Source organism: Grus americana, chromosome 1 (genome assembly GCF_028858705.1).
Source record: "Grus americana isolate bGruAme1 chromosome 1, bGruAme1.mat, whole genome shotgun sequence".
In the NCBI taxonomy this organism is placed as follows: Eukaryota; Metazoa; Chordata; class Aves; order Gruiformes; family Gruidae; genus Grus; species Grus americana.
Genome location: NC_072852.1, coordinates 219,762,055 through 219,833,601, shown reverse-complemented (window position 1 = coordinate 219,833,601; position 71,547 = coordinate 219,762,055). Strand labels below are relative to the sequence as shown.

General features: G+C 45.7%; 1 protein-coding gene and 2 long non-coding RNA genes across 4 annotated transcripts; 2 read left to right on the top strand and 1 right to left on the bottom strand.

The window, feature by feature from the left end:
* Positions 1-25,897: 25,897 nt before the first annotated feature.
* LCMT2 (leucine carboxyl methyltransferase 2) lies at positions 25,898-52,666 on the bottom strand. 2 transcript variants are annotated; one of them, XM_054813884.1, is made up of 14 exons: positions 52,525-52,666; positions 52,074-52,201; positions 51,077-51,158; positions 50,562-50,742; positions 47,441-47,597; positions 43,968-44,157; positions 43,452-43,559; positions 41,377-41,467; positions 39,350-39,607; positions 38,216-38,446; positions 36,873-36,970; positions 29,638-29,825; positions 29,413-29,548; positions 25,898-26,267 (listed from the first exon to the last, which is right to left on the bottom strand). In XM_054813884.1, the coding sequence occupies exons 1-14, from the start codon at positions 52,561-52,563 to the stop codon at positions 26,100-26,102; spliced, it is 2,055 nt and encodes a 684-aa protein (XP_054669859.1). In that variant the 5' UTR covers positions 52,564-52,666; the 3' UTR covers positions 25,898-26,099. The 2 variants fall into 2 exon arrangements, with proteins under 2 accessions (XP_054669859.1, XP_054669860.1); XM_054813885.1 differs by having other exon boundaries at positions 26,130-26,746.
* Positions 52,667-52,775: 109 nt separating this feature from the next.
* Positions 52,776-57,150, top strand: LOC129201951 (uncharacterized). The gene is made up of 3 exons (XR_008575539.1): positions 52,776-52,914; positions 54,964-55,184; positions 56,420-57,150. It is a non-coding gene; the product is annotated as an uncharacterized LOC129201951 (long non-coding RNA).
* Positions 57,151-57,213: 63 nt separating this feature from the next.
* LOC129201952 (uncharacterized) lies at positions 57,214-67,248 on the top strand. Its single transcript, XR_008575540.1, has 3 exons — positions 57,214-57,245; positions 61,025-61,090; positions 66,556-67,248. It is a non-coding gene; the product is annotated as an uncharacterized LOC129201952 (long non-coding RNA).
* Positions 67,249-71,547: the final 4,299 nt, after the last annotated feature.

Here is a 71,547-nt window from a genome sequence, read left to right as displayed (position 1 = left end):
ACAGATTTGTTAAATCTACCAGAGGTGAGTTACCCTAGGTTTGCTTTATTGCAGCGCTGGATGCACGGGGGAAACAGCTCCGCCAAATGTGTGTCCGGGTGGTTACCGACACACAGGTTATATAGAATCAAAATATTCATATTCATTATTTTCCAAGAAAAGGCAGTCCTATGATAATCATTTCTTGGAATTCATGTCCATATTCTCCTCCCCGTCATGCACGCTCAGTGATTTGAGTCAGTGGTCCTCAGGGGTCTCTGGTGGTCGCCAGTGGTTGCGCACCCATGTCCGCTGGATGACCCTCTTCTTGCAGGTGTGTGCAGTATCCTTGCTGTGGATGCACCTGTCTGTAACAACTTCATAAGATTAATGTTCCCGGGCCTATTGTCCGGTTGGGTAGGGGCTGTACAAGAAATGTAGCAGCATTGTACATTGCCATGGTCAGTTAGCTTCATTACCTATTACCCTGATTAGAAACCCCTTTCCCACGATTATAGGCTTTAAAACAGTTCTAGGCCTTAAGCAGCTTTCTAGTTAACATAAGTTTTCTTATAACTAAGCTTCTATATTTTTTACAGATTAATAGGTGAAGTAGTACAGGACAGAGTTGGCAGAAGACAAACAAGTTTGGGGGAGTCGGATGGGTAGGTGGGCCCGCGGAGATCTGGTGCAGGGTGGCAGAGACGGACCGGGTCACACGAGAGAAAGATAACGGGTGACTCGCTAGGGCTCCTGGCACCGGCAGGAGACCTTTGCTGCCCCGATGCTTCTCTCTCTGCCTCTGCCCTTTCCTCCTCCACAGCACCGCCTGCCTGCCCTTCACCAGCTCAGCAGCGCGCAGCGGATGCCTAGACGGTGTTATAGTTGAAATTGAGACAAATAGAGTCCAAAGTAAATTCAATCTGTATTTATTAAGGTAGGAAAGCAAAAGCAGCGCTGGGCGGCCGGAGAGTCGCAGCTCCACCAAAGGCTCGCCAGGCAGAAAAGCAAAAGCAGCGCTGGGCGGCCGGGGAGCCGCGGCTCCGCCAAGGGCTCGCAAATTCAAACAAGCTAAGCAGCCCCCTTTATAGGTTGATTTTCGCGCCTTTCTGCTTCTTCGGTTATGGTGGCTCCTCCAAGTCTGGGTAGTTTGTTACAGAGATACAAGTTGTCATAGTAACATAGCACTGCAATTTGCAACATTTTGGTTAAGCCTTGCCAAACAGGATGTTCTCTGCTGCAGCATGGTGCAGAAAGATTGCTTTTTCTCATCTAACCCATTTTGATCACCAAATTACCTCCAATTACTTATTACAATCCCCCCTTTTTCTATTTATAAGTAATTTGTTGATCAAACCTAGACAACACTTCACAAACCGCGTCCAATTCAGGATCCTTGCTTGGTATAATTTTCATCTCCAATTCTGACTATCAATAGGATAACAACTTTCATTGTCCCCACAGTTCGGTACCTCTCTGCCTTCCTCGTCTACTCTTTAGCAGAGAGCAACGGGATATTAATATCTTCTCGGCAGCAGCAGGTAGTCTTCAGGGGAATTTAGTTGTTATCCTGTTAATAATTTAGAGTGAGTTATCTCTCAAACATATTTCCACCTGTTTGGTTGTTGGGCCCGTTTCCAGGCGAATCTTATAGCACACTGTACAATAAGGTTGTCTCTTAAATGAAACACAGGACCATTTACAATTTAAACATTGGCAAACAACCCAACATAAATACCCGGGTTTCAAGCAGGGTATTCCCCGGAGATCTATTTTCACAACAAAAGGGAAAAACCTGAGGGGTTCCTATTAGTTTGTATAGTCCACCCCCCCCCGTTTGGTCAGGTATTCTTTCTTCACTTCAAGGTGACCTCTCGTAGTGTATTTGGAACCACTGATCTGGAGTGGTTCATTTACCGGTAGGTCTCCTGGTTCTGACGTTACAGTCCACCTTTCTGGGAAGATAGGTCCCTTAATTCTGCTGGCATGAGTCCACCCTTTTTCCGCTGTCCGTACAGCTGTATCTGTGGTAAGTAGAACAACAAAGGGTCCTTCCCAACGAGGCGTCAGGGAGGCTTCTTTCCGAGTTTTGATTAGTACCTGGTCTCCAGGCTGGATTCGGTGTATGGAAATGTCCAAGGGAGGTCTTTGTACTACCAAACCTTTCTTTCTTAGTTCTTGTCTCCTTTTTGTCAGTTCTAAAATATATTCTGTTAAAATTTTATCCTCGACCTTCGGGTGCTCTACTAATAATCCAAAGTCATAAGGCATCCCATACAACATTTCAAAGGGGGATATACCAGTATCTGTCCTTGGTTGAGTTCTAATGTAAAGCAAGGTCAGCGATAGACATTTAACCCAATTCAATTTTGTTTCCACCATAAGTTTGGTTAGGTGTTTATTTCCCCATTCATTCTTTCTACTTTCCCGGAACTCTGCGGGTGCCAGGGAGTATGGTATTCCCATTTTGTACCAAACAATTCAGTTGTCTCTTTAATTATTTTGGACGTAAAATGTGGGCCTCGGTCTGAGTCAATTACCGCAATAGTTCCATTCCTTGGAATAATTTCTTCCAAGACAATTTTAATAACTGTCTTTGCAGTAGTCCTTACCACTGGAAAGGCTTCTACAAAGTACGTAATAAATACTGATATCTCCCAACCTTCGGCAATTCAGTAAAATCCACCTGTATTTTCTCAAAGGGTCTTTTAGCCAGTTCACAACCCCCTTGAACCTTTTCCGTAAGCTGTCGTTTATTCACTTTGTGACAGGTTAAACATCCCTCTAAAATCCTTTTAGCTAGACCGTATATTCCAACACAGGCATAGTTTGTTTCGAACTGATCTACTAAAGCCTGAATTCCCCAATGGGTTTTATGGTGTAATTTATTCAGTATTCCCCTAGAAGAATTTCTCTGCCATCTGGTAGCAGCCATTTATCACCATCTTTTTGCTCCAATTTGTTTTAGTTTATCCAGTTCCTGGAGAGTGAAAGCCTTATCTATTTTTCCTCTTACTGTGTGGGTTAGTCCCTTCTGATGTCCCTTTACATGGACTATAGCTATCTTCAGTGGACCCCTTAAAGCCTTTAATACCTCTTGGATTAGTTTTTCATAGACTAATCTCTTTCCCTGGGTGTTAATTAAGCCTCTCTCCTCCCAAATTTTTCCAAAAGTATGTACCACCCCAAAGGCATATTTTGAATCGGTATAAATGGTTCCAATTTTATTCTCCAAAAGTTTTAATGCTCTCAGTATGGCGTATAACTCACACACTTGTGCGGACCAAGCTTTACTTAATGGTCCTGATCCTTTTATCTGAAAGGTGCACCCATCCACAATAGCATATCCCAATTTCCGTTGTCCTTCAACCACTCGTGAGGAGCCATCCACAAATAATTTCTCTCCGTATCGGACTCCTCAAATGTTATGGGGGGTGTATACCTTACTACCAGTTAAGGCAGTTCCTGGTAACAGCACTTCTGCTGGAACTCCCGCCACTCTCCTGAACAATCCCTAATCCACTTCAGTCAAAATCAACCACCTTAATGTAGCTAAAGCAGGCTGATTTCGAAGCAGGCTGGGACACAGGAGGGTTAAGAGACATCCAGCCACACACAGAGCTCCTGCAAAACCAGCGCAAGACTGCAGGAGACCAGTGTGCTCAGCCATGGCAGCAAGGATGTGTCTCTCTCCCTGACCTATCATGGGAGAGCAGGAGCTAGGAGGGACACACACCTTCTCCTTTATCTCAGGGAGCTGATAAAGCAGTTAGGGAAACAACCTCGCAAAAGCAAAGAACAGCATACACATGAGCAAACTTGCTTTAGTTCACCTCCCAAGGTGACCTTTCCAACCTCTTCTACCAATAACGCAGTGGCTACTATTGCTTGTAAGCAAGTGGGCCACCTGCGGCTTACAGGATCCAGTATTTTAATATCCTACAGGCTTTCTCTGTCCTGCCCACCCTTGGGTCAGGACCCCATAGGCTGTCATGTTTTCCACATTGATAAAAAGTTGAAAGGGTTTACAGATATCGGGTAAACTGAGGACAGTTGCTTTTACCAGGTCTCTTTTCATGTTTTCCCAACGCTCATCTTCAAGGGTCCATTTTACTAACCTGTTCTTAGTTATTTTTTCATACAAAAATTTTATCTTACTGCTGTAATTTTCTATCCACTGTCGCCCAATACCCTAATAATCCCAATAACTGTCTTATCTGTCTTTTATTAGTGGGCGCTGTTATGAGACAAAATTCCTTTCACTCTTTCAGGATCTAATTTTTTTTGTGTCACTTCGTGAGCCAATGCCCCAAATATTTTTACCTCTTCTTCAGTAAACTGCAATTTGGACTTAGAGACCTTCAATCCCTTCAGGCCTAAAAGCAAAATAGTCTCTACATTCTTTTTCTAAGGGACAGGCCCGAAAAGCATCCTTTAAATCTATAACACTATACCATTTATAGTCTGGACTTAACCGATTAAGTATAGTGTGCGGGTTAGCTACCACAGGAAACCGGGTAATGGTACATTTGTTTATAGCTCTCAGATCTTGTACTAAGCAATAGGACCCATCCGGCTTCTTTATGGGCAATATGGGCTAAAAGCCCTTGGGCCAAAAGCCTCTCAATTATTGGCTGTAACCCTTCTCTCCCTTCTCTGGACATGGGATACTGTTTTATCCTAATTGGCTGGTCTGGGTCTTTTATAGAGATCGTGATCGGTTCGATATTTAATTTTCCCACCAATCCTGGGCTATAGCAAGTTTCTGGATTAATCTTGGCTTTATCTTCCACAGTTAATAAGCATAATCTTACTTTTAATTTCTCCTGATCTACTTCCAAATTGATTCCTAATCCCACCATCAGATCTCATCCCAAAAGATTATACTCAGCTTCTGGGACCAGTAAAAATGTTCCCATTCCATATTTATTGGGGGCTTCTATTGCTACATTTCTTATCAGGGGCACCTTGAAAGGTTCCCCCTTTGCACCAATTCAATTTTATCAAGGGGTCGGTAACCTTAGGGGTTCCCAGCAAATAGAGCCCCTGACCCCCCTAATCTTCCTTAAAAATCTCCTCATCCTGCATTCTTTTCCGACAATTCCTCTGCAGATGTCCCTTTTTGTGACAATAAACCTGCCAATCTTCTATTTTCTCTAACTTTTTCCATATATCCATCCAAGATTTAGCTACAAATCGAGTTTTCAGCAGGGCTTGACCCACTTGGCTATTGGGGTCCAACCCAGAATATAGCTGCAAACTCTTTCTCAATCTCTCCAGCCATTCAGTGGGGGTTTCATATTTCTTCTGTTGTTCATTAAAGGCCTTATTAATATTTTGCCCTCTGGGTACAGAATCTCTAATCAGGGGATTAGATGAATTATATTCCGGATTATCATAGAATTATATTCCGGAGATCAACCATGTTATTTCTATGTGCAGGGTCTTGATTGTCCCAATTGGGCCGCTGTAGGGGCCATTTTACATCTCCGGTGGGACCATGCTGATGCCTCTGATCCCAATGTCTCATGCCCTCACTCTTCATTTGTGAACAAGATCTTCAAAATAGACTCCATCTCGTCCCAAGTGTAAATGTTGGGTCCGAGGAATTGATCAAAACGTTCTGCTACGCCTAATGGGTCCTCTAACAAGTGTCCCATTTCTTTTTTAAATTCCCTCACATCCCCGGAGCTGAGAGGTACAAATCCAACTCCAGGTTGCGCCCCCCCCATAGCGGTTTCCCTTAACGGATACAATAAATTTTCCTCTCTTCTTTCTCTAGTTTGACTTCTAGTTATTATTCGATTAGAAGGAGGAGCATCTTCCCCAGGATCTGGGGGTGCTGTTGGAGGGAGATCCGCCTCAAGTTCTTGTGGTAGCAGAGGAGGGGGAACATAGGGTGGGGGAGACGCTGGAGGTTCGTCTATATCCCACCTTTTCTTAAACAAATTAGCAGTCTGAGCCATGCCCAGAATCCATAAAAAGGCATATTCATTCTCCTCCTTATTAAATGTTCGTTTGTTGTTAACATATATATTTAATTGTCGACATATCCAATCCTCCAAAGATCCATAAATTGGCCAATATAAATCTTTTCTTATCTGTTTTACTTCACATACTTTCACACAATAATGGACCATTTTCTTCCTAGGCTTCCCTTCTCGAGAAGGGGTATCATCCCAATATTATCTTCCTAGACTTCCCTTTTCGAGAAGGGGGACCATCCCAATATCAAATCATTGGGCCTAACGGGCTATCTTGGGGTATGTCAGGGAGCCCACCCCCACCCCGTATCTCCTGCATGGAAACAGAAGCCTTACTTTCCTCCTGTCCCATCTTCCGAAAGTGCCTTCTCTCACTCAAAATTCACTCGCTTCCCTCCGTTCGTGGCCCATGCCCTCGCGGACAATGGGAACCGCACTATTAGGAGGTCCACACTCGCTTCGCCCGGTGGACTACTAAGCCCAGTGGACGTCTCAGTCACTCGCACTCCAGGTACCCAAACCCCGACCGAACGGAACCGCAATATACTTACTCATTCCCGAGTCTTCATCCGGCTCTTCGTGCACAAAAATTACGGGGAAATGCAGGATCTCTTTTCTCTTTTTTTTTTTTTTTTTTGCTTTCCTATCTCAGTTCGGAAAATCCAGGTGAGCTAAGTCGGAATCTCCTCCAGGACCATCCGAGGATGGGGCGCCTTCCCAGAGTTGAAGTCCGAGTCGGCTGTCTGGATCCGAGTCACGGCACCAAATTTGTTATAGTTGAAATTGAGACAAATAGAGTCCAAAGTAAATTCAATCTGTATTTATTAAGGTAGGAAAGCAAAAGCAGCGCTGGGCGGCCGGAGAGTCGCAGCTCCACCAAAGGCTCGCCAGGTAGAAAAGCAAAAGCAGCGCTGGGCAGCCGGGGAGCCGCGGCTCCGCCAAGGGCTCGCAAATTCAAACAAGCTAAGCAGCCCCCTTTATAGGTTGATTTTCGCGCCTTTCTGCTTCTTCGGTTATGGTGGCTCCTCCAAGTCTGGGTAGTTTGTTACAGAGATACAAGTTGTCATAGTAACATAGCACTGCAATTTGCAACATTTTGGTTAAGCCTTGCCAAACAGGATGTTCTCTGCTGCAGCATGGTGCAGAAAGATTGCTTTTTCTCATCTAACCCATTTTGACCACCAAATTACCTCCAATTACTTATTACAACGGTGCTCCTCCACAAGGCTTCCTCCATACGTGGCGGCTTAGCGCGTAGCCGATGGAGGTACCGAGCTCCCGGTGCTGTGTGCTGGTGGTCTGCTCTGTTGGGAACAGCTCAGAGGGATCCCTCCTTGGCGGAGCCAATGCTCGACTAGTTCCTGAGCCGCCCACCCGACCCACCGATTATATCCGGAGCGTGACATCATATGGTATGGAATATCCCTTTGGCCAGTTTGGGTGAGCTGTATTGGCCGTGTCCTCTCCCAGCTTCTCAGGTGCTCCCCCGCTGCCTTATTGGCAGGCCTGTATGAGAAGCTGAAAAGTCCTTGACTGCTTGGCAACAACTAAAATACTAGCGCGTTATCAACGTTATGCTCATGTTAAATACAAAACGTAGCGCTATACCAGCTGCTAGGAAGAAAATTAACTCTATACCAGCTGAAACCAGGATAGACAAGGAGCCAGAAGACAGGACGGTGCGAATGAGAGAAGGAAGGGGAGTGGGACAAGGGTGTAGAAAGAAGAGAGACTGAGCAAAAACCAGGCACATAGAAATGAAGGAATAAATAAGAGAGACCGGATGCAGGAGAAAGAGGCGGAAGGGCTAAAGGGCAGATGGAGAAGAATTAAAAAAAATTGAGTGTTGTGCTTTAGCTCCAGCTGGCAGCTAGGCACCACGCAGCCACTTGCCCACTGTCCCCCCGGCGGGACAGGGGAGAGAAGTGGAAGAGTGAAAGTGAGAGAACTCGTGGGTTGAGATAAAAACAGTTCAATACAACAAACATGAGAAGGAAAATAATAATAATATATATGCAACGAGTGATGAACAGCACGATTTCTTATTGCCTGAAGTCGATGCTATGCATGACCCCCAGCTGCCCAGCCTCCCGGCCCACACGCGTGAGCAAAACGAGACAAGGAATTCATTCACCGCTTCCCATCAGCTTGCGGGTATTCAGCCATCTCCAAGAAAAGAGGGCTCCGTCACACGTAATGGTGACTTGGGAAGATAAATGCCGTGGCTCCAAAGTCAATGCCGCACGAGACCCCCGGTTAGAAATGGGACGTGACATTGTATGGTATGGAATATCTCTTTGGTTAGTTTGGGTCAGCTGTCCTGGCTGCGCCACCTTGCAGCTTCTTGGGTGCCCCCCGCCTTCTCATTAGCAGGGCAGTATGAGAAGCTGAAAAGTCCTTGACTGCTTGGCAACAACTAAAAATATCAATGTGTTATCAACATTATTCTCATCCTAAATCCAAAACGCAGGGCTACGCCAGCTGCCAGAAAATTAACTCTATCCCTGCCAAAACCAGGACAGTATCCACCCCTTATTCTATACCGGCCGTGTCATGTCCAGGTCCCACATTTTCCAAGACATTGCGATTAATTGCTGCCGTTTTTTCCTGTCTTGTGATATAATCAGTGGACCACCGCTGTAAAATGTCTGTAAGACGTTCATAAATGTCCATTAAGTTCATTTAGTCCGTGACTTTGGGCTCTATCTGTCATAACGGTCTTTCAGGGCAGGAGAGATGGTGTGTGATGGTGGATTGGTGCGTGCCGCATCTGAAACTTGTAGCTGACGCGTCTGGTGCGGTCTGTGCTCACGTTCTGTGGGTTGAGATGTCGATCTCAAGGAAGTTGCTGGGCGCTCATCGCTGAAGCCCGTTCTGGTTTCATCACCTCTGCTCTTTGTTCAGTTTTGCCAGAGTTCGTTGTTCATTAAACTGGATAATTCTTACTGTAATACTATTACTATAGCATATAGCGATCATAATAACAATGACACGCATTATCATATAGCAGTTAACATTGTACGAGTAAAATCATTGGCTATTCTCACCTGAAATCGAATTCCCTTGAAGTATGGATGGGACTGTCCCGTCTTTCTGCGTTACCCACCAAGCGCACCCGGGTCCTTGAGCAAAAGCAACCCTGTGAATCGGTTTGCCTGAAGCAGGAGTAACCCAAGGGGCCTTCCCCAACGTATTCTTCGTACACGCTACAGGGACTTTAGCTCTTTCCATGGTACGTAAAAGGTTAGATTGGGCAGGGCCAGCTCAATAGGTAGATTCCCCTAGCATTAACCAACTGGGTGGCCTTTGCTAAACGTGTATCCCGATGGTTGAAGGTTCCACCATGCATTGCTCTCTGTGTAGTCTTTAGCGGTCCATTGTATCGTTTGATTTTCCCAGAGGCTCATGCACAAAGAGGAACATGATACACCCGCTCAATGCCGTGGTCTTTGGCCCAAGTGTCTAAGAGGCTCTCTCGTAAATGAGTCCCATTGTCTGACTCGATTCTTTCTGGGATGCCATGTCACCGTGGAACTCGCTTTTCAAGGCCCAGGATAGCATTCCAGGTGGTGGTGCCGAGCACGGGATATGTTTCTGGCCATCCGGTGGTTGCTTCCGCCATTGTAGGCACGTAGCGCTTGCTTTGGCGGGTTTGTGGGAGAGTGACGTGATCGATCTGCCAGGCCTCCCCATATATATATTTCAATCATGGTCCTCCGTACCGCAGAGGCATTAACCGCTTGGCTTGTTCATTCACAGCGCATGTTTCACATTCGTGGATGACCTGTGCAATAGCATCCATGGTTAAGTCCACCCCTCGATCGCGAGCCCATCTATATGTTGCATCTCTTCCTTGACGTGCTAAGAGCCCGCCGAGCTATAAATAATTCACCTTTATGTTGCCAGTCCAGATCTGAGCCGCTTCAATCTTAGCAGCCTGATCTGCCTGCCGGTTGTTGTAATGGTCTTCAGCAGCCCGACTCTTGGGTACACGGGCACCTACGTGATGTACTTTCACAACTAGCTTCTCTAGCCAGGCAGCGATGCCTCGCCGCAATGGGGCAGCCCGGATGGGTTTGTCGCTGCACTGCCGGTTGCTCTGCTTCCATTGCTGTAACCACCCCTACAGGGCATTTGCGACCATCAATGAATCAGTATAGAGGTAGAGCGTAGGCAGCTTTTCTCATTCGGCGACATCTAAAGCCAGCCAGCTGGCTTTTGCCTCTGCAAACAGGCTCGATTCACCTCATCCTTCAGTAGCTTCTGCAACTCATTGTGTAGAACTCCGTACAGCGGCCTTCTGCCTCCGATGCTTTCCCGCAATGCGACAGGACCCATCAGCAAAGAGGGCGTATTGCTTCTGATTTTCTGGCAGTTTATTATATGGTGGGGCCCCTTTGGCACGTGCCACCTCCTCCTCTGGTGATACTCCAAAATCTTTGCCTTCTGGCTGGTCTGCGATTGCTTCTAAGATTCCTGGGCGATTGGGAGTTCCTATTTGAGCCCGCTGCGTCATTGGTGCGACCCGCTTACTCCCTGTAGCATCAGTCGCATGATGTGTAGAGGGGACCCTCCCTTTGAACATCCAGCCCAGTGCTGGCAGTTGAGGTGCCAGGAGGAGCTGTGCTTTGGTACCAGTTGCTTCCAAAGCAGCTTGAACCCCTTCGCACGCTGCCGCTATCTCTTTTTCAGTTGGAGCGTAGCAGGCCTCGGATCCTCCGTATCCCTGACTCCAAAACCCCAGGGGTCGACCTCGACTCTCCCCTGGTGCTTTCTGCCAAAGACTCCAGGTAAAGCCATTTTCAACATTATTCTCACCCTAAATCCAAAACACAGCGCTACACCATCTGCCAGAAAGAAGATTAACTCTATCCCTACCTCTTTCTATGGAGAAAGACAAAAATAGTGATGGGCTGCAGGACAGAGAATGAAAAAAAGAGGGACGGGGAACAGCATAGAAGCACAGAGAGAAGAAGAAAAAGGAGAGGTAGAATGACAAAGAGGGAGAGCTGGACGAGGAGAGAATGATGCAGGGAAACAAAAAAATGACAGGGATGAGAAAAAGGAGCGTGGGGTGGAGCAGAAATATCACCAAATAGGGTATAATAAACCCTCCAATACTCCATTTTAGTATTGGAAAGCAGGCGTTGCTTTGTTCGGCGCCAGATGCGCAGGGGACAATTCCCCCTATCGTGCACACCCTAAACCAAAAGTTGATCCTTTATATACCTTAAGACATGAATATTCATACATTTTCCGAGAAATCTCCGCCATATTCACATAATGCTAGCATTGCAAAACTACGGTATGCAGGGGTCTTGGGTGGTCGTCAGTGGTCATTTGGGGAGTTAGCCCCCCCCCCACTCCTTTTTCCATTTTATGGTCACAAGTCTTGAGGAGGGTTTCTTCTGCTTGGATGTTTCCCAGCTCTGTTGTCCAGCCAAGCTGTTCTTCCTTATCAACCCTGTTTGGGCAATCCTGCCGGGATGTTTCTGTTCTCAAGGTTAGGATATCTTCTCCGTACACATTAATTGCTCATAGGCCTTGTTAAATTCAAAGCTAATTGGTGTTTGGTAAAAGAATTTCTCAATGTTTCCCCCCTTTGAGACTTCCAAAGTAAGATCTCTTTGGGAGTCTCACCTGGATTGCATAATTTTGACAACATTTTTGACTCTACAACACGATATACGTACAACAACTATAGCTATGATTACTACAAATAATTCCTTCAGCCAGGTTAGGTTCAGTAGCCGTGAGGTTAACCAATTCCACCACGAGTGGGAAAACTTTTGTTTTTCCTGCTCTTCCACTGCCCTCTCGATTGAATTGATTCCCTTCTGTTGGGTCTCAAATCCATCGTTATTTCCACACAGTATTCATTATGGCATTTTTCACACAACTAAGCATTATGCAAAATGCACCACGTTACGCGATCGCTACCGCTATTATGACAGCAAGGCTTTGAACCAAACTGGCCAACCGTCCCGTCAAAAACCATCCACCTGTCCCCTGTAGAATTTTATTCACCCCAGTGTCTTCGGACGCCTCCCTTAACTCTCGGCTGCTCTTGGCTACCGCCCTAATTCAATCTAGTTGTTTACTGAGGTCCTGCATCACGTTGGGTGTGTGGAGGCAACAATGTTCTTCCTTTAGCTTTAAGTATCCGCACATGCCTCTTTAGCCAAAAGCAAATCTAATGCTAATCTGTTTTGTAGTAACGTTTGACTGCTGGCTTGAATCTGTTCATTTACTTCTGAAACCCCTGTACCGGTGGAATTAGCTATGCTTGCCGTTTGCCAAGTTAAATTCGTCAACAACTCTCTCTTTTCGAAAGCTGTAATTCCTGGAGCAAAGAATGCCTGGAATCCCCACCCTGCTGGAAGGCAGCTGCCATTCGCCTGCTTCCCTCTTTGTCTTTCCCTAAAAGCTTGGGGGTAGGGGATTTTTTTCCTCCGCAAAGGACGTAACGTGAGGGCCCCTAGGGTAATTTCATGATTAGGAAGATCTATGGGCAATCTATTGGTCCGGGTTCCATCACTTAAAACCCGTACCGTATATCCTGGTGACGGGATAGCAAACTGCCGATGGTCAGTCCTTCCCATCAATATTCCTATTCCAAACAAGGTGAGGTTTCTGCACGCACACCTGACGGACGACGCCTCCTGTGCCCCGGAAATGTTTTGGATTATTCGTGGGGATACTTAAAATAAGCCCCTCCGTTCGACCAGGAGCAATTCATGGAGCGGTCCCCGGTTTCTTCAAAGTTCACAAATAATCTTTGGTTAACCTGAGTCGCAATGGATTCTCAGTGGTCTCACCAGTCCATGGTAGATCAGGAGGAGCAGAGGCTGGCTCCGCTCGAGTGTAGTGAATCCAAGACTCCTTCCCTGCAACCTTAACAGCAGTAAAAGTCATTAATATCACTTGATAAGGTCCTTTCCATCTTTGCTGAAGGGGCTCCTCATTCCGGACCTTGATATAGACCCAATCTCCAGGCTGGTGAGGATGAACCTGTGTATCCAAGTCCGGAGGTGAAGAAAGAACCACGTGTCTATGGAACGAGGAAAGGATCTTTCCCATTCTCATTACATATTCTTTTAAATCTTGATTTCCTTTGACCTGCAAAGCTCCGGGACAGTTTACCACTTGATAAGATTTTTCCGTACAGTATCTCGTATGGACCAAGTTGCTCTTTAGAAGAGGGTCTAATTCTAATTTTCAGCAAAGCTAGTGGAAGGGCCTGGGGCCATTTGAGGTTAGTTTCTTGACAGATCTTGCTTATCTGTCTCTTCAAACTCCGATTCGTTCTTTCTACCTTTCTGCTAGATTGTGGCCTCCACAGAGTGTGCAGGTCCCGCTGTATTCCCAATATACGAGCCAAATTTTGAAGGATTTCAGCCACAAAGAGGGGACCCCTATCAGAGGGCATTCCTATTGGTACTCCAAATCTGGGAATTATTTCTTTCATTAATACCGTTACCACTTCTTTAGCCTCGTTGATGCAACAGGGAAAAGCCTCCAGCCATCCAGAAAAGGTGTCCGCTAGCACTGATAAATATCGGTAACCGTTTTGATGGGACAATTCAGAAAAATCTATTTGCCAGTAATCTCCTGTACTATTCCCTTTTCTAACGACTCCCGTAGGTAGCCGTCTAAAATTCTGAGGATTGTTCTTTAGACAAACTTCACATTTCTCTACTATACTTTTTATAATTCTGGTCATTCTTACACTCAAAATCTGTCCCTTCGAATCATTTATCATGGCCTCAATTCCCCAGTGCGTAGACTGATGTTTCTCCTTTGCAATTTCCCTCATTATAGGTTGGGTTACTATAAGTTGGTTTTGGGGCATAATCCACCGTCCTTCTGGATTTTGACTAGCATTTAGAGCTTTAGCCAATTGGTTGTCTTGTTCCTGATATTGTGGCCTATGCTTGGGAAGGTTACTGTGTTTATTAGGGACAATCAAAAAGATGCCCTTCTTTGCTGCCTGATCCGCCAACCTGTTTCCCACATTGAGGGCTGGAGCACCTTTCCTATGAGGACAGGCTGAGAGAGCTGGGATTGTTCAGCCTGGAGAAAAGAAGGCTCCGGGGAGATCTAGTTGTGGCTTACCAGTTTCTGAAGGGGGCCTACAGGAAAGATGGTCAGGGACTGTTTATCAGGGAGTGTAGTGACAGGACAAGGGGTAGTGGGTTTAAACTGAAGGAGGGTCGATTTAGATTAGATGTTAGAAAGAAATTCTTTACTATTAGAGTGGTGAGTCACTGGAACAGGTTGCCCAGAGAGCTTGTGGATGCCCCATCCCTGGAAGTGTTTAAGACCAGGTTGGATGGGGCTTTGGGCAACGTGGTCTAGTGGAGGGTGTCCCTGCCCGCAGCAGGGGGGTTGGAACTAGATGATCTTTAAGGTCCCTTCCAACCCAAACCATTCTATGATTCTATGATTTTAGTATTTTCAAGTTGATGAGCCTTAAGGTGCATCGCTGCGACCTCTGCCGGTAATTGGACACTCTCTGAGAGCTTTACGATAGTTTCTCCATGTTTAATGGGGGACCCTTGAGCTGACAATAGACCTCTCTCTTTCCAGATAGGTCCGTGAGTGTGCGCCACTCCGAAGGCGTACTTGGAGTCTGTCCGAATATTTACTCACTTTCCTTGAGAGAGCATTAATGCCCTTTCAAGTGCCACTAATTCCGCCTTCCGTGCTGAGGTGTTAGGTGGAAGAGCCTTTGCTTCAATCACCTTTTCCTGTAAAACCACCACATAACCTGCTGACCGTCTTCCTTTTTCCATGTAACTGCTTCCATTTGTATATAATTCCCAATTGGGGTGTTTGAGTGGCGTATCCTTCAGGTCCTCTCGGCTAGCATAGACCCATTCGATTGTTTGCAAACGGCTGCGTTCTATTTCCCCGCTATCTTCCAAAGAGGTGGATAGAAATAATGCAGGATTAATCATAGATGTTACCTTTAAGTTCACATCATCCATCTCCAATAAGATGGCTTGATATTTCATCATTCTGCTTGGCAATAACCGGTGATTTCCTTTTTGCTCCAGTACTGCTGTCACCGCGTGGGGCATGTATATGGTCATCCGTTGTCCCATAGCGAGCTTCCAGGCCTCTCGAATCAGCGATACCGTCTCTGCTACAGCCCAGAGGCGGGACGGCCAGCCTTTACTCACATTGTCTAGCTGTTTGGAAAAGTATCCCACCGGTCTCTTCCAGGATTCCAAACGTTGGGCGAGGACTCCCAGAGCCAGGTGAAACCTTTTGTGAACGAACAATTCAGAAGGTTTAGTCAGATTTGGTAATCCTAGAGGTGGGGCCAACTTTAAGGTTCTTTTAGGCAACTCAAAGGCTTGACGACACTGCGGGGTCCAGACCAAAATGTCTCCTGATTCTTTCAATGCCTCGTAAAGAGGTTGTACTATTAATCCATAGTCCGTTATCCATAACATGCACCACCCCACCATTCCCAAAAAAGCCTGCAGTTCCCTTTTTGAAGTCGGTTCTGGTATTTCACATGTAGCTTCTTTCCTCTCTGTCCCCGGGCTCCACAATCCTTGGGAAATAGTGAACCCTAAATTAATACTTGTTGGTTTACTAGTTGAGCCTTCCTTTTAGACACTTGATACCCTGCTCGTCCCAAGAAATTTAAAAGGCTTGCAGTGATTCCCATATGCTTATCAGGTGACTTGGCCACAATTAACACATCATCCACGTATTGCAATAGACTCCTCATTATGTTGCTTCCATTCTTCTAACTCTTTGGCTAATTGATTCCCAGACAGAGTGGGGCTATTTTTAAACCCCTGGGGAAGAACTGTTGTGGTGGGTTGACCCAGGCTGGAGGCCAGGTGCCCACCAGAGCCGCTCTCTCACTCCCCTCATTCAATAAACAGGGGAGAAAAGGCATAAGGAAATGCTTGTAGGTCGAGATAAGGACAGGGAGAGATCACTCACTAATTATCGTCACAAGCAAAACAGACCGAACTTAGAGAGGGAATTCATCTAATTTATTACCAGGCAAAACAGAGTAGAGGAATGAGAAATGAAATCAAATCTTAAAACACCTCCCCCCACCCCTCCCATCTTCCTGGGCTCAACTTCACTCCCGGCTTCAACCTTCCCTCCCTCAGTGGCACAGGGGGACGGGGAATGGGGGTTACGGTCAGTTCGTCTCACGGTGTTTCTGCCACTTCTTCATCCTCAGGGGGAGGACTCCTCTCATCGTTCCCCTGCTCCAGCATGGAGTCCCTCTCACGGGGTGCAGACCTTCAGGAGCAAACTGCTCCAGCGTAGGGTCCCCCACGGGGTCACAAGTCCTGCCAGCAAACCTGCCCTGGCGTGGGCTCCCCTCTTCACGGGTCCACCGGTCCTGCCAGGAGCTTGCTCCAGCATGGGCTTCCCACGGGCCACAGCCTCCTTCAGGTGCCTCCACCTGCTCTGGCGTGGGGTCCTCCACGGGCTGCAGGAGGAATCTCTACACCCCCTCATCCTTCCTCCGTGGGCTGCAGGGGGACAGCCTGCTTCACCATGGTCTTCACCACGGGCTGCAGGGGGATCTCTGCTCCGGCGCCTGGAGCACCTCCTGCCCCTCCATCTGCACTGACCTTGGTGTCTGCAGAGTTTCTTACATCTTCTCACTCCTCTCTCCAGCTGCAAAAGCTCTCTCTCTCTAAGTGTTTTTCTTCTTCTTAACTATGTTATCACAGAGGCGCTGATTGGCTTGGCCTTGGCCAGCAGCGGGCCCGTCTTAGAGCCGGCTGGCATTGGCTCTGTCAGACACAGGGGAAGCTTCTAGCAGCTTCTCACAGAAGTCACCCCTGTAGCCCCCCCCGCTACCAAAACCTTGCCACACAAACCCAACACAACTGTCCAAGCCAATTGAATGTTTCACCCTGTTGCGGGGTTTTCCATTCGAGGACAAACAGTTCCTGAATCCTTTTGTCCAAGGATACGCAAAAGAAAGCATCCTTTAAGTCCAGAATCGTAAACCATGTGTCCGTTTCTTTCATTGTTGTAAGTAGTGTATATGGGTTAGCCACCACTGGGTGGATATCTTCTACAATTTGATTGACAGGTCTCGGGTCTCATACCAAACGGTACTCATTTGAATGAGGTTTCTTTACCAGCACAATGGGAGTGTTAGACGCTGACTGGCGTTCAACCTATAGCCCAAATGTTTTAAAATTATTTATTAACATCTCTAGTCCTACTCTAGCCTCTAACCACAAAGGGTGTTGTTTCTGCCTTACCAGTTTAGCTCCCGGCTTTAACCGAATCTTTACTGGTTCCATGGCTTGTGACCTTCCCGGAGTTCTGCTGGTCCATACCAATGGGATTACTGCATTCTCTGTTTCCTGCAGGATTTCTGGTTCCATTTGAACTGGGTCCTGTAACATATAAACTTGAGTATCTAAAGGTTTAGATGCAGGTTTTTTTGTTTTGGGTTTTGTTTTTTTTTTTTTTTTACACATATCCTTCCTCTTTTGAAAGTTATTTGTGCTCTGACTTTGGTGAGGAGGTCTCTTCCCAGCAAGGGAACAGGGCACTCGCTCTGGCATATATAAAAATTGATGAGTTACTCGCTGTTTCCCAATATTAAAATCTAGTGGTTGAAAGAATGGTCTCCTTTCCTTTTTCCCTGTAGCACTACCACCGACCACATTCTCTTGACTTAGTTTCCCTTTACCAGTATTAATTATTGAGTAGGCTGCTCTACCAGAAAATCTACTTCCTCATTCCCCAACGTTATTGTGACCTGGGGTTCTGTTGGGGCTTCTTTCGAGACTTCCCCCAGTCCCCATCATTGATCAGTATCTCTGTCTAGGATAAGAAGCCTGGTGGCTATTTGAGCCTGTTCTGGCCTTAGTCTGGACTCTCCACCTCTCCCCTTGGGGCCATTCTCTTTTCCAGTGTCTGTCCTGTCTGCAAATTGCACACTGATTTGGACCCAACTGAGCAGATACTCCTCTTCCCATTCCCTCTCTACCTCTTCCCCTTTCTCCTTTTCCTCTAGGAGCTCCTCTCCCAGGATTCATCAATGCAGCAACTATTTTCCTTTCCCAATTCTCTTTAAGCACTTCTCAGTTATTATACACTTTCCTGGCCCTTTCTAACAACTTGCTCAAATTCCTTGAATCCTCTCCCTCTAGCTTTTGTAACTTTCTTTGAATATCCAGAGATGCCTGTTCCACAAAAGATAAATGCTAACTGCAAGGCATCTCCCTCCTTTTCAGGATCTTCCCTATACATACCTGCCAACTTTTTCCACAAGCATAAATCAGTCACTGAGGTACTTTAACAGCCACTGGTCCCTCTGCCCCTACTGCCTGTCGCAGGGGAGCTTCGCAACTCGACCTCCCAATCCTCCCTTCATTCTCTTTGCAATAGCACTGAAGATTCCCCTTCATCAGAAACATCCTCTCCCCCCGCCTCCCCCACCTTGGATTCCTTCTATCCTTTCCCTGGGACGCAACCAATATTTCCACCTCCTCGTCTGGTCCTCCGTATTTGACGCACCATTTACTGATACTACATGCCAAACAGCAATGCTTAGAGAATTTCTGATTATCTTTTTCCAAGGCCAGAACCAAAGGATCTCTTAGTATTAATTTACCCTGCTCCATTCAGGATGATCTTGTAAAGCAAAGAATAAATCAACATAGGGAACTTCATCCCATTTCCTCTCCCTTCTGCAAAATAACATTAATTGAAGCATAGTATTATACATTAGACTGCCATCTCTAGGTCATTTTTCTCCACTTTCTAATTTATACATTGACCACCAGTGTTGACAGTATTTGACGAGCTGCCGCTGAGTGAGAGGATCTCCCCCCACCTTTCTCCAGTGTTTCAATATACATGTTAGAGGAGATTTTTTTCAGAATCCTCCCTTCTGCCAAGGGTTTATTACCTGTTATAAAATAGTATGAAAAGCAACACAAAAACAATTACTTAACACAAAATAACAAGACAAAAACACAAAAGCAACGACTTAACACAAAATAACAAGATGTTGGGTACTCGAACCCCTCATACCAGTGGGACTCTAATCCACCTCTTCCAAACCCGGATGTCCTACAGACTTTCGTCTGATAGGATCAAATCCTTCCTTTAGGTACCTTTATAACCACGTTAGTATAATTCACCTCTGGGAGAATATGTGCAATGTATACCCCGACCAATTTTCCCTTTAACCACGTTAGTGTACTCCGAGCATCCCCGTATTAGCGTATACTAAACCCTTTACTGGAATTCCGTAACTTAATCCTGCAAGGATTTTTCCACCTTTAAATATAAAGAAAAGCAATTACGGTCACAGGCAAAACAGACTCAACTTGGGGAAACTAATTTATTGACAATCAAAATCTGTGTGGGATAATGAGAAATAAGAACAAATCTGAAAAAAACCTTTCCCCTGCCTCTCCCTTTTTTCCTGGATTCATCTTCACTCTCGACTTCTCCACCTCCTCCCCTGGAGCAATGCAAGGGGACAGGGAGTGGGGGTTGCGGTCAGTTCATCACATGTTGTCTCTGCTGCTCCTTCCCCCTCATGCTCTTCTTCTGTTGTAGTGTGGGGTCCCTCCCACAGGGCTACAGGTCCAGCCAGAAAACCTGCTACAGCATGGGCTCCTCTCCGCAGGGCCGCAGGTGCTGACAGGAGTCTGCTCCAGCACGGGCTCTCCACGGGGTCACAGCTTCCTTCAGGCACATCCACCTGCTCTGGTGTGGTGTCCTCCATGGGCTGCAGGTGAATATCTGCTCCACCATCAACCTCCTTGGGCTGCAGGGGGACAACCTGCATCACTATGATCTTCAGCACAGGCTGCAGGGGAATCTCTGCTCCAGTGCCTGGAGCACCTCCTCCCCCTCCTTCTGCACTGACCTTGGTGTCTGCAGGGCTGTTTCACACTTACATTCTCTCTATCACAGCTTCTGCACAGCATTTTTTAGCCCTTCTTAAATATGTTATCACAGAGGTGCTACCAGCGTTTCTGTTGGGCTCAGCTTTGACCAGCAGCAGATCCATCTTGGAGTTGAAACTGGCTGTGCCCAACATGGGGGGCAACTCATGGTGTCTTCTCATAGAACCTGCTCCTTCAGCCCCTTCCTGCCCCCCCCCCAACAAAACCTTGCCACATCAACCTAATACAACAGCAGCCATCGGGGGCGGGGGGGGGGATTGCAAAATAGGGAGAGAGAGGCAGAGGGGGAAAAAACAATAGCAATAGGCTACAAGTCAGAGAGGAGGAAGGGACAGGGAATCAGACTGAGAGAGATGGAGAAAAACAAAGAACAGATGGGCAGAGAGGGAAGAATTAAAAAAGGAGACAGTGAGGTGGACAGAGAGAGACTGAGAAATACCAGAAAAACCTCAATGAGCTAAAGGGGAGAGAAAGAGGAATTACGGGACAGGGAGACAGACAGAGAGAGAACAGTAAAGAGAAAAAATGTGCTATGGGACAGAGAGGGAAGAAATGAAAATGTAGCGACAGGGACCTCGAACAAGAGACTGTAAGGAAAAGTGTATCTAGAATATGGGGCAGAGAGAGATGAATTAAAAAATAGGGACATGGAGCCAGACAGAGAGAGAGGTGAGGGAGTGGAATTGTGAAGGGATACAGGGCAGATGGGGAAGAATTTAAAAAAAAATGGGATAGGAAGACAGACAAATGGATGGAGAAAGACAAAAACAGGAATGGACTGCAGGATTAGAAAAAAGGCCATGGAGCAGGACAGAGGTGAATAATGAGACAGTGAGCTAGGCAGGGGGATATAGCAAGAAATGATGGGACAGACAGTGGAATGGAGATATACAGACAAAAAGTTAGGGGGAGGATAGAGGACAGAGAGAATAAGAGAAAAGGAACATGAAGTACAGCAGAGATGGAGAAAGGAACATTAGAGACAGAGCGAGGAGGAGAGCGACAGGACCAAGGCAGAGAGATGGAGGGAGGGAGGGAGGGAGGGAGGGAGGGAGGGAGGAAGGAAGGAAGGAAGGAAGGAAGGAAGGAAGGAAGGAAGGAAGGAAGGAAGAAAAGAAAGAGATGGGCCAGAGGGACAAGGAGAGACAGGAGGAAGGACAGAGGGATATAGAAAACAGGTGAGGGACAGGGAGCCAGAAAGTGGGATATTGCAAAAGAGAGGGACAGGGAACAGGATGCTGGGACAGAGAGCAAATGAGAGCAACAGAGAGAATGACAGAGAGGTGGAGCATGAGAAAAACAGGGTCAGAGAGTGGGACAGAGAGGTGAAGCAATCAATAATAGGGACAGGGAGCAGCACCAAGTGTGAGAAAGAGTAAGTGATGAACAGGAGGGAGGACAGGGACAGTGATACAGAATGAAAAAAACCCCAGCAACAGTGAGCAAAACAAAGGGATAGAGCGAGAAAGAGAAGGAAGTAGATAGATAGGAAGGCAGGGACACTGAGTGGCACATACAGGCTCAGAGAGGAAAAGAACACCAGGAAACAGGCCAAAGAAATTGTTGGGGAAAATGAGACAGATGCAGATCAGAACAAAGTGATGGAAAAGGGAAAAAACAGCAGTGGGCTGCAGGACAGAGTCAGAGGATGAAGAAAAGGAGAGAGAGGGAGCAGAACAAAAGTGCAGAGAGAAAAGGGAATGGTAGAACAAGAGAGAGAAAGTGAGAGAGGAAGAGGGAGCAGGACAGAAGAATAGAGAGGAGAGGTACAGGGAAGCAAAAAACCCCAAAACCAAAGAAAAACACAGCAGTGTGGGCCAGAGGAGGGGCAGGTAGTGACCGGGATGTACAAGATGGGTGACAGGGCCCCAGGGGCCTAGGACTCACTGCCGCTCTCACTCTTGGTGCTGCCAGGAGAATTTAACAATTCAGACGCTTCTTTCTCCTTCTCTCCTCCCTTCCTCTCATGTAACTCAGGTTGCTTGCCTGTCCTCCACACAGAGAATACATGGTGTCTTACAGCTCTTACAAGACAAGGCTTCCTAGATAATGTGGCCTTGCTTGCTCATGCACTATGCAGCTGTGCTGTGCTTTTGGTAAAGCATACAGACTCTGTGGTACATGTTGGTGGTCTGGCCTGCTGCGGACTATGAAGAGGGATCCTTTGGGCTTTTGCCAGGACCCACTGGTCAATAGCAGAACTCTGCAATCAGACCCAGAGCCCCCCAACTCAGTGCTCCCCACCCTATAGTGAGACCCCAGTGCCCACCCCCACATTGCGGAGAAATTCTTTTACCAAACAATGATTAGCTTTGAACTTAACAAGGCCTATAAGTAATTAATGTGTACAGAGAAGATATCCTAACCTTGAGAATAGAAACATCCTGGCAGGATTGCCCAAACAGGGTTGATAAGGAAGAACAGCTTGGCCGGACAACAGAGTTGGGAAACATCCAAGGAGAAGAAATTGTCCTCAAGACTCGTGACCATAAAATGGAAAAAGGAGTGGGGGGGGCTAACTCCCCAAACGACCACCAACGACCATCTGAGACCCCTGCGCATGCATAGTGTAGTTTTGCAATGCCAGCATTATGTAAATGTAGTAGATAGGCAGAGAGGTGGAGACTCCTTGGAAAAGGTATGAATATTCATGTCTTAAGGTATATAAAGGATGAACTTTTGTTTTAGGGTATGCACGACAGGCGGCACTATCCCTCATGCATCTGGCGCTGTAATAAAGAATGCCTGCTCTTTAATACTACATTAGTGTTTAGGAGTTCTTTTCCGGTTTTTTGGTAACACAAGCACTTCATGTTCCTGTCAAAACCCATCTTCCAGAACCACCCACATAGGCCTCAGACACACTGGGGACATCTTTGTTGCAGGCAAACTGAGGACCTCACACAGCTCTGGAAGGTGATGGGAAAGGCCATCAACAGCCCTGAATGATCATGGCAACACAGAGGAAATCCCACACAAGCACATGAACAGCACAGGGATTCTTCAAGAATCCCCATGGATCCCAAAAGGGTCCAAGAGATCTTGGGGCCAGCCTCTGCCGCTTCAGACCCAATGGATAACCCTTCTTCACCTGGCCACTGGCTTCTGGCACTTTCTATCAAGACTAAAGTGATGGCAGGAGCAACTGACAAGTACAAAGAATGAAGCAATTGTTTATTAAGGCACATAAACAACATCTGGCAGTAAGCCTGCCATGGGGCTCAATGCCAATGCACCGCCCCTTCTCTTGCAACACCTCAAGTCATTAATGGACCAGCATTCATGTCTGGTGAGGAAGGGCTGACTCCTGCTGCTGCCTGTGGTGCAGCAAGTCACTAAGTACTTGTCAGCCACCCCCCCACGCCCTCCAAACACTTTTCCCTTTGGGGATAGGATTCAGATCTTATGTTTGAGAGCAAAATCCTGCTCTCACCCGTCTGCATTTCTCCCCTACCCCTAAGACTAGAGCCCTGCAAGAAAATTTCACATCTCGTCATTTACCACCTCAGCAGTGTGACAGAGTCGTACCAGCACTCTGTCGAACCAGACCTAAGAGCTGAACACATAGCCAAATGCTGGCTGTCAAAGGGGGAGGTTACCGTAGTGATCCTAACCAGAAGAATATTCTACAGGAGTTAGTGATCCGTTTAACACTTAACCCGAGAAGGCGCAGGCCCGATACTGTGCTACGTGGCAAATAAACCTTGGCCTTTAAGCCTGTGTTGTGCTCACAGGATAATGTTAGCCACCTAATAATGGTAACAAAGGAACCTGTTCACAGCTCCCACTTGGGACTGGCAATTAAATCACCTGCATGTCCTTCTCTTCATTGTAAAGAAATAGGTTCTTGAGTGAACATCCTTTTGTTTGACAGTAGAAATGATGAATGGTATTACTTTGTTCTAAGAAATTAAGAGCTCGAGAGACCAAGTTGTTGGCGGAACCTCTCCATAGGCAGGATCCTGATTGGACGTCCCTCTAACTTCACAAAACTCCATGTTCCGAGCATTTGAAGGGACATAAGATTACTTACATTATTCTCTTTTTCCTTCTGGTCTTAGCTTCTTTTTCACATAGTCTGAGTGCTTTTCTTACTGGAGACACAAAGAAAACTAGTTCCAGTGCACTATTACTGTGAACCCATTCTGCATCTTTTCTTACTTTTGCATCCTGTCCTGACACAAAGCAGCATAAGAAAAAGGCAAAACAGAATATAGGTGATCCAGTTTATAATCTGAGTTAATTCCATAGCCTGCTGGGATGTGTGCTGGTTGTGGTTGGGGTAGTTAATTTTCATCAGTGTAGCTAGGATGGGGGTATGTTTTGGATTTGTGCTAAAAACAGTGTTGATAATATAGAGATGTTTTCATTATTGTAGAGCAGTGCTTACACTGAGTCAAGGCCTTTTCTGCTTCTCGCCCCACCAGCGAGGAGGCTGGGGGTGCACAAGAAGTTGGGAGGGGACACAGCTGGGATAGCTGACCGCAGCTGACCAAAGGAATATCCCATACCATATGACATCATGCTCAGCATATAAAGCTGGGAGAAGAAGAAGGAAGTGGGGGGAGGGGCACATTTGGAGTGCTGGTGTTTGTCTTCCCAAGTCACCGTTATGTGTGATGGAGCCCTGCTTTCCTGAAGATGGCTGTACACCTGCCTGCTGATGGGAAGTGGTGAATGAATTCCTTGGTTTGCTTTGCTTGCATGAACAGCTTTTGCTTTACTTATTAAACTGTCTTTATCTCAACCCGTAAGTTTTCTCACTTTTCCAATTCTCTCCCCCATCCCACCGTGGGGGAGTAAGCAAGCAGCTGTGTGGTGCTTAGTTGCCAGCTGGGACTAAACCACAACAGGATGTAAACTGGAAAGTCCTTCATGGATTCATAATGCAGTTCCTAGCATCACCTGATTCATGTGCCTTCATTCCTCTTCTGGCTCCTCCTGAATGCCTTGGTGAATTGCACTTCTATTTTTTATTTACATGCTCCCCCACCTGAGGCCCTGCTGAGTCACAAGACCTCCCCAATCTCCTCCAGATCCTGGACATTGGCCATTCACAACTGCAGGAGGAGGGAGCTTGATGGGAAACAGACCCAAGTGACTGCAGGGCCTACTCCTGCTCCAGTGTCTGCCAGCTCCTTGGATACACTCCAGGCCCAGCAGGTGCTCTCAAAGGCACTTTGCTTTGCGTATCCCTTTCCTTATCGCAGCCAATAGAAGCCATGAAGAGCCACTGAGGTTATTCCACCTTCTCCTTAATTTCACAGGTTTACAGACACCTCTTCTCATTAAAGAATTCAGAATACAATCTGATTTTTGGATGCCTAGAGACGTGATCCCACTCAGCAGCCTCAACCAATTTTCGTACTGCAATAGCTTTAGAGATCTCCCTTTCTCATTTTCCAGTTTATACTCCAAGGAGTCTCTAGTAGTTTTCCATGAGGCTTTCCCCAAAACAAAAAAACCTCCCTGAACTAATTTGATCATCCTGTGTAAAATACATATAGACAGAAGTGTATGTCTGTTCTCAAGAACATCATCCTTGTTTGAACATTGTGCTCAAACACTGTGTTCCAAGCACAGTCTCCTAACCATGACACCTTCCCAGGCATAGAAAGAGAGTTCAAATGCTAGCAATGAGGCTGAGTCATGATTTCACGTGGCATCCTCCCCATCCCTCTGTTATTGGTCTATCATTACCCTCCCAGGAAACAAACAAGGCCTACAGCTAGCAGGGTCTGAGCTACTGGCAACAAGAATCAGAGAAGCCTTAGTTTGTCATATCTAGATTAGACATAACCTTTTGAAACATTCAAGTATGAGCTATGATACACTTCCTTTCACTTATTTAATTATGCTTGACTGAACATTTCCAATGGCTTTTTGACACAGTCACTTCACTGTACCTCCAAGTCAGCACTGTGCAAAGTCATGTCCCTTTTGAAGACAGCACTGTTTCTCATTTCACCTCGAAGGACTACTGCTATCACCACAGAGCTACTTTTGAGATACTTTATTTACAGCAACACAAAGAGCAGTACCAAAAAAAAAAAGATGTCTTAACTGTCCCTCCTAATCCCACCTTTACAAATGCTTTCTGGATACAAAATCTTTATGGAAACATTTTGCTGCTCTTGGACCTACAAGTGAATAGATGTCTCACCACAGCAGACCAGCATGGTTCAGTCCTGTTTGGTCCCAGTCAGTTACTGGTCAGGATGTTGCTGAGGCTCAATGAGACAGGCTCTGGGTTCAGGTGTGTCCCAAAGGAGAAGCAGTTACCACCACCACCAATAAGCAACAACTCCTTCTCATTTGGCAGAAGGACACTACTATGATTATGTAGCATTAATGGCCACTCCAGATGCTCCTGAAAAAGGAAAGGAGATTGTGAACATACAGGACTCCAACACACATGTACCTCATACACTCCTGTAGAGATACTTCATATGGAACCTTCATTAGAACGTTAAGAACAGCTACACTGGGTTCCATCTAGAATGTGGGCAAAAATAGATAGCTAGAGAACAGAGGAACAAGGAAACCATGATATACTCTTCTAGTATACTCCACCTACCCAACAACTTGCAGTTCAGTGATTTTAAATGAGAGAGAATGTCTTCGTACTCCCTGAACCTTAATTTTTTTCCTTCTAAGAACATAGCCAGTCACTTTTTGAATCCATGTAAACCTTTGGCATTCATGTACTGTGGCAAGGAGTTCCAGAGCTTACCTATGTTTCATATGAAGCACTCTTTTGAAGCCTGCCAGCTTCTTTTTATGTCTGCTAGTTCTTGTATCAGAAGTAGTAATGACCAGTCATGCCCTCTTCACCACAAAGGAGACAGCCTAAAGTACACAGTTATACACCTGAGGTCCAAGAAACATCTGATTTATAATCTATATATCTGAAGAGAAGCTCTTTCATGATGACCTCCAATATTCAAAAGGTCAGGAAAGTGAACCTTGGAGACACACTTGTTGCAGATAACAGACTGTAGCAGTAACAAAACTGCTGTGTAGCAATTCAGTTATTGTTGGGGCCACTGGAATCTGAAGAGGACAGATTGTAGAGGCTTCCCTGTAAAATGCTCAAGACAGAAGGAAACTTTTATGAGGGTGCCCTCATCCATATTCTTGGAGAAAGGTTAAGGGGTAGTGATGAAGAGAGATCTATCTGTCCATGGTAACTGTTCCATGGCTTTTTCAAGCACAGAGAAAGCTGCCAGCCGATGGTTTTGGTGCTATCACCTTCTAACACATGTATCAAAGCAGTAATACTAATAGTATTCAGTACTGCACAGAAAATCACTAACAATTCCAGTCTTTCAAAACTTGGGACCAATCCACATACAATGTATAGTACTACTTTAGCACAATACTGGCAGGTTCAAAAGCCTACAGTTTTGCCTAAGTCAAAGCAAACAGCCTCATAAGCAAAGGCAGCTACCAATCCATCTGCACCCACTTATTCAATGTAAATTAAAAAATTTTATTATTTTAGATACAACTTTATTATCACTGTACCCATCCTCACCACTATCCAACAAGAGTAGCCTATTTTATCTAAAGGATACTAGGCCACTTGTAACTCCTGCTACAGAGAGTAAGAAACAACTAAACTACATTTAAGCATGCTTTATGCCCTCAGGAAAATGCTGCAAGGTCAGCCAAATGCACACATACTGCCTATTATAAAAAACAGACTAGTCACACATTCCAAGTGACAGGATCCATATACATATCTAAAGAAATCTGTTTCTTTCTGTAAAAGATAAATAAAACTTGTCAAGCAACAGAAGCTTTCTCATAGAATCATGGAATGGTTTGGGTTGGAAGGGACCTTTAAAGGTCACCTAGTCCGCCCTCCCTGCAATGAGCAGCAACATCTTCAACTAGATCAGGTTGCTCAGAGCCCCGTCCAACCTGACCTTGAATGTATCCAGGGATGGGGCATCTACAACCCCTCCCGGCAACCTGTGCCAGCATTTCACCACCCTCATTGTAAAAAATTTCTTCCTTATATCTAGTCTGAATCTACTCCCCTTTAGTTTAAAGCCATAACCCCTTGTCCTATTACTACAAGCCCTACTAAAAAGTCTGTCCCCATCTTTCTTATAAGCCCCCTTTAAGTACTGAAAGGCTGCAATAAGGTCTCCCCGGAGCCTTTTCTTCTCCAGGCTAAACAACTGCAATTCTCTCTCAGCCTGTCCTCATAGGAGAGGTGTTCCAAAACTCTGATCATTTTTGTGGCCCTCCTCTGGACCCACTCCAACAGGTCCATGTCTGTCTTGTACTCCAGGCAGTATTACCACAGATGAGGACTACTCACAGATTTAGACTGTTTTGCACAGAGTATGCCAAAATCCTCCTATGTGACATCACCTGTATGATGGTTCTTCACTAAATCATAGAACAGGATCACAGAATAGTTGATGTTGGAAGGGACCTCTGAGTATCATCTAGTCCAATCACCACTGTTCAAAGCAGGCTCAGCTACAGCAGGTTGCTCAGTCCCTTCCCCAGTCAGGTTTTGAATATCTCCAATAATGGAGACACCATAGACTCTCTGAGCAACCTGTTCAATCACCCTTACAGTAAAATTTTTTCTTATGTTTAAGTGGAGTTTCCAGTATTTTCATGCTGTTTTCTTCTTTTACTTCAGGCAGCAGCTACAGCATACAGTAATTTCCACTATGAAGTTTTTAACAAAATTATACCACAGACCTCCATAAAGACTGAGGCTCTGGTTTAATCTCTTCTCTTCTTCCATAGACATCCTGAAATTACTATGCCTGTGCCCATCTCAGTTCTGTCCTCCCTGTCTGGAGTCACAGACTGGTCGGGATTGGAAGGGACCTCTGGGGATCATCTAGCCCCAACCCCCACCCCCCCACCCCACCCCCCCACTAAAGCAGGATCACCCAGAGCAGGTTGCACAGGATGGCATCCAGGCAGGTTTTTAATCTCTCCAGAGGAGACTCCACAACCTCTCTGGGCAACCTGTTCAAGTGCTCTGTCACCCGCATAAAGAAGTTTTTCCTCATGTTCAGATGGAACTTCCTGTGTTCCAGTTTGTGCCCATTGTCCCTTGTCCTGTTGCTGGGCACCACTGAGAAGAGTCTGGCCCCTTCCTCTTGACATCCATCCTTCAGATATTTATGTGTTGATGAGATCCCCTCTCAGTCTTCTCTTCTCCAGGATAAACAGACCCAGCTCTCTCAGCCTTTCCTCATAAGAGAGATGATCCTGTCCCATCATCTTTGTAGCTCTCTGCAAATAGAGCAGTTCTGTGCCCTCCAGTCTTCTGCACACTCAGACTCTCCCTCTCTTTTATGCTCTCTGGGCTAGTAAAAGCATTTCAAAATTAGATTCTACCTCAAACAGGGAATGTTTATCCCACTCACAAATTTGCCTACTGTGCACTCTCCACTCTGTTTCAGGGAATAGCCCTAAATTTACCACGTTCCTTCATAGAGCACTGTTCACCCTGAAAGAAAAATTTCAGTACTTACCACATTAATCATATAGTCCAAGCAGAGACCAGTCATTAAGTCAATGACAGTGACGCCTGGCACAGAGGATGAGTGAAACCACACTCCACCAACAAGCAGAAGTTTTCCGTCATGCACATGGGCAGTATGTGAATACCTGTGAGTTCAAAATGAGACTGAACTCCATTAGTAGGAGAGGTAGGTGGAGACAGGATGAAGATTCACTGCTGAATGCCTTCTACTTACCTTGGGATGAGAGGAGGTTGTGTCTCTACTGTCTGCCACTGGAAGCCGTGTTCAAGCTCCCTCAGAAAGAAAACTGAACCTAAGGGCTGCTCAGCTGCTCCCAGACCTCCTGCAATTAGCACTCCTCCTTTCCAGCTACAGGCACTGTGAGAGTGACGGCTTTCTGGTACTGGACCCTCAACTGGAATCTAGGAAAACATAAGTCCAAGGCTGAAGTTAGCCGAGCTACGTGTTTTCGTCAGGGAATAACCCTAAAGTTACCACATACTGACATCATCTACCTGGAGTTGTGCAAAGCATTTGACAGTCCCGCATGACATCCTTGTCTCTAAATTGGAGAGGCATGGATTTGACAGGTGGACCATTCTGTGCATAAGGAATTGGCTGGATGGTTGCACGCAGAGTTGCAGTCAACAGCTTGATGTCCAAGTGGAGACCAGTGACGAGTGGCATTCCTCAAGGGTTGGTATTGGGACCGGCATTGTTTAACATCTTTGCTGGTGACATGGACAATGGGGTCAAGTGCACCGTCAGCAAGTTTGCCAACGACACCAAGCCGTGTTCTGCTGTGGACACGGCTGGAAGGAAGGGATGCCATCCAGAGGGACCTGGACAGGCTTGAGAGGTGCACATGAAGTTCAGCAAGGCCAAGTGCAAGGTCCTGCACATGGGTTGGGGCAATCCCAGGCACAAGTACAGGCTGGGCGGAGAATGGAATGGAGAGCAGCCCTGTGGAGAAGGACTTGGGGGTGTTGGTGGACAAGAAGCTCAACATGAGCCAGCAACGCACGCTTGCAGCCCAGAAAGCCAACCATGTCCTGGGCTGCATCAAAAGCAGTGTGACCAGCAGGTCAAGGAATGTGATTCTCCCCCTCTACTCCATTCTCATAAGACACCACCTGGAGTACTGCGTCCAGCTCTGGGGTCCCCAGTACAAGACATGGAGCTGTTGGAGCAAGTCCAGAGGAGGCTATGAAGATGATCAGAGGGCTGGAGCACCTCTGCTATGGAGACAGGCTGAGAGAGTTGGGGTTGTTCAGCCTGGAGAAGAGAAGGCTCTGGGGAGACCTTAGAGCAGCCTTCCAATACCTAAAGGGGCCTACAGGAAAGATGGAGAGGGATTCTTTATCAGGGAGTGTAGTGATAGGACATGGGGGAATGGCCTTAAGCTGAAGGAGGGGAGATTTAGATATTAGGAAGAAATTCTTCCTTGTGACGGTGATGAGGCACTAGCACAGGTTGTCCAGAGAAGCTGTGGCTGCCCCTGGATCCCTGGAAGTGTTCAAGGCCAGGTTGGATGGGGCTTTGGGCAACCTGGGCTAGTGGAGGGTGTCCCTGCCCACGACAGGGAAGTTGGAACTAGATGATCTTTAAGGTCCCTTCCGACCCAAACCATTCTGATTCTATGATTCATTTCCAGGCTCTTAAATGATCTCTTCCCTACTGCATGTCCTGTGGGATGTAACGTTCTTTCCTGCCATAGATTAGGAACAGTTGCTGGAGGGGAACAGAGTGAGCATGATAGGGAACAACCAAAAAAAACCCAATCTGCATATGTTCCTCTAGGAATGGCTAAGTAGAAATGTTTCCATTCACACTATATCTCCAATATTTCTCTGGCCCTCAGTATATTTAATATCTTACAGTCTTTAGAGGCTTTTATTTCTGCACATTTATTAGAGGTAACTTTATTTTATTCTTTCATGCTGCTTTCTGTTCAAGACACGCACCTGAGAACCACACGTTTACAAACACATGGACTAATGCAGTGACCAGCAAAGCAGGTGATTGGTGGCTCAAACCACAGAGCAAGATAAAATGCTGAACTGCAGTACTAATATGCAGAAAAAAAATTTTTAGTGCAAGAACTAAAGAAAAAAATGTAAGATGAGGGTTTTAAAGGAATATCACAGCAAACAAGCTGTGGAGAAAACTACAGAGGCCATCTGGTCCATCCATTTCTCCTAAAGCAAATTCAACTATATCTATTATCATCTCGAGAGATGGTTATTTAATAGTTTCTGAAAGTCTCAATGACAAGAATTTCTCACCTCTTTAGGCATTCTATTGCAGTGCTTTCCTATCTTCACAATTAATAGCTTTTCTTAGTGTCCAACTGAAGTTGCCCTTCCTATAGATTCGTTGTACTACCCAAAGTAAATATGGAGAATAATTTGTTTGTCCTCTCTGCAGCTATATTTTACATATTTGAAGATTCATTTCTATCTTGACTCTTCTCCAGACTCAATAGCTGTAAGTCCTTCAAAATCTTCCCCTGTAAGGTATGTGGTCTGGTCATTCTCGTTACATACCTCTATAGAGCTGTATTTCATCCTGTCCCTCTCTTTTTCTCACAAATCAGCTTTGGGTATTTTACAAGGGTCCTGCTGAGATTAAGAGCATTGAAGAGAATAGAAGGACCAATTTATGTGTCTTACAGATAACACTCCTGGTTACATACCTGAACACACAGTTTAGGCCTTCCACAACAGCATGATATTGCTTACTCACGTTTAGCTTGTGATCTCCTGTAATTATGCATCTCTCACCTTATAATTGTGCTATGCACTATTTTTAAAACTCACTCTATCTTTAATAAACCGCAATTTGTTTTTCCACAAGTATTTCTTCCATGTCAAACTAATTTTGAATTTTCATCTTGTCCACTAATGTACTATCGAGCCTACTCTACCTGATGTTAACTGCCTATATAATATAAATATTCTTTGCTTCCTGATTCTTGTCATTAATAATTGGACCCAAGGACTGGTCCTGTGGGATACCACCATTTCCATTCAGTGTGATTTCTAAATATTCTCAAAGTCTGATTTCCAAATAATTTTGCGCTACCCTGCAATACTCGTGTAAACCATGCTTTCTTAGTATGTTATGAAAGCGTAACAGAAGATGTGTCAAAGTCCTACTAAAGTCATGATATATACCCTTTCTTCAGGACAAAATCTACTGTCATGCCATAGAAACACAAATAACATTAAACAAATTACTTCTTGAACTCTTGTTGGTGGTGACTTATCTCCCAATTATGTTCCAGATATTTAAGTCTGATACTATTAGTTTTTGTATTTTTGAGGACCTGAGATGAAGTTGATTTGGCTTCCATAAAAGAAGTTCAAAGTGTATGTGGAGGGTGACAGCATCTGTTTCATTAAGTTTATTGAATCACAGTCACTTTCAATACAAATGGAATAATAAGTAAAGGGGGAATTGATAAACAAAACCACAGAAACACAAACCTGATGGACAAGGGATAATGGAGACAATGCCAAAGATCAAAAGTCTCCAATCACTAATCCATGGGCCATTAAAAAACTCCAGGCATAGCTTTGGAGAGGGCCAACCTGGACTTTGCAACTCATAAGGGGGAAGTGAGGAATACGATGATTCAGAAGACTCAAGGGACTAAATAAAACTTATTAAGCAATGTTTAGGAGAAGGGGATCATTGGGGAACAAAGACGGGGAACAAACAGAAAAGAATATAAAAGGGGTCAGTCGCACGTAAACAGTCACTGGTCAGTACACTTGTCTAACTGAGCTCTGCACCTGATCAATCTACCTTATTGATTAAATCCTTTCTTATCTATCTTTCTGTGTAATATCACTCTCTACCCCATGCAAGTGATGCATGGACTAGATGTCTGCAACTGCAGAGACAAGTATTAGTGAATATGAACCCAGCAAATGGAGTCAGAGCAGGGCAAGGGGAAGCATTCCTGGGCCTTCTGTGCCAGCAACCAGAGCAAGTGAGGATCTCAGCATCAGGAGTTGGAGAGGCCACAGATTTTAGAAGCATCTTCATGGCCCTCAAAGACTTTGTGTCCAGAGTGCCAGCTACTGTGGGGGTGGGGGGTGGGGGGCAGTGTGAGTGAATTTGGGACAACAAACTGGAGTCAGATTGGGAATGTAAGCATCCCTGGGCCTGTGACATGAGTGGAGGTCTCTGTGCCAGACAACTGGGACAAGACCACCACATGTCACAGGACCCACGCATGTCCCAGATGCAACTATTTGGGTGACCAGGGCAACTGAATCAAGTGAGAATCTCAGCATCAGCAGCTGGGATAGGACCATGGGTCACAGCACCCATGTGCCTGGATGCCTGTTGCTGGAGGGGGGGACCAGTGTATTTGTATTTTCCCTGAACTGTGCGTGTATGTGAGTGTGCATCTCCAAGTCTTGTACTTGAGACCTTTCACCATCTTGGTCGCCCTCAAGAAGAGACTCATAGAATCACAGAATCAGAGAATATCTCTAGTTGGAAGGGATCCATAAGGATCACTGAGTCCAAGCCTCTGCTCCTCGCAGGAACTACCTAAAACTAAACGATATGACTAAGGGCATTGTTCAGATGCTTCTTGAACTCTGACAGGCTTGGTGCCACGACCACTTTCCTGGCCAGCCTGTTCCAGGGACCGACCGCCCTATCAGTGAAGAACCTTTTCCTAATGTCCAATCTGAATTTCCCCAACACAGCTTCATTGCATTTCCTCCTGTCCTATTGCTACCCACCAAAGAGAGGAGATCAGCACCTCTCCCTCCACTGTCCCCCTTGAGGAAGTTGAGGACTGTGATGAGGTCACCCCTCAGCCTTCTCTTCTCCAAGCTGAACAAACCAAGTGACCTCAGCCACCCTTCATTAAGTCTTGCCCTCCACTCCTTTCACCATCTTGGTCACCCTCTTCTGGACACACTCTAATAGTTTGACATCCTTCTTATAGTGAGGCGCCTGAAACTGCATACAGTACTTGAGGTGGAGCCACACCCATGAAGTGTAGAGTGGGACAATCACCTCTCTCGACCAGCTTGCTACGCTATGCCTGATACACCCCAGGACATGGCTGGCCCCTTTGGCTGCCAGGGCACACTACTGACTCATATTCAACTTGCCATCAACTCAAACCCCTAGATCTCTTTCTGTGGGGCTGCTCTCCAGCCTCTCGTCCTGATTTGTATGTATAGCCAGGATTACTCTATCCTAGGTACAGAATCTGGCACTTGCTCTTGTTAAATTTCATACAGTTGGTGACTGCCCAGCTCTCTAGTCTATCCAGATCTCTCTGTAAGGCCTCTCTACCCTCGAGGGAGTCCACAGCTCCTCCTAATTTAGTACCATCAGCAAATTTACTTAATGTACATTCTGCTGCTGCATCCAGATCATTTATAAAAACATTTAAGAGCCCTGGCTGTATAATTAAGCTCTGCAGAACCCTACTGGTGACTGGCTGCCAGCCTGATGTAACCCCATTTTACTATAACTCTTTGAGCCCGACTCATCAGCCAACTGTTCATCTATCATATTGCGGACCTGTCTAGCTGTATGCTGGACGTTTTGTCCAGAAGGATACTGTAAGAGACAGTACAAAAAGTTTATTAAAATTAAAAAAGCCCACATCTATTGGCTTTCCTTAGTCAACTAGATGAGTGATTTTGTCATAAAAGGAAATTAAGTTAGTTAAACAGGACTTTCCCCTCATGATCCTGTGTTGGCTATGACCAATGTTTCTCAAGTGTTTTTCAGTAAATCCCAGAATAACCTTCTCCATACTTTCATGAGGCACTGAAGTGAGACTGACAGGCCTCTAAGTACCAGGGTCTTCCTTCTTATCCCTCTTGAAAATTGGGACATTTAGAATCACAGAATCATTTAGGTTGGAAAAGACCTTTAAAATCATCAAGTTTAATCGTTAACCTAGCACTGCCAAGTCCACCGCTAAACCATGTCCTTAAGCACCACATCTATGCATCTTTTAAATACCTCCAGGGATGGTGACTCAACTACTTCCCTGGGCAAACTGTTCCAGTGCTTGATAACCTTTTGCTGAAGAAAATTTTCCTAATATCCAATCTACACGTCCAACTTAGATGGACCATCATCCTCATCACTGTTTGGTTCCACTTCCAGAGCCTCATTCCTATTGTAAAAAGGGACCTGGGAAGGTGAGGCAGTCACGGAGGAGATGCGCCTGCTGCACGGGGCAGAAACTCATCGCCATTCTCCTCTATCCCTTCAGCCACCGCGTTCTGCTAGGCAGAGAGACAACAGGTAATCCTCTGTACCAGGTGTCCTGTCTGCCTGACAGGTCTGTCCCAGGGAAGGTAGGGTGCAGTTCCAGTAGACAATCTCCTCCTCAAACTCCCTGATACTCCTCAACCTACTCGCCTCCTCCCAGAGCTCTGCCACTAAGATGAGGAGTTCCTCTACCTGGGCGCTCGTCCCACAGGTGTGCTCACTGCTGCTGTCTGGTACTGGTATAGAAGCAGGGCACACCCTCAAGCCTGACTCTTGGGAAGCTCCCATCAGAGCTCTGCCTGGGAAGCTGCATCAGTTGCGGACATAGTCTTCTGCTGGGTAGATATCATTGGTCCCTGTTCGAGCTGGAAAAGTTACAGCGCCCTTCCGTGCAAACTGCCATGCAAGCTGTCGCAAAAACTGTCGCAGAAACTGCCGTGTCACGCACTGGCTGACACGCCGTGGCCTGTTTGCCTGCCCTGGTCACTAGTGGTCCCCAGGGGGTTCTTTTATAGGTGGGGGGTGCTTGGCCATGGTTGCTCCTGGCCCTGTCTCTGTGCTCCTCTGAGGTTTCCCTGGCTCAGGAAACCCCCCTGCACACTGCACTAGAGCATCCGCTGTGGATCGTGCCAGCACCAGAGCTGCTTGCCTCAGTGACTCAGAATGCTAGCAAGGAAATCTTATCAACATGTATAAATGCCTAATGGGAGAGATGAAAGAAGACAGAGACAGAATGTTCTCAGTAGTATCCAGCGACAGGGTAAGAGGCAATGGGCACAAACTGAAATACAAAAAATCCACTTAAACATAAAACTCCCTCACATTTTACTATGAGGGTGGTGAAGCACTGCAATAGGTTGCCCAAAGAGGTTGTGGAGTCTCCATCTTTGGAGATAATCAAAACCCATATGGCTAATATCCTGAGCAACCTGTTCTAGTTAGACCTGCTTTAAGCAAGGGTGCTGGACTAGATCTCCAAATGTCCCTTCCAACCTCAACTATTCTGTGAAGACTGTATTCCACTAAATAGCAAGGTGTTTAGAAGTTAGCTCTAACTGTAATTACTATGGAGTGTGACAGTACTACCAATGCCATCTGCTTCGATATGGTAATAGCACTGTGATTTAGTTGGGCTTCCAATACAGAAGCATGCACCTATGAAGTGAAGGCAATTTCTACCCCCCAGGGCCTCCCTAAGTTCTTACCACAGTGCAGGAAAGTTCTTGAGTGTGCAGGAAATACCAATCGCCTAGCACAGGCTCTGTAGCAGAGCGGCCACCATACAGAAACAGGTACTTCTCACCTACAGAAAAAGACAATCAGGCGAAAAGTTAGAATTTAGTATGCCACAAAAGCAAAAATTTCTGTTTGCATAGAAGGGAAGCTGACCAAAGATAGAAATTAACCACAGTCAGGCAGAAGCTTTATACGCTATTTATATTAAGACATCCTGCAACCTGACAAACATTTCCAGACTTTAGAAATATATGCAAGAAACTGTTTCATAGATACAGGAATTACTGTTATATCTATATCTTTTATAAGAGACATGGAAAACTAAGTATTCTTACTAAGAAGCTGTATTCTTCACATTTGTGGTCATTCAGAAGACCCCCATCATCCACTTATGTAGTTTATGAATGTTTAAGGACTGAATGGAAATCACACACTATAGTCTCAAAACCAAAAGGAGAAAATATGGGTTTTAATACACCTAATGGACTTAAGGAATGAAAATTTGGGCAATGGAAAGATTACACCTGTAGAACTCGTAAAACTAGAAAACTCTAAGTACATAAATCATAGCAACACAACGACGTCTATTTATCCCAAGAAAACAGATAAATCCTTATAAGACAACAAGAATGTGTATTTGTTCATACAAAAGGGAGATAATGATAATTTAAGTGTGTAGGAGTTAATCTGGAGAAGCCTCAGAAAGAAGGTACAAAAGGTGCAGAAGTAATTTGGGTAGATGTCAAGGATGTATGTTAACTACACCATGCCCTGTCAGCTCATTTCTTCATAATGGACTGTGCAAATAACACAAGTGTTGGTCACTTACTTCAGCTACAAAGCAAAATCAAGCCAAAAGTAAGATGCTAGAATACGGTCTGAAAAAGTCAAAACTCAATGTATTATTTATAGAATTTTATCTACCCATTTAGCATTTGCTTCTTTGACATAAAATTTAGACTGGAAGGCTGAATTTTAAACTACATTATGGTGTTAATTAAACACTGCTCCACAAATTCATAGAGTCATAGAATGGGTTGGAAGGGACCTTACAGATCATCTAGTTCAACCCCCCTGCCATGGGCAGGGACGCCCTCCACTAGACCAGTTGCCCAAGCCCCATCCAACTTGGCCTTGAACACTTCCAGGGATAAGGCATCCGTAAGTCCTCTGGGCAACCTGTTCCAGTGCCTCACCACCCTCACAGGGAAGAATTTCTTCCTTATATTCAGTCTAAATCTGCCCCATATATTTTGGAATTTGTATACCTATGCATACCTACAGCCATTTCTACTCTTTCCAGGCTTTTTACCTTGGAATATCACTTCAGTTGTAGTGTGTCTCCAACGCAAAGCAGCTGGTTCAGCAGCAGGCTGCAGACTTACAAGCTCCACTGTAATGTCACCTGGGTCCGAGGCATTACAGGTTTCAGGGAACTTTAGCCACAACATTCCCAAGCCTGCACTTGATGGGGATGTTCGTCCTCCTACCACCAGGGCCAGACTGTTTGAGAGACATGACACAGTATGGTACAACCGCTCCTCTGCAGAGATACAAAACAACACAGTTCACACTGATCTTTCTCCCATGAAATTTATAGAATCATTTAGGTTGGGAAAGGCCCTTAAGATTGAGTCCAACTGTAAACCTAGCCCTGTCAAGTCCACCACTAAACCACGTCCTTAAGCGCCACATCTACATGTCTTTTAAATACCTCCAGCGATGGTGACTCCACCACTTCCCTGGGCAGACTGTTCCAGTACTTGACAACCCCTTTGCTGAAGAAGTTTTTCCTGGCACAACTTGAGGCTATTTCCTCTTGTCCTATCACTTGTTACTTGGGAGAGGAGACCCACGCCCACCTGGCTACAACCTCCTTTCAGGGAGTTGTAGAGAGCAATCAGCCTCCTTTTCTCCAGGCTAAACAACCCCAGTTCCCTCAGCCGCTCCTCATAAGACCTGCTCTCTAGACCCTTCACCAGCTTTGTTGCCCTTCTCTGGACAAGCTCCAGCACCTCAATGTCCTTCTTGTAGTGAGGGGCCCGAAACTGAACACAGCACTCGAGGTGCAGCCTCACCAGTCCCCAGTACAGGGGGACAATCATGTCCCTAGTCCTGCTGGCCACACAATTTTAGATACAAGCTGGGGTGCTGTTGGCCTTCTTGGCCATCTGGGCACACTGCTGACTCATATTCAGCCAGCTGTTGACCAACACTCCCCGGTCCTTTTCCGCCAGGCAGCTTCCCAGCCACTTTTCCCCAAGCCTGTAGTGTTGCATGGAATTGTTGTGACCCAAGTGCAGGACCCAGCACTTAGCATTCAGAACCTTCAGATCTCTTTGACTGCCAGCATAATTGCACTGTGACATCACTCTTCCACAAGTCATTAATTCGTTGTTAGCACAAGAATGTCCTCCTTACACTTGCCATTAGTATGGGAACTCACCCCATCTTTTAGCAGGATTTTCCTTTTTCACACACCCAGCTTTCCAGTAGCCTGCATGCTTAATTAGCACATGAAAATTTCTCATACGGCAGTGCTGTCCATCCTCGTCCCCAAAGCCTCCAGTGGTGAGAATCACATTCGGTTTTATAAGCACAGAGTAGTGACCATAACGTCTCAGTCCAGAAATTTCAGAGTGCACTGCACACACTGCTGCAGTGATACTCCCAGCCATCCTGACAGGACCGTCACGACGAGGAACTGTAAGCCAAAGAGAACCAAAGAACTTATGCACAAACAAGAACCAAAGACTACATTTTAAGTATGACAAATAATCTCTGTTAATTCCAGTGGTCCTACTACAAGAGAATATTTTCAGTTCTCTAAATATCTTCTCTCTTAATGCTGCATCACTTAGTATGAAACAAGCTTTCAACAGAGGACTCTAGCTCACCTATGCATTGTACAAATTGTTTTCTTTTAATCAGTTTTGATTTAATCAAGTGCCTTATTCTTGTGCTATAAGAGGTGATGAGGTGGAGGAGCTCTCAGGCTATTTTTTGTATGCAATACACAGAAAAATTGCCTGCACTGAATGTTGTTTAGTAAAAGACCCTACTTTCTATTCTTTGATGAAGTAAAAAAATTCATCTCCTTGGGCTTAATTTTCTTCCTACACATGGATCTTTTTAAGACTGAGGGGGTTTTTCATTTCAGAAAATATATTTATCATGCTCTGTTTGGAAGATTTAGTATTTGCACTCTCTTGAACAGGGACCCAAATCTATTTGAGAGGATAGTTGGGGGCGCATACTGGTATTTGAGACATACCTTTTGCCATTCCCAGTAAAAAATATCTAAGCATGGATAATTTATCAGAGCTTGAAGGCTCTTGCTATCAGTTCTGATTATAACAGAAACAGCAGCAGAAAGACCTTATTCCTGTCTCTAATGAATGAAGTGTCTTCACTGTATTAACGTCAGTTAAGCAAATGTCAGATTTTTTTTTAATTTAAGGATAGATCCTATGCATTTAGGAGCCTTTAAGGTTTTAACATAAGGACCAGTAACAATCACAGAGTATATTCAACCACACCCACATTCATTTAGCTTGGATTTCACTACATGTTTTCAGCTCTATCAAGACACAACACAATGCATTCAGTGACCCTGTTGGTTTAAGGAATGCCATCCTGCCTTATCCTTTTCCAGATGCTTTTCCTGCTCCCTGGAACACACATTTCAACTTTCAATTGCAGATAGAACTATTTGTGGTGCTACACTGTGAACAAGACTAGTGATGTGAAACAGGTTAAAAATAACCTTCTGCTTTCCGCCCTGAAAATGGTAGCAAGCAGCCAAAAGCAGGAATTTCTTGGGCCGCTACCGCTGCCAAGTCCTTTTTATCATGGAAACACAGTCTTGGTCTTGGCTTTTCCCCAGCTGTACCACTTTTCTCCTGTCTAAAAAAAGTAACATACAGATTTAAAAGCATTTCAGAAACTGAAATACTACATATACAGTTCCACCCACAGGGGATAACAAAACAAAGCACAAACTTTGTGACACGCTCCTGAGTGCTCTGCTGCACAATACTTTGACAGTGCAGTAAGTAAAACATAACAACCTTTTGGGAGCTGGAAGGATGGAATGGCTGAGAGAGCCATGTATGGAGGCAAGTGGGAATAAATTGAAAAAAGAAGAGTCTGTGGGATCCCAAAAATAGGAGAAGGAGCAAGGTAGACTGGCATTGCAGCCATGCACTGGAGGGCCCCAGGTGTAACCAGAAGGAAGGGCTGTTCAGACTGGAAAGTTCAATAAACTGAAAGAATGAAACTCATCAGAACCACCAGAGTCAGGATGTAGCCCGGGCCTTGCTATGGACAGCAGAACCATTGTTAGAAGGATGGAGAAAGCTACTCGGATGGCAGCATCCCATCTGTTTCTTCCAGAGTTTTACTGTCTCCTAAAATCTCTCAGAGAAGCCTGCATGAGATAAAAGAATACTACAAAAACTAGTCACTATGTACCTGTCATATTGGATAACAATGGAGTCCAGGAAGGTTCCATCCCGTTTGATGCAGTCAAAACAAAGTAATGAGAACATTTCAGATGCCATTCCTGTAGCAAGCCCAAAGAAAAAACCAAAAACAATCAATCTCCCTCAAAATCTTACAAGTAACAGCAAGGATCTCAGAATGGCCAGGGTGATCAAATCAAAGACCAACCTATCCTAGCGCTGTTTCCAACAGTGGCCAAAATCAGAAGACTAAAGTTGAATCTGAGAAAGACCTTCCTCACCCCAACCTTCAAAAATTTACAGCTCAGGGATTTTCTAGGCAAGAAGCTGTGTCTTTGTTTTGAACATTCCTTGATGGATTTCTCACCCATGAACCTATCCAGTAAATCACATCATAAACTTTTATCATCTGTAACATGCTGTGACAAGGAATTCTATAGCTTAATTATACATTGCCTGAGGAATTTTTTTTTTTAATCATCTTCCCTTTATGCTTCCCAATTCTGATCGTAGAAAAGAGTGAGGGCTGTATACCAGAGAGATTAAGGTTTCTTAAAGGTCATGGAATATAAGCGATCCCAAAGAAATCACAAATGTTCAAAGGTGCAACATGGTCTCTGCTGGCCAACAATACATAAATATGATTTCCAGTCTGGCCTTGGAATCACTCAGAGGCAGAACCACAAGCAAGAGTCCACCCTAGCTTTTAAAGACATTAGGGAATTTAGTATGTTCATTCCCATGGTGTAGGATATATTCAGCTAACTACATGACTAGAAGTCATAAACATGAATTTAAAAGGTACAAGAAACTACATCATTGCCCCAACTTCTATCAGAAGTAAAAAGCATCTTTTCAAAAGTGATATCCAAAAATTAATGTAAATACGGAAAATTGAAGAATCAACTATTTGTCCCTAGGCAAATTATTCTAAAAATCAGTCCCCCTCAGCACTAAATATGTATTTTACATTTCTTATCTAATTAAAACAATCAAGCTTGTTTCCAGTAAGACCTGGATCTTACTTATCTTTATCTCAAAGGCTAATTGTAGAGCTCACTGTTATCACATATCTTACACCTATGCACATTTTTCAGCTTGGACTTGTGCACATGTTAACCTCCTCTATAAGGAAAATGATAAAAAGTCTTTACTGTCTCACTGTATAAGCAACTGTCTTGATCTACAATAGTTCTTGTGGACATTTCTACACCACTCTGCAAATCTGCCAGCATGTTTCAGTCATCGCTTTAGCATTCATGTAGGAGAACAGATCCTGCGTGTTGGCAAAATAAATGCAAGCACATTAAATTGTTTTCATACTGCAGGCTGTTAGATTTCTAGAGAATTATAAACACAGAACCACAAAATCAAAAGGGAAGCTTCTAGTAAGTATCCTACAGGATATTTATCTCAAAGTTAACCAGTATCTTTGACTCATCTTCTCTTTTAGACTTCAAATAGTCACAGACTTTGCCAGCAGTTAAAATAAAAATGGCGAAGAATAGAGTCATAGTTAAATTTCTGTCATTAATATAGGAATGGCTGTACAAAGTCGGACCAAAAAAATATCTGAAACTAGTAACCTGTATCCAACAATGACAAACAGTAATAGCCTACAGAAATGCAAGAGAGCAGGACAAGTACATCTACTTCTCCCAGGAATAGTCCCAACCATTTGCAGTCAAGAAACTCACATCGGGTGTATTTTTATATATTCAGTAATGCCCAATGGATTTCTCTTTCATTAAAATAATTGCACCTTGAGCCCATGCAAACTTTTAGCATCTACAACATCTTTTATACCACCAGCTAGGTTGCTATGTTAAGACTGTCTCCCTGAGAGACCACTCACTGAGGAAGGAACAAGAAGCGAAAGAGAGTCTTCTTCCAATGCTACTTGCCCCAGCTTCACATGGAGCTTCCTGCGGACTCTGCATTAACTAAGTCTGATTCAAGATCCTTTCTGCCTACACGAACACCTATGCCTCAGCAGTTCTTGTACAGAACTGTGACCACAGGAAATTGCAGACACCTTATCATCTCAAAGCCAGGTAACTGGTGTTCAGAATAAAGGAGGATTACCTCATATTCATCAAAAGGCTCCAGAGCCTGCACTCTTTGCTGCTCATCTTCTGGAGTACAACAGGTGAAAAACTCATTCATATCCATGACACTGCACTCAGTCCAGCCCTAAAACAGAAATCCCTCAAAATTATTACCTCTTCCCACAAGAAAACAAAGACCCTAAATTAAACACCTGCATAAGCCTTTAGGACTGTCTAGCTGGAACAACAGCAGCCCAGAATCTGGTAAGGATAGAGCTCTTACCTGTAAAGCTCTTAAGAACTTAATTTATTATAGCAAAAGTCTCAGAGGAACTCATCTCGCCTTAATCCCATACCAGACATTAGGATGCAAGTCGGTTTGAACGACCTTCAAATCACTAGTCATGCTACTAGAGAAGGCAGTGTCTCAGCCTTGGCCCTGTTTGCTTCAACTCATAACTGACACAGCTGATTACTTCCAAAATTATTCAATGTTACAATCTTTCCCAGGTAAATCATGCTTCGTGTGTGTCCTAGAGCTGCAGGTACCTACCTTTTCAAAAAAGCGCCTCTGCTGTGCCTCACAATCAGGGTACTGTGCCAAAGAATGAAGTGCAGAGTTCAGCTGGCTAAAATGCTGCTGCATGACACGTCCAAAGGGGTCCTCTGGGTGCATCTGCTCATACAGCAGAAAGCACGCCTGAGAGAAATGCTCTGCTGCCCACTGGATCAAGGCATCTGACCTGTCAGGCAGATTGTGTGTAAGAAATTAAATAATTGAGGGCCCACCTATCATATGGCAGATGCAATGTATCTTCCTGCAACACCATAAAGCATGCTACTAAGGCATCCTGACATAGGTAATACACAAAAGAGAATCCTGTGCTGGGGACGCTTGTGGAAGAGCTACGAGAGGAAGTAGAAAGGTTAAGGAGCATCAGGGAGGCTAAGAGACTGATGGAGCCATGCTCTGCCCTCCCTGAGACAGAAACAGGGACAAGCACCAGAAAAAAACTCCCCCTGCCAGGATGAAGGCAGTAACTTAAAGGAAAGGAGTGAATGGAGGCAGGCAAACCTCCTCCTTGCCCTCCTCACCCTCCCAGGTGCCTCTGTACAACCGGTAAGAGGCTCTCAATGTGGAAGGCCAGTCAACGGGTGACGTGGATGATGGTCCATCTACACCAGAGGTGCTGCCAAGGTCAGAAAGGCGTACCCCCCCTGTATCATGACCACTTCCACGAGGAAGAAAAGATGGGTTATAGTTGTAGGCAACTCCCTTCTGAGGGGTACAGAGGGTCTGATATGCCAGACAGACTCTCCTCTTAGGGAAGTCTGCTGCCTCCCTGGGGCCTGGGTTAAGGACATCACTAGGAAACTTCCTAGCCTGGTATGGCCCTTGGATTATTACCCGTTACTGCTCTTCCATGTGGGCGGCGATGAAGCTGCAATGTGTAGTCCAAGAGAATCAAAAGAGACTTCAGGGCCTTGGGATCGTTGGTGAGGGAACCTGGTGAACAGGTTATTTTTTCTTGTCTCCTTCCAGTTGCGGGCAGCGACACTGGGATGAACAGATGGACCCTGTATATCAATACATGGTTCTGTGGCTGGTGTCGCCACCACAGTTTTGGGGTTTTCAACAATGGGATGGCTTATGCAGCACCAGGCTTGCTGGTGTCAGATGGGATTCACCGTTCTCAAAGGGGAAAAAGGGTCTTTGACCAGGAGCTTGCGGGCAGAGCTTTAAACTAGGCTTGAAGGAGGAGGCGGATAATAACAGGCTTGCCTGAGACAAGCTGTGGGATGACATACCAAGGTGTGTGACGGGGTGCGAGCGAGGGCTCTCAGCCTGTTGCTCGGAGATGTGCTGGAAACACTGCAGCATGCTTGAAGTCTAGCGCAGATGAGCCAGGGGCTCTTGAGGTAATAGGAGCCAACAGGGAAACACCAGTGAAATACCGCAGAGGAATTCCAGCTACTCAGCCAGCTTCATCAGGGGCCCAACTTAAACGCTTCTATGCAAATGCATGTAGCACGGGGAATAAACAAGAGGAATTAGAGACATGCATGCCTGCAGGGCTGTGATCTCATTGGCATCACAGAGATGTGATGGGATGGCTCCTGTGACTGGAGTGTTGAGATGGAAGGATACAGGCTCTTTAGGAAGGGCAGGCAGGGTAGACAGGGAGGGGGTGTGGCTCTCTATGTCAGTGACCAGCTGGAGTGCATGGACCTCCACTTGGGGATGGATGAGGAGCCCACTGAGAGCTTATGGGTCAGGATTAAAGGGAGGGCAGAGACAGGGGACACTATACTGGGGGTCTGCTACAGGCCACCTGACCAGGAAGACTGAGCAGATGAGGCCCTCTGTAGACAGACAGGAGCAGCCTCACGTTCACAAGCCCTGTTCCTCATGGGGGACTTCAACCACCCCGATATCTGTTGGAGGGACAACACAGCAGGGCATAAGCAATCTGGGAGGTTCCTGGAATGCACTGATGAAAACTTCCTTCTCCAAGTGAAAGAGGAGGCAACAAGGAGAGGTGCCATGCTGGACCTTGTTCTTACCAACAAAGAGGGGCTGGTGGGGAACGTGAAGCTCAAGGGCAGCCTTGGCTGCAGTGACCATGAAATGGTGGAGTTCAAGATCCTTAGGGCAGCGAGGAGAGCACACAGCAAGCTTGCTACCCTGGCCTTCAGGGGAGCAGACTTTGGCCTCTTCAGGGACCTGCTTGGTAGAGTACCATGGGATAAAGCCCTGGAGGGACGAGGGGCCCAAGACAGCTGGTTGGTATTCAAGGGTCACCTCCTCCAAGCTCAGGAGTGATGCATCCCAACAAAGAGGAAGTCAGGCAAAAATGCCTGGAGGCCTGCATGGATGAACAAGGAGCTCCTGGACAAACTCAAACACAAAAAGGAAGCCTACGGAGGGTGGACGCATGGGCAGGTAGCCTGGGAGGAATACAGAGAAACTGTCTGAGCAGCCAGGGATCAGGTTAGGAAAGCTAAAGCTCTGACAGAATTAAATCTGGCCAGGGATGTCAAGGGCAACAAGAAAAGCTTCTACAGGTACGTCAGTGATAAAAGAAAGACTAGGGAAAATGTGGGCCCCCTCCAGAATGATATGGGACACCTGGTTACCCGGGATATCAAGAAGGCCGAGGTACTCAGCGACTTTTTTGCCTCAGTTTTCACCAGCAAGTGCTCTAGCCATGCCGCCCAAGCCTCAGAAGGCAAAGGCAAGGACTGGGAGAATGAAGAACCACCCACTGTAGGAGAAGATCAGGTTTGAGACCGTCTAAGGAACCTGAAGGTGCACAAGTCCATGGGACCTGATGAGATGCATCTGGGGGTCCTGAAGGAACTGACAGATGAAGTGGCTAAGCCAGTGACAACAGGTGTTCCTCAGGGGTCGGTATTGGGACCAGTACCTTAAGGGGCTACGAGAAAGCTGGAGAGGGAGTGTGTACAAGGGCAGGGATTGACAGGACAAGAGGGAATGGCCTTAAGCTGAAAGAGGAGAGATTTAGATCTGAGGAAGAAATTCTTCCCTGTGAGGGTGGTGAGGCACTAGCACAGGGTGCCCAGAGAGGTTGTTGATGCCCTTGGATCCCTGGAAGTGTTCAGGACCAGGATGCATGGGGCTTTGAGCAACCTGGTCTAATGGAGGGTGTCCTTGCCTATGGCAGAGGGGTTAGAACTAGATGATCTTTAAGGTCCCTTCCAAACCAAACCATTCTATAATTCTATGACTTATGAATATCTCCTCCCTGATTTGTGCAGAGAATTCAGGGACTAAGAACAAAAAAACCATAATCACTCCTTTGAGGTTTTTCTTCTTTTTTCTCCCTTTTACGATGTCATGTGGACATTGATTATCCCTCACAATTATGATGTGAAGAGCTGTTTGGGACTTCCACAGAATTCCTGAGGCTTTAGTCACAACACAGCAGGTGTCCCAGCCTCAGATGATGTACATACAAAGAAGCTTGTTCTTTTCATTTTAACACCTAGTTTAACTTAACTGACCTGCTATTTTCCATGTAGGTGAGCACCACCTCTGCTATGAAGAGGGTGGGGATTTCATTGTCCAGTCCTGCTTCCTCCAGGGCTCTCTCCAACTCAGACAGCTCTGATAAATCCACTCCCAGTAATTTATAATCCTCTCCAGAAAAGGTAATTACTCCTGGGAGACAAAAATGGTTCAATCTCACTACAGTGCTGAAGCAATACTGAGACCAAAAGAGACAAACAGGAAAATCAACCCCACATGCAATCGCTCACAAGGCTGTGCCTATCAACTCAATTTCTTTGGGACATGAATATGAGCCAGCAGTGTGCCCAGGTGGCCAAGAAGGCCAACAGCATCCCAGCTTGTATCTAAAATTGTGTGGCCAGCAGGACTAGGGACATGATTGTTCCCCTGTACTGGGGACTGGTGAGGCTGCACCTCGAGTGCTGTGTTCAGTTTCGGGCTCCTCACTACAAGAAGGACATTGAGGTGCTGGAGCTTGTCCAGAGAAGGGCAACAAAGCTGGTGAAGGGTCTAGAGAGCAGGTCTTATGAGGAGCGGCTGAGGGAACTGGGGTTGTTTAGCCTGGAGAAAAGGAGGCTGATTGCTCTCTACAACTCCCTGAAAGGAGGTTGTAGCCAGGTGGGCGTGGGTCTCCTCTCCCAAGTAACAAGTGATAGGACAAGAGGAAATAGCCTCAAGTTGTGCCAGGAAAAACTTCTTCAGCAAAGGGGTTGTCAAGTACTGGAACAGTCTGCCCAGGGAAGTGGTGGAGTCACCATCGCTGGAGGTATTTAAAAGACATGTAGATGTGGCGCTTAAGGACGTGGTTTAGTGGTGGACTTGGCAGTGTTAGGTTAACGATTAGACTTGATGATCTTAAAGGTCTTTGCCAACCTCAACGATTCTATGATTCTATGTACAAGAAAATCCCCATCACTATATGAACCATAAAGGGATAGTGTCAAGAAGTGACCCATTAAATGCAGATCTAAAACTCCATTACTCCTAATGCAAACTGCACCTACAGATTTCTCATAGAATTATCACATTTACTATAACAAATAAACTTTATTATATTTACTTTAACATTTTTATAGAACCGCTGTAATTCAGAATCAAATCTTAACGGTTCTCATTTATAGAGCTTTCAGTTTAGGCTAAGAAAGTACCACTGCCTTCATAGAACTTGAATGTCTTGCCTCACATCCATAAAACCATTCTCAAGTTTTTGGAAGTTTGTTTTTTAAATAGATTTCCTTTCTGTAAAATGGCACTGAATCCTAAAGTAGGACATGCTAGCTCTCTGTAAATATCAGAACTAGTCCCACAGATCACCTTTCTCAGAAATAAGTTCCGCTTTATGATTTGCCAGCATTATCACGCCATACCTCTATACTCCGTAAGAATATAAGCTATAGCTTCTTGACCTGTTTGAACTAAAACCAAATCAAACCCAAAGCATATGTAAAGTACCTTTAGAAAACACCTATTCTGTGTCTCTGTACCAGTACAATCCAACAATTGTACCTGTCCTCAGAAATGTTAATCTACACTCTTCTCAAAGGCATCCATTACTGGAGGCAAAATGGCCTTTTTCAGAAGCCCATCCCAGTGTTCACTGTTAATTTCTTCTAACAACTAACTTGTTTATCCATCACTTCCCGCCCTCTGGACACAGAGAACAGAGTATTCCCAACTCTTTTGACACCTGCCTTTTAGTTGAAGTACTGGAAGATTATTGGTATGGGCAGAATTCTTTGCCACAGGATGGTGCCAATATTAAAAATGTGAATGGATTCAAGAGAAAACTGAACAAGATCATGGAAGAGCTACTCCCTAAGACTTGTTCAACTGCTCACAGGAGCCAGGGACTTGTGCTCTGCACCTAACTCTGTAGCTGTCTTCCATCTAAACACAGTGGCTTACGTATGTCCCTATTGTATTTCATTCCACATTTTCCAGACCATTCATGTGCTTTGTCAAAATGCTATTCTCATCCACCATATTGCAACTCTCCCAGTTTCCTGCTGGTTTATTACATTTTCATCTTCTATACCATATCATCTACAACATGAATGGAAACCTTGAAGGAAATCAGATGCAAGAGAAACCTCTAGTGAACCACACACTTTACATTCCTCCATTTGGCCACTGAACTACCCCTTAGTAGTTAGCTGGCATAATAATCCTTTCAGCTCTGCTTATACTCTACAGTAGTTTCATAAGGCTCATTTTTTCCTACCTTGGAGAGGACAAAAAAGTCAGGTAACATAATGACTAAGGTTTTATTACAGTCAAGACACCTAAGAGTCGTACCTTCTCTCTTATCCATAAAGCCCATAAATCACAGTATAATTTAGGTTGAAAGGGTGCTTTGGAGGTCGTCTAGTCCAACTCCTTGCTCACAGCAGGGTTACCTGTATGAGGTTGCTCAAGGCTTTGTCCTGTCAAGCTCTATCTATCTCCAAGGCTGGAGATTCCACCACCTTTCTGGGCAACCCACTCCCGTCTTTAGCTACTCACACGGCAGGAAAAGAAAACAAACCACCAAAACATTTTCATCATACATAACTGAAATTTCCTTTGTAGCAACTTTCAACCATTGCTACCATTGTCCCTTGACTGTTTGCTTCGTGACTCCAAGAAAAGTCTGGCTCCATCTTTTCTACACCTTCCCATTAGATACTTGAAGACTGCAGTAAGACTCACCTTCCTCTCTCCCAGTCTCCTCTTCTTAAGGCTGAACAAACCCAGTTCTCTCAGCCTCCTATCCTATATCACATGCTCTACCACTTTATCATTCTCGTGACCTCTCACTGGACATGCTCCAGTTTGTCACTGTCTTTGCACTAGCGAGCCCAAAGCTGGACACCGTACTTCAGAAATTGTAACAGAAAGAAACTGAACTTGGTTTGATAGAATCTGACAAATCCATTCTTGCAGCTATACATCTTCTTATCTCCCAATGCTTACAAATGATTTATTTGTTCCAAAAGTTTTCAGAAAATGAACATGCTTTTCATCTACAACTTCGTAGTTCCTCTACCATCATATCTCACTTTGTAAAGGCTGAAGCTATGTTTGCTTCTTCTTCTAAACATTTAGTATCTAGAAAACCTTCCATAAATACCATACCTAATCCTTCCCCTCCAGTATCTCCCACCAGTGCCGACAACTCTTTCATTCTTTTGATCAGAGTAGCTTTTTGACATGCCACATTTGGGAAATCCACCTCATATACCACAGTGTGATGCAGAAGACCCATGTCCTTCAAACGGAAGTATAAGGAGTCAAAGCCGGCACCTAAAGACAGGATCTGCAGAGAAAGTATTCAGAAAAAGTTATACTCAACTCAAGCAGCATCCTGAGCATCTAGGTGTGAAAAATATTCAATAACAGCATCTGTAGAGTGACAAAATCAGGCAATCTCCTGCAAGAGATAGAAGAATTTTGTGTAGGTATTGCCCCCTCCCAGATACTTCTGACAAAGCGACAAATGGACAGCCACAGTAGTGCCAGTCAGATTCTCTGTGCTCTTCTGGGAAAGGATCACAACAGATGCACTAATAAACTACTGAAGTGACAAGATGCCAAAAAGACTTTTCACACATATAGTGGAAAATGCCAGTACTCAGACAAAGAAAATGCACCTGTGTCCTAGGGTGGCTTTGGGTCTTCAGCAGGAAGTCTTGAACACAGTGATCTACAGCACGGGCACGGATGTAATAACCCCTGTGGAATGAAATTCAGTTGTAATCACTGTCCAAGAACCCTATTTCTCCAGCACTGGCATCCTCCATTTCAAAAAACTGATTTTTTTTCTCTCTTGGCTTCTAGCCAATAACCCCACATTTATAGACCTGCACTGGGAGATGTCTGATGATTTTGCCCTATCTAGAGCTTATTAATAAATACAGATCTACTGCATTCAGTAAGTGTATTAACCAACAAGACTATGGGTAACGCAGAGAAAACATGCAGATATCCTAGATGGACCTGCTCCATTTTGCATAAATATTCACTGGATGAAAAAGTATGAATCCAGACAGTGAGAATACTCCCCTGCAATGTGGGTGGAGTTCCTGCCCCAAGTCAGATGCCATAACAATACGAAATTAATTCCTTTACTTAGAAGGGGCTATTGGGTACAACCAAATGAATGACAGTATGTGCAAATGCAGTGAGAGGGGAACAGAAAGGGGAAAGAGAAGCAAAGTCAGGAAAGGATAATATTGTTTCCCTGGGCCACCAAATACCTTACTGAAATTGTAATGTTCCTGAGAATGAGAAAACTACTGACGTGCTAATATTTTACTATGTTAATTTTCAAATCTTATCTAAAGTAGTTTTCAGCAGCATTGAATACTGCAGTTAGGAACCAGTTTGGTGACATATTTTACTCAGGACAAAGCTTTTTGCCCATAAGCCATGTAAAATCATACTAACAGTCTAAAAAGGTTACATTACTGAGAGACAACGCTCTGCAAGTTGCCACTCTGTCACTATGTGTACTTTCCTTAAAGCGCATTTTGAAAAGCTGTGCCTTAAACAGAAGGGACAACTCAAAGAGCCTGGGAAATCACTTGGGCCCTTCTGCAGCCCGAGTAGGGAGGCTGCGAGCCCCACGCATGCCGCGCGGCTCCTCACCGGTGGACAAGCGGGGCTCGCCGCCGCCGCCGCCGCCCCACCAGGAGCCGCAGGAACCGGTCCTGGATGTAGCCCCGCGCCGCCGCCGAGCACTTGCTGACGGCGCTGCTGCCGCCGGTGCCCTGGACCTGCCGGGACAAGGACACAGCTCTGGCGCAAGGCCGCGGCGCCGGCGCTTCCGACCGACGCTGCGGGCCAAGAAGCGCCCGGGCCTACCGGCGCGGGACGGCGGGGCCAGTCGGCGCCAAGGGGGCTCCGAGGGGAGGGGAGGGAAGGGCAGGTCCCGCCGGCGCCGCCGAACCTCGTTCACGTCCCAGCCTCCCCCCCTCCCCGCGTTTGCCTCCCCTCGTCCCCCGAAGCCCGTCCAGGCCCCGCCACCCGGGCCGGGGCCCCGCTTGCGCGGAGACACCCGCCGCCGAGGGGCGGCGGCGCCCGGCCGGGAATCACTCACGGCGGCGGGGCGTGGGGCGCCCGGACTCCCGCGGCCCATCACGCGCGCACCGGGACGCCGCGCCGCAGTAACAGGAAGCGCGAGCGCACGCCGGGCGCAAGCAGTGACGCGTGGAGCCCGGCCGGGGAGCGTCAGGGGCGGGGAGCCGCGAGTGGAGCATAACTCCCCCGTCCCGCCCGCCTCCCCAGTGCCGATCCCGCCCCCGGGCGACCGGCCTGGATTGCCCGCACCCGCGTGGGATCCCGACCCCCGGTGTCCCGGCCTGGCCGTCCCGCTCCCAGCGCTGTCGCCGCAGCACCCGACGGACCCGCGAGCGCAGTCCCGTACCTGGGTCCGGTAGCGAGGGAGAGCCAGGAGTACGCCGCTGTGCAGGCGGGCAGCCTCTGCGCGGTAAGCGGAGGGGCAGGGGGAGAAGCGCTGCGTCAGGAGCACGGTGCGAGGCTCCCCAGGCAGGGTGCCCATCTCCCTGGCGGGGTGTGGAGCTGCCCGGAGGGTGCGGGGCTCCCGGGGGCAGGGCGCCCATCTCCCTGGCGGGGTGCAGAGCTCACTGGAGGGGTGCAGAACTCTGCAGCAGGACCCACAGTAGTTCGGCCCGTGCTCTGTTCCCTGTACTGCAGTTTAGAGTAGAGCTGGCACTGGTGACTGTGTGTGTTTTGGGACATGATTTCTTGGGGGTTCACAAACTGGCAGTGTTGAGGACAAATGGGCAGGGCCGTGGGAGTATCTGTGGTAGAGGAGGTGAGTGTTTCATGTTATTTCTCTTTAGAATTTGTACTAGGAGTTGTAGAGGACCCATGGTAGCCTGAGCTATGTAAGATGTCACAAGTACTATGCTTACTTCCTATGCAGTGGCTCTACACATCTTGCACTCCACAAATTAGTATATTGTGCATTAAATAAGTTACAATCTCAAAATGTCTCTTTTATAAAGAATGGTCAGTATGCATATTTCTAACTGGGACCCATAAAGCTCGATTTTCACCCCAGTGCTAGCACTTCATCAACAACCACATGAAAATTTTTCTCTAAGGTGTATTTTATTAGTATTGCCTTTTAGGTGATTCCAGGCATACCTGAAGTAGCTAGTCCTAGCTGCTGCAATTATAGCGTGGGACACAGTACATTGTGGTAGCTGCTATATTTCTATTTGTATTCTAGATATGTGCACAGTTTCTGCAGAGATCAAGGCCTCTTTTTCCTCCCGGTTCCCTCTTCCTAGCTGTTCATCATTTTGTTGATTTTGTCACATCTCTGGGATCTGGAAATGATGTTTTGGTTTAGTTACCGGTTAAGACTTACAGGGAGTGCTAGCCATCCTGCTAGCACTTCAGATCCTGCAGGATTTCCAGTTATCCTGAGAATTATGATGGAACAAAACACATGGCAGCGAGCTGGGGAGTGGCCACAGAGCTCACTGCATCCAGCCAACCAGGAAGTCCTTTCCAGTCCTACGTATCTATATCCATAACAATCTTCTGTGTAAACTCTGTGAGAAGACACTGAAACGTGAACTGAGTGTCTTGGGCTTAACACAAGAACACAGACTCAAATAGGTTTTTTGTGGGAAATAGGGGTCTGGGAGGTTAGTTTCCTGTCCTTAGTACAAGGCACCGCATCTGTGCTCCAGGAAGGGAGTCTCTATATCAGATATCCTTGGTAAAGGATGGAAGGTGGTATGCAGTCATTCTTGGGTCTGCGTGTCCAATCCCTAGCTGTCACAGATATAAAATCCTGTAATCACTCATAATTTTATCAGGCTCTAGTTTAGAAGCAGATGGGATTTTTGCTTCTATGTCCTCTTAGTTTGGAACAATGTTTTGGAGCCCGATTGCTGTAATAGCTGGAAATCTCATCCAGATTTCTTGTGTCATGTATTAGTGGCCAATTTTTATCCATTTATTCTTGATTCACAGTCTTAATCTGCAATTGTTCCTTTGCCTTTCTGGCACTGACTCCCAAGTGTACAAGCAGAGAGATTTATCACCTCTTGGTCTGTGTTTTGCCAGACTAAGGCTAGCTAAGCAAATTGTGCTAGTGGGAAGTAGAAAGCTTTTAAATACATTTCTGAGAGGGGATGGATGCTGTGTGCGGAGGGTATGCTGTCATAGACCTGGCACTTCCCTCTGGTTTGGACATCTTCACAGGCTGACATGGGGGAGGGCATGCCTCTTCCCTGGTGTGCATGGGCAACCTTTCCCTGCCTGGTCTCTCCTCCCACTCCTCTGAGGACTCCCCTGGGGCTCTGCATGACATTCAAAGCTTGTGAGGAATGCACAACTCACCCCAAATAACAGAAAACACATAGCAGAGCAGCATAGGCATCTAGGGGCCCCATGCTGCTCCCACCCCCAACTGGGCGGGCGGTCTGAGCAGAGGGGAGTACATAATGAAAAGCATTTGCTGCAGCAGCTATCTATAGTCTTTTGTATTTGTGAGCAGGCAAGGGAGAGGCGTGGCCCTGCCTGCCTGACCTCAGAGTTGACGTCAGAGAACCCCAAATGAATAACAGGGAGTGCACCAGAACAGAAGCACAGCCAAGCTACCCAGCATGGAAGGTGAGACACCAGCACCACTAAACGAGAGAAGACATAAAATGGGAGGTATTTCCCACAGAACGGTGCTCTGTATCCACAGTGTCAAGACTCTGGCTTCAATTCAAGGTGGGCCAAAGAAGTTTGGAGTTTGGGTCTTTCTATGGGCTGACTCAGCAACACAAAATTTGTGCTTCTGATCTACTACAGGCATCTTCCCTTACCTGTTCTGCTTTCTTAACCACTTGGATGCATGCTGAAGTTTATCGGTTACAGCATGGTCTTTGTATTAGCTTGCATCTGGGAAACAGTTCTAGGAACAATAAGAAGGTTACAGATCTGTGTTATGCTAAACAGTAGGACTGTGCCTTAAAAATATTGCTACCCAAAATATTTGGTTCTAACGCTACTGATATTGTCCTGTTGCTCCCAGTCACTGCAAGAGTGGAAGGCTGGATTCATCTGCCAGTCTAGGACAATATGATAAGAATTGGATCCAGGAGAACATACAGTATGAGTCTGAGATCTTGATCATTTTATTGTGATGTAGTAGCACAGAGAGGCCTCAGTGACAGGGCAAGGCCTTGTCAGGTTAAGGCCAGTGCAGCAAAATTTAGGGATAAACAACATAACTTGTAAGTCTTATATGCACACAGAAATCTTGAGTGTACAACCTTCACAAAATTACATCTGTGACATCAAAGAGGCTATGATTACCAAAACAAGATACAATCACAGAATCATAGAATAGTTTGGGTTGGAAGGGACCTTTAAAGATCATCTATTCCACCCCCCTTGCCATAGGTAGGGACATCTTCATCTCGATCAGGTTGATTAAAGCCCCGTCCAACCTGACCTTGAACGCAATCACAGGAACCAACTTCCTAGTCATTGTTAAGAATGTAAACATCTCCCTAAAAAAATCCATCACTGTCAAGGAAGATACTGTGATTTTCTCATTCTTTGGTGTTCAGTGGAATCTTTTCTCTTTCAAGAGAGTGATGGAAATGAAGTTTAGAAGATATCCTTAGATACAAATGGCAGTGATGTTGGAAGTGGAGAGAGAAACAATTATCCTGTGTCTGTCACAGAAGTTAGGAAGTGCAGGAAGCAATTGTGAGGACTCATAAAAGATAAAAGAAGTGGTTTGTTTTATTGCCTTGTAGAGACTGTGCAGTAGAGAAGGGGGAACTGAGGTAAGGATATGGCTAAAATACTAGCCTGGAGGGACAACATTTGCACTGGTATTATAATGGACTTAGATTTGTGAATCAACAAGGAGGGTGAAAAGAACCAGCTGAGGAGATGTCAGGACAAAGAATGTTGAGGTGGGGTTTTGTTTTTCTTTTGTTTTTGTTTTGCAGAGATCTTGGACCAAAGGATCTTGGAGAATTATTAGTGCACTGATATTTATAGAATGAAAATGATATGTCTTGTGAAACTGTTGGACATTTAATAACAGTATTAGCCCTGGGCAAATAGTGGAAGCGTTGACCACACATTGTAAGAGGGAGTGATGGTTGCCACTAACTATACAACCAATATACGTTTTGGAGCAAGATAATTATACAACTGTTTGGAATACCACCAGTGGAGATATGTTGATATCGTAGGAGGTTTGCTTCCTTGTTTTACTCCCACATAATATTAATAATTTTAAAATATCCTTGTTAACAATTCAGAACTTCATTAAATTATGTTGTCCATTCCATGTTGAAGGACAAGATCTTGACCTTAGGCACTGCTATGATCAACTCTTTCTGAAAAACTACCAGAGCTTTCCGAAAAACGTCTTGAAGTCTTCTCCTTGCAGAAGTATGCTCATACGCTTCACATCAAGTGATACCGACCCCCACTCTGCCTTTCATCTGCTTGGTGGGAGGCAATCTTCATCTCCTTATCCACCACAGAGTTCCTGTACTACCTGCTGCTTTCCCCATTTTAAGTAACACATTACCAAATGTATCTGTTGCAATTACATTCAGTGATTCTCTGGATTTTGTGAATAAATATGGTTTGGGGTAGAGCACCCATGAGACTTCTGATAAACTGATACAGCATTTCATGCTGTGTTACAGTTATGTTCCTGCTATTCAAAGACCTTATCACACTGTTTCAATTTGCTTTTTCTCTCTGAACAGGTTGAACTCCAGTTTGAGTTATTGTCCAGTGTGGATTTTTTTCAAAGAGGTATGAGCAAGATAGGAGCCTTTAACTTCCCTTGAGGGAAGTTTCAAAAGTAACCTTTCTGACTGTGTCTAGGGGCCTGATAGATGGAGGTGCTGCTCCTCCAGCTGCTTTAATCAGCAGACTCAAGCCTCTCAGAGCTTCCTTTGTATTTTAGAGATAAAGACTTGTTTTTCTCTCCAAGTGCAAAAATTATACACTGGAAGTTTCTTAGTTTCTTTGGTGACTTGAAAGCCTTAAAAAAATCTGGCTCTTGTATTGTTTCTTCCTCAAACCTCTGTCTCAATTCCCTGTCTGTAAAATGAGGATAAGACCAAATTTCATACCTCCAAGGAGGGAAGCATGAGGAAAAAAAAAAGGAATTTGGCACATTAGAGATAGATAAGGGATTTCTGTAAGGCATTTGTCAGTAGTACATGAAGAGCTGATTAAACACTGAGCAGTAATTCATCAACTTTTGACTTAAACTCTGTTGCTGTACTTTAAAATGTATGACTGTCAGCCAGCGGGGTTGTTTCTAGAACAGTCCAACAGAGCAGTTCACGGTGACAAACTCGTGGCTATGTCCTGGAAAGCAGGAATTAAAGGATTTATTGATTGCATTATATGACCAATAGAATATGAGTTCTCAGTTTGATGAAATAACTAAACCAAAAGGTATTTTGAAGAGTATATAAAAAGGACAATATCATAAAATAGAATACAATAGAACAGTTCAGTTGGAAGGGACCTACAACAATCATGTAGTCCAACTGCAAGGAAGGATTGATGTTACATATGTATATTTCATTAGTATAATGATTACTGGCAGTCCTGTCAGTGTTGTGGGATCAGCATTTCAAACTCATTCTGGTTACAAGTTTGAAGGAGTTCTGGTTTGAGGTCTCCCCTATGTTCATATATTGAAGGCACAGACTCTCTTTAGTTTTCAAACGGTTGTAAAATTAGCCAGTGTGGAACAACAGGACTTTCAGAAAATTAGGTCCGATCTGTATTTGGACTTCGAGTAAATTTTGTCAGGGTCCCAGGTACACGATGCCTTCTGTGTTCCTCTGGCAGGTGACATTATTTCTTACCAATTTCCTGATGTTTCAAGGGTCACAACTACTATATCACCATATTTGCCAGCAGACATAGTACTGCTTTCCCCAAATTAGAATTCCTCATCCACATGATGTTAAAACCAGAATCACATTCACCAATTTCTTCCTAGGAGGCTCAGATGAACAGGACTAGCAAAGGGAAAGTATCTCTCCAGTGTCCTAACCCCCAGTTCTGCAACTTCCCATTCTCTCAGCTTCATCCTGCTATTATCTCTGCTCCCAGGAATTCATAACCCAACACAGACATGTAGCCAGTCTCCAGGGAGTCTCTGGTCCATGATTTTGGCCTTGTTTATAGCATCTGAGCCACGATGTCAACACTTTGGGGCCCCACACATAGATGGCAAGGGACAAAACAATATAAATTATGCTGGCCTCTGCTTTCTTGTGGTGAGATCTGTACTTGCCAGAAACTTCTAGGCTTTGTTCTGGGCTAGGAGTGGGTTTCATAAAGAAGAGGGAGGCACTTTCTATTCTGAGTGGAGAAAGCAGTACCAAGGAAGGTTTTAATTATCTCCCATCAGTGCAGAGCAGCCAGGCTGCTTGCAGTTGCAGCAGTTGACAAAAAGTGCAGTCCCAGTCCAGTCTATTACAGTGGGAAGGGCTGCAGGAGTGGAGCATGTTCTCACCTCATGGGAAAGGGGTCCTTGTTGGAGAATGAGACCAATTCTTAGTAAGATTGAGAATGGAGCTTTTCCCAAGAGGAAAGGACTCCCTCTGCCAAACTCAGAGCAACAGAGTAAAGCAAACAGCAATTAGAAATGGAAGGGAAGCACAACAGGCTCTTCTCACCTTTTCTCCCATCTCTCAACTCTCCTTCAGGTGGCATTGTGCTATGGAGAATGGCACTCTGGGTTTGTCCTCCTAACCTGTTCTGAGGACTAACATAGAGCTTGGGCTGCTGCTGTTCATAACCTAGCAGGGAATGTTGCAAACACAAAGAAGATGTTCTTGTCTTCATTTTTATGCCTTGCCTTGCAATCAATCCTCTTTTCCTTCAGGGTAGCATGGTACAGTCCAGCACTATGGGGTCCTGCTATGAAAATTACCTGCTCAGCATTTTTCAAATGCTTTGAGGGAAGGTTCTTGTTTATGTGCCATTCATACTTTTTTATTCCTCCTGTCTTGCTGATGCTAATTCTCCATCCTGTTACCCTTATCTGTTAGTGTTCACATTACCTTTGCTAGATCCTTTTTCTGCCTTGTTTTTGTTTCCCCATTGTAAGTATACATCTAAATCTTGTATCCCTATTGCAAGAGCTGCTACTTCTCCCCAGCCCCCCAAGCTGAATTACTATTTCCTTCCATCTTTTCTGCTTAACTCCCCAGGTCGTGTTCCTGATTTTAACATCCCTTTGCCTTCTCCTGCTGTTTCTGAAATGCCCTCTGTAAAAAATGCATCTCTCCCTGTCATCTTCATGGCCTCCCTGTCTATCTTCTGAATCCTTCAGAGACTTCGATACCTTTATTTGATGTTTCTCAGGGTCTAAACTCCTGATGGATCATGTTGCTTGAATTGAGTCAGGCTGTGGAGGAATGCTGCACTGATGCTTTTCCATTGCTGCCTCTTCCCCTACCCTGCTTCCTTCCCTCTTTTCCTCTTCAGAACACTGCTGTGTTCAGCTTTTCAGTGTTGCTGTCACCACGTTCACCTGCCAGCCTTTCTCTCTTCTTTCAGTTTCTGGCTCTCTCTCTTCTTCTGCTCACAGTCATCGCTCGTACTTCTTCACTGGCTAATTCTCTTCATGCTCTGTTGTCCTCTACCCTTGATTCATTTCCACCTACTCTTCCATTACAAGCTCAACCCCGAGAGTCCTCAGCCCTTACACGCTCCTGCGTCTTTTCACTTTCTGCATTGATATTAACAAACTCCTATAACCATCTGAATTCTGCCACTTCACTACCTTTCCTCCCACTCTCATTTTGCCATCTTCCTAGTTTAAAATGGGAAGGTTCAAAGTTTTACTTACTCCCTTGTCCTCAATTTCAGGTTCCCTTAGCCTGTTTTTGCTCATTTCTCAAATTCTTTCCTCCTCCTGCTTTCAGTTCTTTGTAAGAGCTCTCTGCTTCCTCCCACAGGAAAGGAACCAGAAATAACCTCTTCTTTCTCTTTGCCTTGCTTTCATTCTTCTCCTCTTTCTTCTTCCCATCACAAATGCAGAAATTTCTTACCTACTTTTTTTTCTATTATTGTAATCCCAATTAACATGCTGTGAGGATTTCAAGTGCGGCATTCCAAAGAATCATTTGCTCTAGAAGGGAAAATGAAGTTTGTCGATGGTATTTTTGCAACGAATGAATGAGTTTGTGGCACAGTAGGATCTGAACATCAGCCTCCAAGGCTACAGGGTACAGTGTGGGTGAGACATAAAACCTGTGATGCACAAAATCACTCAGGCACAAAGCAAGTGCTATGAGATGTGCTAATTTTCTGTGAATGACACTTAAACCTTATATTTTGCTTCTTTATTTGAGACATTAAGAATTGATAGTAAGCATAAAACAGAAGACCTGTAGTTGTGTGTAATGTGGATGAGGGATAATGTTTCTCAGAATTACAGGGTTGTAAAAGCTGCATATTGTTCATTCTGTCACATGGATGTGGCAGAGGATGCTAAAGCCACCTGCACATCCCAGTGTTTCTTAGGTGAGTGATGTTGGATATGTTGTCTCTCTAAGTGCAGATCTGGACACTGGATGGGACAGCCCTGGGAAAGTGCTAAGAAGAGTCTTTCACCTTTGATGGTAATGAAACCAGAAAATATTGTTCTTATTCTATATTAGAATGGAATAGATCCACTTGGAAGGGACCTGCAACGATCATCTAGTCCAACTGACCAAGCCTGACCACTTCAGGGCTGACCAAGAGTTAAAGCATGTTGTTAAGAGCATTGTCCAAAAGCCTCTTAAACACTGGCAGGTTTGGGACATCGACCATCTCTCTAGGAAGCCTGTGCCAGTGTTTGACCACCCTTTCTACAAAGTGTTTCCTAATGTCCAGTCTAAACCTCCCCAATGCAGCTTGGAGCCATTCCCAGGTGTCCTGTCTCTGGATACCAGGGAGAAAAGATCAGCACCTCCCTCTCCATGTCCCCTCATCAGGAAGCTGTAGAGAGCAATGTAGTTGCCCCTCAGTCTCTTTTTCTCCAAACTAGACAAACCCAGAGTTCTTAGCCACTCCTCATAGCATATGCCTTCCAGCCTGTGGTGACTTGGCCCTGGCTGGAGGCCAGATGCCCACCAAAGCCGCTCTATCACTCCCCCTCCTCAACTGGACAGGGAAGAGAAAGTATAACGAAAGGGTGGTAGGTCGAGATAAGAACAAGAAGAGATCATTCACCAATTACCATCATAGGCAAAACAGACTCAACTTGGGAAAATCAGTTTAATTATTACCAATCAAATCAAAGTAGGATAATGAGAAATAAAACTAAATCTTAAAAAAAACCCTTCCCTCCACCCTTCTTCCTGGGCTCATCTTTACTCCCAAATTCTCTACCTCCTCCCCCCGAGCGGCACAGGGAGATGGGGAATGGAGGTTGTGATCAGTTCATCACACGTTGTCTGTGCCACTCCTTCCTCCTCAGGGGGAGGATTCCTCACACTCTTCCCCTGCTCCAATGTGGAGTCCCTCCCACGGGAGACAGTCCTCCACGAACTTCTCCAATGTGAGTCCTTCCCACGGGCTGCAGATCTTCAGCAGCTGCTCCAGCGTGGGTCCCTTCCACGGGGTCACAAGTCCCACCAGAAAACCTGCTCCAGCATGGGCTTCTCTCTCCACAGGTCCTGCCAGGAGCCTGCTTCAGCATGGGCTTCCCACGGGTCACAGCCTACTTCAGCATGGGGTCGGCCATGGGCTGCAGGTGGATATCTGCTCCCCATCATCCTCCATGGGCTGCAGGGGGACAGCCTGCCTCACCATGGTCTTCACCGCGGGCTGCAGGGGAATCTCTGCTCCAGTGCCTGGAGCACCTCCTCCCCCTCCTCCTTCAATGACCTTGGTGTCTGCAGAGCTGTTCCTCTCACATATTCTCACTCCTCTCTCCAGCTGCAAATGTGCAGGGTTTCCCCCCCCCCCCCCCTTTTTAAATATGTTATCCCAGGGGCACTGCCACTGTCGCTGATTGGCTCGGCCTTGGCCAGCAGCAGGTCTGTCTCGAAGCCATCTGGCATTGGCTCTATTGGACATAGGGCTTCTGATAGAAGCCACCCCTGTAGCCCCGCCCCCCCAAAACCTTGCCATGCAAACCCAATACACAGTCACTTCATCAGCTTTGTTGCCCTCTGGACACTTTCAAGTACCTTAACATCCTTCTTAAATTGTGGGGCCCAGAACTGCACACAGTACTCAAGGTGAGGCCACACCAACATTAAATACAGCAGGATAATCACATCTCTTGACCAGCTGGTTCTACTGTGTTTGATGCACCTTATGATGCAGTTTGCCCTCTTGGCTGCCAGGGCACACTGCTGACTATTCTTGAGCCTGCTGCCAACCAGTGCCCTTAGGTCCCTTTTTGCAGGGCTGCTCTCAAGACACTCCTGTCCCAAGTCATACTTGTGTCTGGCATTACTCCATTCCAGGGGCAGAATTCTGCTTTTGTTTTTGTTAAATTTCATGCTATTGATGAATGCCCAATGCTCCAATCTATCTAGATCCCTCTGCAAGGCCTCATGTCCTTCAAGAGAGTCATCCACTATTCTACCTTCTTACTACCCACCCATTTTCTCAGCCACAAGACTTGCTTTTCAGGCCCCAGGATAGTGTTCTGGGTGGTGGCATGGGGCATGGGATATGTTACCAGCCATCCGGTGATTGCTTCCACCATTGTAAGTACATAGCGCTTGCCTTGGTGAGTTTGTGGGAGTGCGATATAATCAATCTCATATTTATATTTCAGCCATCATCCTCCATACCATAGAGGCTTTAACCGCTTGGCTTGCTTGATTGCAGTGCATGTTTCACATTCATGGATAACCTGTAGAATAGCATCCATGGTCAAGTCTACCTCTCAATCACAAGCCCATCTATATGTTCCTTGATGGCCTGAGGTGTCTTGGGCCCACCAAGCTATAAATAATTTACCCTTATGTTGCCAGTTCAAATCCACCTGAGCCACTTCAGTCTTAGCAGCCTGATCCACTGCTGGTTGTATATGGCATGGTTGCATAGCATGGCGTCATATGGTATGAAATTGAAATCATGCCTGACCAATCTGATAGCCTTCTATGACGGCATGACCAGCTGGATGGATGAAGGGAGAGCAGCGGATATTGTATACCTTGACTTCAGCAAGGCTTTTGATACTGCCTCTCATAACATTCTCGTTAGCAAGCTTAGGCAGTGTGGGTTGGATGAGGGGTCCGTGAGGTGGGTAGAGAACTGGCTGAACGGCAGAGCCCAGAGCATTGTGATGAGCTGTGCAGACTCTAGTTGGAGGCCTGTGTCTAGTGGTGTGCCCCAAGAGTCAGTGCTTGGTCTAGTCTTATTCAACATATTCATCACTGACCTGGATGAGGGGACAGAGTGTACCCTCAGCAAATTCGCTGATGATACTAAGCTGGGAGGAGTGGCCGACACACCGGAAGGCTGTGCTACCATTCAGCAAGTCCTGGACAGACTAGAGAACCAGGCAAAGAAGAACCATATGAAATTCAGTAAGGGCAAGTGTAGGGTCCTGCACCTAGGGAAGAACAACCCCAAGCACCAGTACAGTTTAGGGGTTGACCTGCTGGGAAACAGCACTGCAGAGAAGGACCTGGGAGTCCTGGTGTATTGGGTTTGCGTGGCAAGGTTTTGGTAGCGGGGGGCTACAGGGGTGGCTTCTGCGAGAAACTTCTAGAAGCTTCCCCTGTGTCTGATAGAGCCAATGCCAGCCAGCTCCAAGAGGGACCTGCCGTTGGCCAAGGCCAAGCCAATCAGCAACAGCGGTAGTGCCTCTGGGATAACATATTTAAGAAGCAAGGGAAAAAACAACCTACAGGGAGCTTTTGCAGCCAGAGAGAGGAATGAGAAGATGTGTGAGAAACTTTGCAGACACCCCGGTCAGTGCAGAAGGAGGGAGAGGAGGTGCTCCAGGTCCCGGAGCAGAGGTTCCCCTGCAGCCCGTGGTGAAGACCATGGTGAGGCAGGCTGTCCCCCTGCAGCCCATGGAGGAAGGATGATGGGGAGCAGAGATTCCACCTGCAGCCTGTGGAGGAGGTGGAGGCACCTGAAGGAGACTGATCCCATGGGAAGCTCACGCTGGAGCATGTTCCTGGCAGGACCTGTGGACCCATGGAGAGAGGAGCCAACGCCAGAGCAGGTTTGCTGGCAGGACTTGTGACCCCGTGGGGGACCCACGCTGGAGCAGTCTGTTCCTGAAGGTCTGCACCCTGTGGGAGAGACCCACGTTGGAGCAGTTCATGAAGAACTGCAGCCCATTGGAAAGACTCACAGTGGAGAAGTTGGTGGAGGACTGTCTCCCGTGGGAGGGACTCCACATGGGAGCAGGGGAAGAGTGTGAGGAGTCCTCCCCCTGAGGAGGAAGGAGCAGCAGAAACAATGTCTGATGAACTGACCGCAACCCCATTCCTCGTCCCCCTGTGCTGCTGGGGAGGAGGAGGTAGAAACTGGGGGAGAAGTTAAGCCCAGGAAGAAGGGAGGGATGGGGGAAGTTGTTTTAGATTTGATTTTCTCTCTCATTCCTCTACTCTGTTTTGCTTGATAATAAATTAAATGAATTTTTCTCTAAGTTCAGTCTGTTTTGCCTGTGACGATAATAGGTGAGTGATCTCTCCCTGTCCTTATCTCAACCCACCACCCTTTTGTTATACCTTTTCTCCCCTGTCTGGTTAAGGAGGGGGAGTGATAGAGCGGCTCTGGTGGGCACCTGGCCCCCAGCCAGGGCCAACCCACCACATCCAGTGAACAACAAGTCCTCCATGAGCCAGCAATGTGCCCTCATGGCCAAGAAGGCCAATGGTATCCTGGGGTGTATTAAGACTGTGACCAGCAGATCAAGGGAGGTTATCCTCCCCCTCTGCCCTGGTGAGGCCACATCTGGAATATTGTGTCCAGTTCTGGGCTCCCAGTTCAAGAAAGACGGGGAACTACTGGGGAGAGTCTAGTGGAGGGCTACAAAGATGATTCAGGGACTGGAGCATCTCTCGTATGAGGAAAGGCTGAGAGAGCTGGGTCTGTTTAGCCTGGAGAAGAGAAGACTGAGAGGGGATCTCATCAACACATAAATATCTGAAGGATGGATGTCAAGAGGATGGGGCCAGACTCTTTTCAGTGGTGCCCAGCAACAGGACAAGGGGCAACAGGCACAAAGTGGAACACAGGAAGTTCCACCTGAGCACGAGGAAAAACTTCTTCCCTCTGTGGGTGACCGAGCCCTGGGACAGGCTGCCCAGAGAGGTTGTGGAGTCTCCTTCTCTGGAGAGATTCAAAACCCACTGGATGCATTTCTGTGCAACCTGCTCTAGGTGATCCTGCTTTAGCAGGTGGGTTGGACTAGATGATCTCCAGAGGTCCCTTCCAACCCCTATCAATCTGTGATTCTGTGAATATCCCTTTGGCTAGTTTGGGTCACCTGTCCTGGCTGTGTCCCCTCCCAGCTTCTTGTGAAAATTAACTCTATCCTAGCCAAAAACCAGGACAGCTCACATTAGATCAAGAGCCTCACAATTGTAATACTGGCACATAATATTCAGGTGAGCTGCACAAGTGAGCCTTAATAAGAGGGGAAGCGGGAGAACTCCTAAGTGCCCTGCCTCCTAGTAGATCAATACCTGAGTATGGTACCTGAAAGAGGGTAGATTTAGGTTAGATATGAGGAATAAATTCTTTACTGTGAGGATGTTGAGTCACTGGCACAGGTTGCCCAGAGAAGCAGTGGATGCCCCATCCCTGGAAGTGTTTAAGACCAGGTTGGATGGGGCTTTAAGCAACTTGATCTAGTGGAGGGTGTCCCTGCCCATGACAGGGGGATTGGAACTAGATGGGCTTTGAGGTCCCTTCCAACTCAAACCATTCTGTGATTCTATGATTAAACATTCTTTTTAGATTTACATTATTTAGTGTAACAAATGTTAAGATATAGTGCCAAACGCTATGACCACTGTGCACTGGGTTTATGTGGCCAGGTGTTGGCAGAGGTGGAGTTGCTGGAACAACAGTCCCAGCCAGCTCCAAAACTGATAACCTCTCTGTTAACATATTTAAGAAAGGGTAAAAAATGCTGGGCATCAGCAGTGGGAGAGAGGAGAGAGAAAAAAATGTGAGAGAAGCAGCCCTGCAGACACCAAAGTCAGTGAAGAAGGAGAGGGAGGAGGTGCTCCAGGCACCAGAGCAGAGATTCCCCCACAGCCTTTGGAGAAGACCATGGTGACGTACATTGTCCTGCAGCTTACAGAGGACCACGTTGGAGCACATAGCCACCCTGGGGCCTGTGGAGAATCCTACGCTGCAGCACTGGATATGCCCTGAAGAAGCTGCAGCCCATGGAGAGGAGCCCCTGCAGGAGCGTTTTTTCTGGCAGGAACTGTGGCACGCAGGGGACCTATGCTGGAGCAGTGTTTTGCTGAAAGACTGTACCCTGTGGAAAGGCCTCCATGATGGACCATTTCTTGAAGAACTGCAGCCTCTGGGAGGGACCCCACGATGGAGCAGGGGAACAGTGTGAGGAGGAAGGAGTGGCAGAGATGCAGTGTTAGGAGCTTACCACAACCTCCATTGCCCATCCCCCTGTGCTACTGGGGTGGGATGGAGGTGGAACTGTCAGAATTGAAGGAGTGAAGTTGAGCCAGAGAAGAACGGGGGCTGAAGGGAAGGTGGTATTAGTTTTGTCTTTGTTTCTCACCATCCTACTGTATTTTTAATTGGCAATAAATTTAATTAATCTTCCCCAAGTCGAGTCTGTTTTGTCCATGACAGGAGCTGGTAAGTGATCTCCCTGTTTTTATCTCAGCCTATGAGCTTTTTCATCTTATTTTCTCCTGCTGTCCTGTTGAGGGGGAATGAGAGAGTGGCTTGGTGGGCATCTGGCAGCCAGCCAAAGTTAACTGACCACAGCAGTGTTTCATCAGCTGTCCGTGGCCTGTTTAGATAGAATTGTAACACAGAAAACACTGATCCAGTGACAAGGCACTTGTTTTTAAATTAGTTGTATTTTGTGGACCAGACTACTCAACTACATTGAATTTCAAAGCAGAGTATAATGGAACATTATCACAAATGAAGCAAGGTGAAATGGTAGTTGCCGGCTAAAAAGCGATCACCTGCAATCAGAGTAGCTCTCTGGTTGAAGGCCGTTGGTTCCCCAACAGAGGGCAAGTGATTAGTTAAAATTATAATACACTCCATAATACTCCATGACATTTTCATTAAAAAGTAGTGCATCTATCTAAACATATATTAAATATATTAAGATGTCTCAGAGGGAAAAGTTGTCGGAATATTTGGAGCTCAGTGATGCTTCAATATTTTTGGTGATTCAGAAGTAAATAAGTCATTGCTGATCACGTTTGCAGATGATACTAACACTGGCTGAAAGATAAACAGGTAAGTAAGAAACAATGAACTAGTAAACCGGATCCTTTCGAGCAAGGTTGCTCTTAAAAGAGCCAAATGCAAAGCATTTCCATGATTATGGGACTGTCCAGAAAAATAAGGGCTGAAATGGTTTACACTGGTAGAAGGCAAGCAAGTTAAAACTCAGTACTGTAGCAAAAAGAGCTAAAGCTACCTTTGAATGCATGAAGAGGGAATAAATAATTGGAATCCGACCTGAAAGAATGCACTAACAAGTGGTGAGGGAGCTGAATGACATCACTGCAAGGCCACTCTCAACTACTTTTGAAAGGTCATGGTGAGCGGGGGAGGTTCCTGAGGACTGGAAGAAAGCAAGTATCACTCCTATCTTCAAGAAGGGCAAAAAGGAAGATCTAGGGAACTGCAGGACAGTCAGCCTCACCTCAGTCCCTGGGAAAAGTGATGGAGCAAATCTTCCTGAAAACCATTTCTAAACGCAAGAAGGCAAGAAGGTGATCAGGAGTTGTCAGCAAAGATTTATGAAGAGAAAAATCATGCTTAACTAACCTTGGTCAACTAGATGGGTGACCTTGTCGTAAAAGGAAACTAAGTTTGTTAAACAGGTCCTTCCTCTCACGAACCCGTGCTGGCTGTGACCAATGACTGCGTTGTCCTTCAGGTGTTTTTTGATAACTCCCAGCATAATTTTCTCCATAATTTTACCAGGCACTGAAGTGAGACTGACAGGCCTGTAATTACCAGGCTCTTCTTTCCTGCCCTTCTTGAAGACTGGAACAATGTTTGCCAGCTTCCAGTCAACTGGGACCTCTCCAGATTCCCAAGACCATTGAAAAATAATTGAGAGAGGTCTCACAATGACATTAGCCAGCTCTCTGAGCACCCTGGGATGAATCCCGTCGGGCCCCATGGACTTGTATGCATCCAGGTGGAGCAGCAATTCCTGCACAATTTCAGGGTCAGCTGGGAGTTTATCATTACTGCAGTCACGGTCCTCCAACTCGGGGCAACTGAGGTCCCAGAGCCCATCATCAGTGTTGAAGACAGAGGCGAAGAAGGCATTAAACATCTCTGCTTTATCTATGTCTCTGTTTGTCGGGTGACCATTCTCGTCGAGTAACGAGCCAATATTCTCTCTGGTCCTCCTTTTGTTATTAATGTACTTAAAAAAGCCCTTTTTATTGTCCCCCACAGTAGTGGCCAGTTTCAACTCTAACTGAGCTTTGGCCACACAAATTTTCTCCCTACAAAGGTGAGCAGCATCCCTCTAGTCCTCCCACGTTGCCTGACCCTGCTTCCAGCAGGCATACACTTTCTTTTTCTGCCTAAGCTCTAGAAGAAGATCCCTGTTCAGCCAAGCCGCCCTTCTGCCCTGCCTGCTTGACTTGCGGCATTTTGGAATCGCCTGTTCCTGAGCTCTTAGGAGGTGGCCCTTAAAAAGTGACCAGCATTGATGGACCCCGATGCCTTCAAGAGCAGTTTCCCAGGGGACCTGACTGACTAGTTCCCTGAGCAGCCTGAAGTCTGCTCTCCCCATATCCAGGGTTGAAGTTTTGGTGGCAGGTTTCCTCCTGTCACCAAAGATTTTAAATTCTACCACTTCATGGTCACTATGGCCAAAACATACACAACATACAAAAAGTCTTTCTCCTGTAAGAGGGGTCAAACACTGGATCAGGTTGCTCAGGGACACTGTGTAGCCTTCTGTCTTGGAGATATTGAAAACAAAACTGGACACAGTCCTGAGCAACCTGCTGTAGTTGACACTGCTTTCAGCAGAGGGATTTGACTAGAAGTTCTTCAGAAGTCCCTTTCAGCCTCAACTATTCTAGGATGCTGTGATTGCTTACTGTCTTTCCATCAGCACAAAACATACTGTCATTGTCACTTGACACTAAGGATATAGTCATCCAGTACACTAACAGGGAGGATAATCACAGAGTCATACAATCATAGAATCATAGAATGGTTTTGGTTGGAAGGGACCTTTAAAAATCATCTAGTCCAACCCCCCCTTGCCATGGGCAGGGACATCTTTCACTAGATCAGGTTGCTCAAAGCTCCATCCAACCTGGCCTTGAACACTTCCCGTAACCATATGGGTTAAACACTTCTCATGTCACCTTTAAGAACACCTGCACAGGATGGTGGGGTTTTTTGGTCCTTCCATTTAAATTGCATAATACTTTCTGTAACTGAAAAGAATGTTAGTCCCACAGCTATTGCATGGAGTCACGGGTTTTAAAGCCAGAGTGTTAGTTTCCCCTTCAAACTTTTTTTTTTCCCCCGTGAGCCTCAGCATGATTATAAATTTAACTTTTCAAAGTTTATGATCCTCTTCTCCTCTGTGAGATTCTCTTTGATGAACATGAACATGGAAGGATCCTATATATGACTGATGATGGAAGTCTTTGGGAGCCACTAAATTGTCTTCTAGTCACAGGCACAGAAAACAAAGGTACAATTTCCAGTTTAAAGTGATTATAACTGCCTTCCTTATAAAATCTAAACACATTCCAGAAGTTCACTAGGCAATATTATAAAACCTCTTTGATGTGCTCTACTGACAGTGTCCATGAAGTGAGGAATGCAGTAAGGAAAGGTGGAAAAAATGGGGGTACGTCTATATAATTTTCTGTCTATAATAAATTGAGGTGAGACTGACCTGTAGTTCTCTGCCTCTTCCTTTCTGCCTTTCTTGAAGATAGGAGTGATATTTGCTTTCTTCCAGTCCTCAGAAACCTCCCTCAGTCACCATGACCTTTCAAAGGTAATCGAGAGTGGCCTCGCAGTGATGTCATCCAGCTCCCTCACCACTTGTTGGTGCATTCTTTCAGGTCCCACAGGCTAAGCCCAGTATGCTAAAAGTGGTCCCTTAGCCAACTCTCCTCCACTGAGGGTAAGTCTTCCTTGCTCCAGAGTTTCTCTTTGGCCTTAGGGGGCTGAGATTCCTGAAGGCTGCTTTTCCACTCCTTTGTCACTGGGGTGCTTGCCCCATTTAGCAGTGGACCCATGTTTTCCTTAGTCTTCTCTTGCCAGATTTGACTCCATGTGGGCTTTGATTTTTCCTACCCCATATCTGCTTGCTTGGATAATCTATCTATAGTCCTCGTGGGTTACCTGTGCCTTCTTCCATCTCACTGTGCCTCACAGCGGCTTGAGTTATTTTTAGATATTTAAGAGTCATTAAGTTGACTCATAAACCAAACTCACTTTTTTCCTTCTGCTAGGTCAGATATGGCTGTTAAAGGTTATGTGAAGCAGAATCAACTAAGTGGTTGTTTATAGTCTGATTCTGCTGTTGGAGGAGCTACAAAGTTGTGATTTAACCTGGAGGTCTGAGTAACTTTTTAAAGTGTGTGTTAGGCTTACATGTGCATTTTTAACCTATGGAATGTTTTGGGATTGTGACTTGGATTAGAGCATTTGATACTACCTAATGGTAACATGTTTGTCAAGTTATGTGCCTTATAACAGCTTAAGCTGCAAGTTAATTTTTTTCGGTTTTTCTTTTTAATAATTTAAACACGATAAATTTAGTACACATGCTGGTCTGTATCTGGGACTCATAAGCAATGCTACAACACAAATAACTAATATTCTCGGGATTAAGATTGTGTAATACAAAACGTCCACTAGATGGAGCTGTATCATTCCAGTTCGTTCC

Bases quoted from the DNA above. Each gene is read 5' to 3' on its own strand.
- LCMT2 (XM_054813884.1), bottom strand. From the start codon at position 52,563: ATGGGCCGCGGGAGTCCGGGCGCCCCACGCCCCGCCGCC. The intron at 43,560-43,967 runs GTAGGTACCTGC...TTTCTGTTTTAG, and splicing joins AGAGGCGCTTTTTTGAAAAG to GGCTGGACTGAGTGCAGTGT. The intron at 36,971-38,215 runs GTAAAAAGCCTG...CTTTTTCTGTAG, and splicing joins AACTGAAGTGATATTCCAAG to GTGAGAAGTACCTGTTTCTG.